We start from the raw sequence: 72,089 nt of genomic DNA, 5'->3' as shown, positions 1-72,089 counted from the left end.
GGTGGAAAAGACTGATAACCCTCTTAAGCTGCGTTTGCGTCGTGGGGACGGCAGACAGACCGTCCAATCCTAACCCCCACGCTCCTCAACTGCTCACGTGGCAAGTCGTCTCCCAGGTAGGAGATATAACCTGGTCAATCCAAAAAACTGCTTCCCCTTGGACATGGTGGCCAGACTTACACCCTGACCTTTGTAAACTGGCTATAGGAACCCCCGACTGGGATTTCATGGGTCGACGAGGGGGGGGCAAAACAAGCCGGAGGATGCCACTCCCCCCATCGCAAGGGTAAACTAAAGGCATACCCCTATTTTTGCGTGCTTGTGCAGTTAGTGCCTAGAATTTACTATCATACTGCCAATAGTTTCGAAGATGAGTTTGATCAGAAATCTATACTAAGGAAAAGAGAACCAATATCCCTCACCCTAGCTGTGCTCCTGGGACTGGGAGTTGCCGCGGGCGTAGGAACCGGCACTGCAGCCTTAGTTGCAGGGGAGAGAGGATTAACTGCCCTGAGCAATGCTATAGATGAAGACCTCAGGACTTTAGAGCAGTCCATCTCTAAGCTAGAAGAGTCCCTCACCTCCCTGTCTGAAGTAGTGCTCCAGAATAGAAGGGGATTAGATCTGTTGTTTTTAAGGGAGGGAGGGCTCTGTGCAGCTCTTAAAGAAGACTGCTGTTTCTATGCAGATCACACAGGAGTAGTCCGAGATTCAATGCAAAAATTAAAGAAGAGATTGGACATGAGGCAGCGAAGCAGGGAGGCCCAACAAAGCTGGTTTGAATCCTGGTTCACTAAGTCCCCCTGGGTGACGTCCTTACTATCCTCCCTAGCAGGGCCTTTGTTAATTCTTTTTCTACTTTTGGTTTTTGGACCGTGTGTTTTCAATAGAATCACTACTTTCATAAGAAAAAAAGTCAATGCAGTGCATGCTATGATGCTCCAACGCCATTACCAAGCTCTCCCACGCAATGAGCCACTAATAGCAGACACCGAAAACTAAGTTCTAAGATTAGAACTAGGGACAAAAGAAGAAGTGGGGAATGAAGGATGTAAATTATGTTAAAAATTTAATATGTTAACACCTTAAGGGGCAGTTGGGGCGAGTCTTCTATGAATAGAGTCTATCGATCCCAACTGACTCTGTTCGTGGAAGACTCACCCTAAACTGTTCAGAGAAAATTGAGAACAAGGGAGTGCTACAGAGGGATAAGTTTGGGAGGGTCGGGGTGGAGGGGGGCCAGATGGGGACATGTGTGTGCACCTTGATAGCTGTTTCGCGCCGTAGCAATTCGCGCCATAAAATGTAACTGTCTGAATGTTTTGAATTAACCAATCATGTAAAACCGCGCCAACCTTTTCCCGCTTTATGCTCCCAAATCCTATAAAAGAACTTGCCCCCTAAGGCTCGGGGTCGACCCCTCTGTCTCCTGCGAGAGACACGAGTCGACCCGGAGCTCCGTTCAATAAACCTCTTGCATTTGCATCAAGTTCGGTCTTCTGTGTCTGTGGGCCCGCGTCATCCCGAGACCTGGTGAGTTGGGATTTCCCTCCCCTTCCCCTTGGGAATCCAACAGTGTCTTTCCTATTGTAACCTCTATCCTACATTATCTTTACAGCCATCATGATAATAACTCCTTCCTGAAACAGATCTTTTGTTTTGAATTCTTTAGGCAGTTTGGGAGGGGAAACTCAAATATTCTTCCTGAGTTCTCTGAGTCCTTATTGTCTTCAGCTTGAAATAATTCATATACCAGAGTGGTGCCTCCTGGGGTAGCTTGCCCTGAGCACCATCAACACGCAAGGAACATCTCAGGCTGGGCTTAAGCCAGTCACGTGCTGCTGGCTTCTGTCATTCCTGGTCTAAGACAACTGATCCCTTCCTCCTGGAGTCAGACACGAGGCTCAGAGCTCAGTCCCATAAGTGAAGGAGCAGGGACACTTCAAGGTCACTCCTTGGGGAGGGGTGATCCCAGCCCCTCCACACACCTCCTCTGTGGTTCTGCGCCTGAGGCTCCGTGTCAGTGATTCTAGTGAAAGGAGATGGAAAATGCAAGGGGAATTAGCAGGAAGCTTCTGCAAACACACAACTGGCCAGCCTGAGGGCCTCTGTAAGCAAAGCCTGAGGCAGAGAACAGTCCCCTTCTGTGATCCTCTATAGGCATAACTGAGGCCTTCAGAGGGCCCTGGAGAAACAGGAGGGTGGAGGCGCCCAGCTCCTCAAACCCAGCTCCTCCCCATTGTTGCCGCCTCAGGGAGCCCTTCTTCACGCTCTCCATGGCCAGAGAGACCCCAAAGCTGAGAGCTTTCAAAAGGTGCCTCTGGGACTCTGGAATGAGCAGCTCATTTGCAAACAAGGGAGCAGTTGGCCCAGAAGTAACACCCACCATTCTGATAAATGAACTGAGGCAAAGTTCCCTTCTGAGCAGAAAAGAGGACTTCCAAACATTGCCTGCCCCCACTGTTCTCAAGTCCTGTCTCCTCCAAGGAGACTTCCTGGATTTTCCAGCCAAAGGGAGCCCCCCCTCAGCTTTCCTCCTGGAAGCCCTTATTTTCTGACCAAGACGTTTGGCAAGCTGGTTGCTCCTTCCTTCCTTCCGTGCTTGGTTTTATGTAATTGTGGGTGTTCTCTGTTTCACGTGGTGGGTGGAGTCAGGTATGAAATAAACACCCAACAAGTTGAAATAAGTATCATTTGATAAATTGACCCAGTGTATTATGTATCATGTCAACCTGTTTTCTTGAATTCCTTTCCTAAATTTCTGTACCTCTTAAGGCACAGCCACGTGTGACTAGACAGCAAGGATTCCAAACTCTGATCAGCTCTGTCCAACAGGGTCATCAGTGAGTGCTCTTGCCTGTGTGGGAGATCAAGATTTGGCCACCCTGAAATCTATCTCTTTACCTTGGTTGTTTTGTCTAAGGACATTTGACCTCCCCCACTAACTGCCTAAAGAATTTGACATGGTGGCTCCTTCCTGGAACAGATCTATCATGATGGCTATAAAGATAATGTAGGATGGAGATTACAATAGGAAAGGCACCAACAAGCCCCTGTTATCAGAAGCTCTGTCTCTCTGGCCACATTCTCTGGATAACCCTGTGATGAGTTGCCAGACAATCATTTACATTTATAAGGGAAATCTTCATTTGTAAAGGTATCTCCCTCTCTGTTTTGAGAAGAGAGGGGGATGGCCTCATTTCTAGAGGCTTATCAGTGTGGAAGGTGAGGCCTTAAATCTGCACAATAACCTTACTCTTGTTTACTGTGCTTTAGTGGTAATCTCCTGTAACTGACTCCCCCCACCCCCAAAATCCTCCTTTGTCGTTGGCTGAACATGGTATTTAAGACGAGAATTTCTGCTATTGTGTGGAGAAACGCAGTGTCCCTGCTTTCTCCCATGTATACATGCTATTAAACTTGGTATTATTTTCTCCTGCTAACCTGTCTTGTTAATTATTTGGCCAGCCATAAGAACCTTAAGGGAAAGGGCAGAGGGAGATTCTCCCTCTTCCCCCGACACCTGGCTATGTGCAAAGAGCAGGCCAGTTCCAGTCTTCCCTTCCTTACAGACAAATGCACTTTCTCAATTTTCTTGAAATAACATGACCCATCACGGTCTATATATCATTTTTCTACTCTTATAGGGATACATACTAGAAATATTTTCATTTGTTCCCTAATAGTACCATAAAAACAAACAAAAACACGTGAGCATAATGATATTTGACACACAGTTTCAGTGAGCGAGGGGCAAAGGGGAGGAGTAGAGAGTGTGGTGAATGCTGAGCACATGGCCCTTTAAACGGGCAGCCATCTTTGGCTCTCATTGCCATCCAGGAATACAGCCCAGGGATGTCAGACCTTCAGACATTTTTCAGATGCTAGAAATACAGATTTTTATGTGAAACCTCCCTTCTTTAAATGTTAGCCAACAATTATTTTATTTAAAAAATCAGTATGTGAGCTAACTGTGTGCCTTCAAACAAAACTCCATCTGAATGTCAGGTCTGGTCTGCTATAAACGCCGGTGTGCAGCTGCTGCAACAAATCGTGGGGCCTCCATTCCCCCATTAGCCCCTGCGATAGGGACTGTTGGCACAAAATATCCTAGCTTGGCCCCTTGGTGCCAACCGTGAAATTGAAGGGGGAGAGATTACATCCGACACACGCTGAGCTTCCAGCTGCAAACACAACACTTTGTCAAAATCCATTTGGTACTTCTCCATCCTACCATCAGTCTCCTTCATGACAAAAATAATTAACACATCCATATAAAAGCACAGAACGAAAGAGAGCCTTAATTTATCCATCTATTTCAGAGTCATCCCTGTTATCAATATGTGACAAGTTAATGGGTCTTAACCAAAAAAGCAGCAGTAAAGCCACTTAGGAAGCGAAAGTATTATTACGAGTCCTAGCTGTGACAGCGTGTTTTGTGCACCACAGAAGATAACAGATTTGCCTTCGATGGCATCTCAGATCCACCATCCTGAAACTACCTGCTCTTGGTGGTAGAGAGGCATGTACTTGTCTTTGCAGAAAGTGCCCCGGTTTGGTGGCTGCTCCCAGAATGGCAGCAACAATGCATTATGGGAACTAGGAGAAGGTGTGAGAACTAAGAGGGGATTGGCAGGCCAGATTGCAGGCCAAGGGTCATGCCTCAAAGCATCTATGAGCCAAAGGTCAAGATAGTACTGTACCTCAGGGTCATTCTCATCCTATCCCTCTTTGCATTCCCCAAATCCAACAAGTTTCTGAGCCCTGTGGACTCTATTGCAGAAACGTCTCAAATCCGGGTCCTCTTTGTCATTGTTTTCCGGCCCTCACCCTCTCTTCCCTAGAATGGTTCAGTGACCACTTCACAACTAGTCGCCCTGCTTTGTCTCGCCGTGACCATTTGGATAGTGTCCCTCCTTCCTAAAATACTCTTCAATTGTTTCAATTTCCAGAGCAGAAATTAAAAATTGACCGTCTGGCAAACTTTGGCTCACTGAGGGTTTGTCACAATATTGAATTTGTTTTATGTGTCATTGGGAGGCTTTGCATAAAAATATGGATTTCTTGAAAACTGGGCCCATCTTCCTGGGTGGCAACACTGAGATGGAGCTATCCCATTTAGGCAGTGTGTGTGGCTCACCAAATGGCCACCGTCCCCATCACGCCGTGTTCCCACTTACAACCACCATACTCACTCACATTACCCGCCTGGGCCTACTGGCACTGGAGTTCACAGGCCATGGCAAGTAGAAGGCCTGAGGTTGGAAAGACAGAAACAGAAACCCAGGACACAGAAATGTTCTAACAAAATGTTCAGATGTTTCAGGCTAGGAAGGAAAATCATCTCTGGACATGAGAAGTTCAACACTCGCCAGGGAGCAGAGGTGCATGGTGTATCCAGAGATAGGGGCAAAGGTCATGGGGAAAAGACGCAGGCCCACCGAACTCAGTGCTCTGTGTCTTGTCACAAGATAAGAAATCAAACTTTCCTATAAAAGAAGGAAGCACAGCAAGTCCCTCAGAACTACATCTTTAAACTTGACCTCAACAGCATCAGCTCAGGGTGGCCCCTTGGAAATCCATGAAAGCCAGAAAAGAGGGACAAGGCGGAAGACAGCATCTCTCACTGTCCCTGCTGTGCTTTGAGTATTGAGATGTCTGGATGTGAAGCCCTTTGAAATGTCTGAATCAGACAGTGAATTCACAAACCAAGTTTCTACCTTATTCTTAAATACTTTCAGCCCAACTTTTATTTTGTGATTCAGAGACGCACAACAGCACAAATTCTGGGCCCAGCAGCTGCTGGGTTCCCTGCCAATGGGAAACCACAGTGACGTCTCCCAGGCGTGACTTTAAGGACCCCGCTGCTCAGCTGAGCTAGCCTCCAACACGTTGAGTATTGAATCTCCCGGCCAGGAGCCACTGGTGTTCGATGCCCTGCCTTGCCGGGGCCCAAACTGTCCGCCCAGGAGCCCATGGACCATCTGGCCCTTTGTACAGCTTTTTTTGCCTCCATGTAAAACAGAAGGAGGGTAAAATTGGGGCCCAAATAAAACCGAGCTCTGTGGGATAGTAGCCAAGAGGTGCCCTGAGCTCCTCGAGGTGTTTCTCACCTTTATTTGCCTCTTAGGACTTGGGTTTGCCAAGGCTCAGAAGCAGGAGCCCGAGAGTTATTATCACATGAACAGCTATGAACCCAGCCTTATCTGAGTGAGAAAAAGACCGTTACACGTGATTTCCTGAGGTCAGCCTAGCCCGGAGTACCCCACCCTCCTAGATTCCCTCAGCTAGCTACAAAGCACTCGAGCAAGTGGAAATGGAGATTTGCCCAGAATCAGAAATCATTTTGCACAACAGCAAGACATATCCTGGGTGGAAATCTCGGCTACACAAACTCTGTCCTCTCTCCAGCCTTAATCCTGGCATATCTGTGGCCACAAACGTTGTCTGTCTAGATCCAGATTCTGTTCAATTTTTGATCGATAGTTTTCTCTACTCAAAGACTTTGCACTCATGCGATGTGGCCTGTGGAAGTTGTTTAAACTTGTGTTCTCACATCGACAATAACCTAATCTTCTACATTTTCCTTTCCAGTCACTCATTTGATATCTTCACTAAAAGAAATAATAATAATGTGAGAGTTTTCAGAATAAAGTGCTGTGAGCTCCTCCAGAGAGCAAGGCAGCGAGGTGTCACTGTGACTATGCTGAGCGGATAGGAAACACACTCATGCACTGCGGCCCCCAGCTCAGACCCAGCAGGTGTGGTTATAATCACGTCCACACTGCCTTCCACGGTCAGCTGAAAGGCAAACCTGTAAATGCCACCTGACTACAATAAGATCGGAGTACACAGGTGTTTCTGCATCACTGCCTGGTGAAAATATACTGACTGGGGCAGGTTGAAACGGCTCTGAATGCATAAGGCAGAGACGCCACCGGATTAGCAACCAACAAACCATCAGTCTGCGCTGCATTTTCTCATCTTCCTTTTTTTTTCTTCCAGGACCAAAAGAGATGACAGGTCTGTAAGGAAAAGGACTTGTCCATTTCTAGAAGTAGCTGTTTCTTTGATCCTTCTGAGAGGAATTCTGTAGAAGCCATTTTTTTCTTAACCTGGGTCTTCACTAAGGATGTTTTCTGAGCTTCTACATGGCAGTTCCCTGCTCTCAAGTCTCCTTCGGCATCCAGACAGGAATCTGTAAGGCACGGTCACGCCTCAGTTCCCACAGAGGGATGTGAACTTACAGAGGTTGTCTTTTTTCCCAGGAACCCAAAATATAGCTCAAACAAGCTCAGTGATTACGGATGCTACTGTCGGGAGAGAGGGAGAATCTCCCTCTGCCCTTTTCCTTAAGGTTCTTATGGCTGGCCAAATAATTAACAAGACAGGTGAGCAGGAGAAAATAATACCAAGTTTAATAGCATGTATACATGGGAGAAAGCAGGGACACTGCGTTTCTCCACACAATAGCAGAAATTCTCGTCTTAAATACCATGTTCAGCCAACGACAAAGGAGGATGTTGGGGGTGGGGGGAGTCAGTTACAGGAGATTACCACTAAAGCACAGTAAACAAGAGTAAGGTTATTATGCAGATTTAAGGCCTCACCTTCCACATTGATAAGCCTCTAGAAATGAGGCCATTCCCCCCCTCTTCCCAAAACAGAGAGGGAGATACCTTTACAAATAGAGATTTCCATAAATGTAAATGATTGTCTGGCAACTCCTCTCAGGGCCATCCAGAGAATGTAGCCAGAGACAGAACTTCAGATAAGATGGGCTTGTTGGTGCCTTTCCTACTGTAACATTTATCCTACATTATCTTTACAGCCATCATGATAAATCTGTTCCAGGAAGGAGCCACCATGTCAAATTCTTTAGGCAGTTAGTGGGGGAGGTCAAATGTCCCTCAGAGAAAACAATCAAGGTAAAGAGATATATGTCAGGGTGGCCAAATCTTGATCTCCCACAGTCCTGCCTTTGAAACTAGAAGTTTCACAGTCCTTTTGAAACTTCAAGAAGTTTCATAGTCCAGAAGCTGGGTTGGTAGGCTGTTTCATCTCACTGAACACATTTCTTAGTCCTGATAATAGATCAGTTCAATTAGGTTCCTTTTGGAAGATGGTGATGCAGGTGGGCTCTCAAGGTTACGCTTATATTGTGGAAGCAAGCAATCAAGTATTTAATAGAAGCATTTCTATGTAAACAAAAGAAAAACAAGGTTAATGGTTGGAGCAAGTTGGAAAGCAGTTTCTGAGTTCAGAGGACAGCCAGTTAAGATTTTTAGATGTCAGCGTCAAAGCATCTTTTGCAGTTTAAAATGTCTCTGATGATGTCATCGGGTAACCTCTTAAGTTTATATCAAGTCCATCAGCTTCAGTTTGTAAGGCTTCAGGAAAAAGGGCAGGTTCAGTTTTCAGTGATTCCAAATGAAAATGATGGAAAAAATCAAAAACGTTAGTTTGGACATCTGTAGCCAGATATTTCAGGAGACTAGAAGAAATCAGGATCCAGTCCAGTCAACCGATATAAAAAAAAAAACCTCAAAAGACAACAAAACTAGGATCTAATATCCGCAAATATATACTATAGTTTTTACTAAAATATAATTTTTCTCTCTAAAATCACCCTCATTTTCATTAAGATAGCCAAATTAAAACTAACTAGTTTGCAAAATAAGTCTAGTTCCAATAGAGTTGGCCCAATTATTTACATAAGTACAGCAAGAATAGCAATTGATCACATAGGCTCTTTTAAATGTGCTTTGCTGGAACTTTTTATAAGGAATCTCCAATTGAACTTTAAAGTCCTCTCGAGGCCAGGAAAGCCAAGCAAAAGATTTTGTCCTCAGACTTTGCCTGCAATACCTACAGATTTGGGTGAATTCCTCTCTTCCGAGGTTCCCCCAAAATATTTTGAGGTTCATTGTACCCGCCAGATAAGTGACATTCTTTACTTATCCCGGTAAGTGCTGCTTGGAACATAAGGTACCAGGCCAATATTTCCACGTGGCTTTATTCCATAAAGTCCAATCTTCATTCCTCAAAAGCTGTATGGTTATATGGCAAGTATGATGTTCCAGTCACAGCCTTGGTAATATAACCAGTGTTTTCAATTGTGTCCTGTTATAAGGAGAACAGATTCTTATTGAACTTAGGCAAATAACTATATTGCCATGAAAACAACAATACTCACTTACTAAGAGTTTTCAAATTCAAGGGATCAGATAGAAAAAGATAAATATTTCAATTTTACTTACAAAAGTATCATTTACCAAATTGCTATAAGTCATAGCTAGCTCAGGAGAAAAGAGAAAAAGTTTTCCTTAAATCTGAAAAAACAAAACATTAAAAATTCAGCAATACTTTAAATGAAAAATCATAAAAATTATAATCATCCTTATCAGTTCATTCAGTCCTGTGTAATCCATTCTTGATCCCAATCTTTTTGTTAGCAGCTTCATGAAGTTATCAGTCTCTCCATCAGATTTCTGTAATTTCTTACCAAGTTCAATTTTATGATCAGAAAGTTTATCAGAAACCTGTATTCCAGTGTAAATGTCAGAGTCCTTTCCATGAATTTTTTTGAAGTTTAAACATTTTGCAAAAGCATTAGAGCAAAGAAATAAGTCTGTAAACAACAAGACCTCAAAATGGCAATTGACAGAGAAATTTGGTTAATTTTGTGACATACAACACTTTAATAATAACCAGAATTATGACTGATAACCAGGACAGATCAGAATTTCAGTAATGTTATACAATTTTAAAACACCTATATCAATAACATTTACCCACAAAATACCACTTAAGCAGGCTTATCATCACTTGTCTGACAATGTTTCCCATGTAGTTTAACATACTGAATAAGCCTAATAAGTTTAGTATCTTTCTCTTTATTGGCAGAGAGCAAATTTCTTTGAGAAGTTCCAGGGCCCTTTGAAAATTCTCAAAGAAAAAAAGTTAAAAAAAAAGACTTTATTCAAGATATGAATTTTGGGGAGCTTGTCAAAAACATAAAAAGTCAAAGCAAACAGAGAATTAACAGTCCAAAAAGCCTTAATAGAGAGACCTCAGTCTTTTGAACGTAGGAAATTATTTTAACAAGTTTTTTTTCTTTTTAGGTAGACTTACTCAAAGGTAAAGAAAAATCCTTTATAACCTCTTTATCAAGTTCAAGAAATTATCCCTTTAAGAGAAATAAGACCAAATTATAATTTTGTATCAGCTTACTTCTGATATTAAAACTCATTTACTTAAATTAATTCATTTTAATCTTAGCCAACTTGACTATGCATAAACTCCTTTTCCAGAATTCCTCTTCCACAAACCTATAACTTTCTTTTTACCTTCAGAACTTGTCCCATGTCTTTCTTTTCCCTCCTAGTACTTGAAGACAAATTTATCTTTCTTAATCAATCAAACAAAATATTTTCATTATTTGTACCTTCTCTATAAAACTTACTTTCTTTGTACACAGACATGTTTTTCTTAATTTTTAGTAGCTTCAATCACATATACTAATTAGAAATTTTAACCCTTAGAAACCTTAATTTGTAAGTAAAAACTAAGTAAACAATTATAAACTTTCTTTTACATTAGTATCTTGTGGCTTGGAAAATTTATGAACAGTTCATAATTTCTGGAAACATGTTACTTTATAGTACAATCTCTTAATAAAACACAAGACATGTTTACTAGTAGACCCAAAACATCTTTTAGTTTTCCTGTAATGAAAAACCAAAAGTAGACAAATGTACATTTAGCAATCAATGTCTAATATCTTATCTTATTTGGAAATGATGATACTCAGTGAATTTTTATCATAAAATTTAGCAAAACTCTAAAGTTTTAAGTCACCAAAAAGAGTTTGGAAGCTGTAACCACCATAACACATAATTATTGTTTAAAGTTCACCCAACATTCATCTTTTTCACAACTATTTAGTTACTTATTCTCAATAATTATTTAGATTGCCTACAAGACTTCATAAGACTTCAGATAAAATTAGCCATCATTTAAATTACTATTTTTGTTAACCAGTTCTGTAATAGAAATAACATCAGTTTTTTTTCTACAAAATTTCATGTAAATTTTATCACCTCTTATACCTTTAAACAGTTATCATTAAGATTTTTTTCAATAGGTCTTGGTCTTCTAATTTTGGACAAGGGAAGCATTTCCACTCAGACATTTTAAAACATACTCAGGCAAAGTTGATGTAACCTCTTTATATAAAATTAGCTCAAACATTTTAACCTTTATAATCTTATCAACACTTACACTTTTATGTGTTCTCAATTTAATTGTAACTTGAGTCAAGGTCTTAAAGCTAGTCAAATTTTTCCCCCTTTTTTTTTTTTGGCCTTTTCTTAGGTACCAAATAAATAATTATGTGAGAGCTCTTAAAACAATTTTTTTCCCCAATTTAGAAGTTTTTCCAATTCAAAGGATCCATCGTCTGGCCATTGACGAGTAGGATCTTCATTTGTATATTTATTCCAATAGTGACTCGAACCAATAAGCCTTTTTAAGGAAAGACCCAGAGGTAACTTTCCAAGCTTAGAATAAATCTTTACCATGGATGCAAGAGGCATCCCTGGTGAGGGAGCAGATGATGTAGCCCCCATGATTCACAGAATTCACTCCCAAAGATATTCAAAGAAAGTAAAGACCTTCGTTGCACAGGCGGTAAGGATGGTGTAGTGAAAACGGTGTCTCCGGTCTCCCACAATAGCGAGATGCCTCCAGTCACAGACCCGCTAATCTGTGACACCGGGCAGGCGATACCGGAATGGGATTTTTCCAGCACTAACAAGCAACGAAGGTTAAGACGACAAAAGCCCTTATGGACTGGGCCCTTTATGACAAACTCCCCTGAGAGCTTGGCACAGCCGGACAAAGAGACAGTTCGGAACCCCAGTCTACTCGACTGGCCACCAAGGTGCATCCCGGTAAATGCACCTTCCGTATGGTGGAGACCAAGGAGAATATTCTCAGTGGTCACAAAGCCAAGTTCTCAGGACACAGAACAAGACAGAGACTACTCTGGGAGGAAAAGGGATCAAGATCAAAACCAAGAGTACTCTACCAAATTTAAACCAAGAGTCACTAAAAGCACAAGAAACTAGTTTCCCAAATATTTTCTCTGGCCAATCTAAATTTAGAAAGAGAAAAAATTCTCACCACTTCCTTCCGCCGGACCCCGCAGATAGAGATTCCGGCAGGCTGACGTGGTAAGAAGTCTTACCTTTTGCAGGCTTTCGTCACGCATTCCCGTATCTCATCATCTGCAGTAGTCCAGGGAGAAGGCAGGTCTTCCAGCCACAGAAGGCAACTTGCCAGCCAGTGTGGCTCCTGGCGACTATGCCAAAACTGCGGGGGAAGAGGGAGAATCTCCCTCTGTTCTTTCCCTTAAGGTTCTTATGGCTGGCCAAATAATTAACAAGACAGGTTAGCAGGAGAAAATAATACCAAGTTTAATAGCATGTATACATGGGAGAAAGCAGGGACACTGCGTTTCTCAACACAATAGCAGAAATTCTCGTCTTAAATACCATGTTCAGCCAACGACAAAGGAGGATGTTGGGGGTGGGGGGAGTCAGTTACAGGAGATTACCACTAAAGCACAGTAAACAAGAGTAAGGTTATTATGCAGATTTAAGGCCCCACCTTTCACATTGATAAGCCTCTAGAAATGAGGCCATCCCCCCCTCTTCCCAAAACAGAGAGGGAGATACCTTTACAAATGGAGATTTCCCTTATAAATGTAAATGTTTGTCTGGCAACTCCTTGCAGGGCCATCCAGAGAATGTGGCCAGAGAGACAGAACTTCAGATAAGATGGGCTTGTTGGTGCCTTTCCTATTGTAACATTTATCCTACATTATCTTTACAGCCGTCATGATAGATCTGTTCCAGGAAGGAGTCACCATGTCAAATTCTTTAGGCAGTTAGTGGGGGAGGTCAAATGTCCCTCAGAGAAAACAATCAAGGTAAAGAGATATATTTTAGGATGGCCAAATCTTGATCTCCCACACTACTAAAGTCGCGAGGAGGCCACAGTGCAGAATGGCCGCCCTATCACAACCACAGTCTGACCCTGGGTAGAAGAGGATAGTAATAAGCAGAGGTAACATGCACTGACCGCTGACAATGTGCCAGGCACAGTGCTAAGCTGTTTGTCAATAGTAATCCGTGTCTTCCTCTCAACAACCCTGTGGTGGACTCTATTCTTAGCCTCATTTTACAGATGAGAAATATGGCATGGAAAGATAAAGTAACTAGCCCAAAGTCACACAGCAGGGAAGTGGAAAGGCAGGGATTCAAACACAGGCTACCTGGCCGCGGAGCCCATGCCCTTGGTCACAATGCTGCACTGCCTCCAGCCTCCAGGCAGGACACGAAGTGAGAAGCAGATCCTGGGTAAGAGAGCAGAGAGCTGTGGGGACTGGGGCAAACTGGCATGGACACACTCTGACTTGAAGAAAGCAGTTCCTACTCAGATCCAGAGTGGAATACAGGCCTAGTATTACCAAATTTTTTTCCCCAAAACACACTGGAAATCTAGATGCTGTGTAAAACTCCAACTTACAAATGGTGGGAGCTAATTTAAAATCTTCCAAATGATGCGTCAGCCAGACCAAGCCATGCTCAGGTGGGGCTGCTCTGTGAGCCACTATCTTATCACCATCACACTGGTTGAAAGCCTGGCTCGGGGCATTTTCCAGAAGGTCTCCTATGACGCCCCACCTGCCTGGGTACACCCAAGACCACGTTCACAGGGAAGTCTGAACACTGATGCAGCCCAAGGAGTCCCTCTTACTCAGCTCTATCCGTGTCACCCAGTGCTTGGCACACAGTATTGCTTTGGGGAGTGAAAGAAAAAGAAAAATGAGCTTAGTACCCTTGGTGCCATAGTTTAGAGAAACCTATTGTTAGGAATTTAAGTAAATATATAAACAGAAACAAGACTGTGGAGATAACAGCTGTGGTTTGAGAGTGGGAGACCTGGACCTCTCAATCCTGACACAAATTTGGGTGCGACCTTGAGCACACCCTCAAGGTCCTTCCCCACGCCACATGTGGGCTTGAGTCTGACACAGAACAGATGCTCTAGGGGTAATCTTCCACATGAAGAAGGGATCTTTATCTTTCCAAAGGACTCACCACGGGGTTGCAGTAAATAGTGAGCTTCCGGTGTTTGTTTCCCAGCTCGGGCAGTGAGCCCGGGAACTCAAGTCCGAGTGTCCACAGCCTCTCAGCACCCATAATGTGAGCCCCGGAGATCAAGGTTACGCTGCTCCTCAAAAGCGCCGGGGAAGAAAGGGCTGTGCCGAAGACAGGAGGGCAGGAACTGGGGGCCAGAAATGCTGACAGAGTGGAACTGGCAAGGCCACCACGGCCACTTCTTCGTGAGAGAGCTGTGGGGAGATGCTTCTTCAGGCTCCCTGTACTAAGCAGATGCCAAGGGAGGATGCAGTGGGACACAGACCTTTTGGATTTCTGTGTTCCCAAAGTTCACACACTCCCCGAGGCTCCTTGGCTCAGTGAGGAGGAGGTCATCTTGGCAGCTTCTGCCTGGGACCCAAACCCCTACACCCGTCAGATCCAGCCCCTCTGATCTCCCATTTAACAGGACACCTTCCCCACCAGCCTGGTCCAGAACGCCCCCTCTAGATACCCATGGGACTCGGATCCACACCTTAGAGTTCCAAACTCTCTCATCTTCAGGTTGATCCTACTTATCAAACACTTGCCTAGATAGCAGCTACAACAAATAAATTCTATATGTGAACTGTAGGATTCCAAAAAGGAAATCCAACTCCAGTCTCGGGAAGGCGCGGACCCACAGACACAGGAGACCGAGCTTGATGCAAATGCACGAGGTTTTATTAAACGGAGCTCCGGGTCGACACGTATCTCTCGCTGGAGACAGAGGGGTCGACTCCGAACCTTAAGGGGCAAGCTCTTTTATAGGATTCGGAAGCATAAAGCGGGAAAAGGTTGGCGCGGTCTTACATGATTGGCTAATTTAAAACATTTAAACAGTTACATTTTATGGCGCGAATTGCTATGGCGCGAAGCAATTATCAGGTTACACACACGCGTCCCCATCTGGACCCCCTCCACCCCGACCCTCCCAAACTTATCCCTCTGGAGCACTCTCTTGTTCTCAATTTTCCCCGAACAGTTTAGGGCGAGTCTTCTACGAATAGAGTCAGTCAGGATCGATAAACGTTCCCCCTTATACCAGGAATCCTTAGGGTGTGGAGGTGCCTGTCTCTAAGGTATTAACTTTTAAATTTTTAATATAATTTACTTCCTTCATTCCCCACTTCTTCTTTTGTCCCTAGTTCTAATCTTAGAACTTAGTTTTCGGTGTCTACTATCAGTGGCTCATTGCGTGGGAGAGCTTGGTAATGGCGTTGGAGCATCATAGCATGCACTGCATTGACTCTTTTTCTTATGAAAGCAGTAATTCTATTGAAAACACACGGTCCGAAAACCAAAAGTAGACAAAGAATCAGCAAGGGTCCTGCTAGGGAGGATAGTAAGGTCGTCATCCAGGGGGACTTAGTGAACCAGGATTCAAACCAGCTTTGTTGCGCCTCCCTGCTTTGCTGCCTCATGTCTAATCTTTTCTTTAATCTTTGCATTGAATCTCGGACTACCCCTGTGTGATCTGCATAGAAACAGCAGTCTTCTTTAAGGGCCACACAAAGTCCTCCCTCTCTTAAAAACAGCAGATCTAATCCTCTTCTATTCTGGAGCACTACTTCAGACAGGGAGGTGAGGGACTCTTCTAATTTAGAGATGGACTGTTCTAAAGTCCTGAGGTCTTCATCTATAGCATTGCTCAAGGCAGTTAATCCCCTTTCTCCTGTGACTAAGGCCGTAGTGCCAGTCCCTATGCCCGCGGCAACTCCCAGTCCCAGGAGTACAGCCAGGGTGAGGGATACTGGTTCTCTTTTCCATAATCTGGATCTCTGGTCAAATTCATCCTCGAAACTATTGGCAGTATGATAATAAATTCTAGGCACCAACTGCACAAGCACGCAAAAATCTTGTGACGAATTGAATACGCTAGTTGAGATGCAGGGGGTTAGGCCCGTGGTGCAGGCCCACCACCTATTGGGTCCTGGTACCAAAAAATGACCAGGAGTAGTCGGAAGGCTGACTTCAATCTTATTACATAGAGCCTAGTAGCCTGGGGGAATTTTTCCTAAGCATAGTCCTGAACCGGTCCCCGACACATCCGTTAGGGTTAGCCGCCCTTCTTTGCCCCAAAGACAAGTCGTGTGGTCTGGGGTGTTATTATAGACCCCCATGGTGGCAATTCCTTCATAATAAGGGGGGCTGACCGCTAGGCATAGCCAGCATGATTCAGTCATTTCAGGGTTGGAATCATTCAAGGCGTAGTAAGCTCCCCATACTAAGTTAAACAGTCTGTGCCATCTTTGCTCAGTAGGTACTGCGGGAGGTGGCGTAGATGGTGGTCGCAGAGCAGATCTGGTGACCATATCTATGGCCCCATTTAGGGTTATGGATTTTACCTGGGGGGGTTTGGGGCTATTTAACCCTATCGGTCTGCTGGCGGGGGATTTTTGGGACAGAGGGGACCTCTGATCGGCTAGGATCCCGTTTGGCCCTATTGGTCTGCTGGCGGGGGGTTCTATTTTTAATCTAATAGAGAAGGTCAGGCCATCATCGTACCGTTCTTTGTACAATCTTATTCCCCATGAATGACCATTCCCGATCCAGGTTTTAATTGTTTTTCCCTTCCCTGTGAACTGAATGGTTAAGGGGTGGCACCAGGTATTGCATTCTGAGCCCCGACTCATCTGGTGGCTATAATTTGCTCTAACCCTGATTAAATCCCAAGAAGAGGAGGGTTCCCAATAAGTAGTCCCACTGGTTTCACATCCCCAGTTTTGACAGTAGAAGTCTTCTTTGCCCCCGCACCAGGAGTCAATTGAACGAGGTCTGTGGTGACCGGGGCACACGTAAAAGGGGTATGCCTTTAGTTTACCCTTGCGATGGGGGGAGTGGCATCCTCCGGCTTGTTTTGCCCCCCTTCGTCGACCCATGAAATCCCAGTCGGGGGTTCCTATAGCCAGTTTACAAAGGTCAGGGTGTAAGTCTGGCCACCATGTCCAAGGGGAAGCAGTTTTTTGGATTGACCAGGTTATATCTCCTACCTGGGAGACGACTTGCCACGTGAGCAGTTGAGGAGCGTGGGGATTAGGATTGGACGACCTGCTCGCCGTTCCCATGACGCAACGCAGCTTAAGAGGGTTATCAGTCTTTTCCACCTTCCAGAGATCTGCTGCATTCTGGGGTGCCTTCTTTACGTGTGTGGCGTGAACCCAAGAGGTTATACCGTCCACCTTGACTGCTGTGGGCGTAGTGAGGAGCACCACGTAGGGCCCCTTCCAACGTGGCTCTAATGACCCCGTCCGATGTCGTCTCACAAGGACAGAGTCCCCAACCTGGAATTGGTGCGGGATGAGCAGATCACCAGGCTGGTAGGCCTCTTTTAGCTGGTTCCAGATGTCGCGCCTGACAGCCTCGAGTGCTTTCAAGCGGGCTGACAAAGGTATAGAAGGTATAATGTCAGGGTCATGTATCCCTATTTGTTCCAAAGGGGGAGGGGTTCCATAGAGGATTTCAAAGGGTGTAAGTTTTAAGGGTCCCTGTGGGGTGTTCCGGACGCGGAACAGGGCAAAGGGCAGGAGGGCTGTCCAGTCACTATCGCCGGTCTCTATGGTCAATTTAGTTAGGGTCTCTTTAATTGTTCTATTCATCCTTTCTACCTGGCCTGAGCTCTGGGGTCTATAAGCACAATGTAATTTCCAATTGATCCCCAGTTGACTGGCCAGTCCCTGACTTACCTGGGCAACGAATGCAGGACCGTTGTCAGATCCAATTACCTTTGGGATCCCGAATCTCGGGAGGATTTCTTCCAATATCTTCTTGGCTACTACAGAGGCAGTCTCTTTTCGGGTGGGGAAAGCCTCTACCCATCCCGAGAAGGTATCTACAAATACTAGAAGATATTTATTTCCATACCGGGCCGGTTTGATTTCAGTAAAGTCTATCTCCCAAAATGTTCCGGGCCTATCTCCCCGGAGTCTATGTCCAGTGCGGTATTTGGTAACTGCAGCATTTGTGAGAGCGCAAGCTCTACAATCTTTATAAATTTCTTCAGCCGCCTTTCTCAAGTCTGGCACCTGGTACGGGGAGGCCTCAATAATTTTAATTAGTTTCTGAGGGCTCAAGTGGGTTAGCCGGTGTAGATGTGATAGATATTCTCGCCCTTCTGCAACGGAAAGGACTTTCTCTTCTTTAGTTAGTTCCCCACCGGAGACAGTTTTGTTGACCTTAGCTCCCTGGAGAGTCAGGACCATAGGTCCTAGTGCCGCCCGTTTGGCTTCCAAATCTGCTAAGCGGTTCCCTTGAGCTATGGGGTTGGTGCCTTTCTGATGACCTGGGCAATGGATGATTGCCACCTTTTTAGGCAAATGTATAGCCTCTAGGAGGCCCAGAATCTCTTTTTTATTTTTGATATCTTTTCCGGCCGAGGTAAGCAGCCCTCTTTGTTTATAAATAGCCCCATGAACATGGGCAGTAGCAAAGGCATACCTGCTGTCCGTGTATATATTCACAGTCTTATTTTCAGCTAACCTTAACGCCTGTGTCAGGGCGATAAGCTCAGCCTTTTGTGCAGAAGTCCCTTCCGGCAAGCTGCTTGCCCACAGAGTCTTTTTCCCGTCTACCACAACAGCCCCAGCCATCCTCTTACCTTCTGCCATAAAGCTGCTGCCGTCGGTGTACCAATTAGGGGCCCCAGCCCATGGCTCATCCGGCAGATCGGGTCGGGTCCCCGTTTCTGATGCCAAGATGTCGCCGCATTGGTGAACAGGTATTTCATCATCTGCTTCGGGCAGTAGTGTGGCCGGGTTTAAGATGGCCGGTGGGGCGAAGGTAATTCTCTCAGTTAGGAGCAGACTTTGGTAGTGAGTCATCCGGGCGTTAGTCATCCATCGATCTGGAGGCTGTCTGATAATGCTTTCTAAGGCATGGGGGGCTACTACGGTTATCTGTTGGCCCAGAGTTAACTTATCTGCATCTTTTACCAGCTGGGCAGTGGCGGCGATTGCCCTTAAGCAGGAGGGCCATCCACTGGCTACCGGATCCAGTTTTTTTTGATAGATATGCGACTGGGCGCTTCCAGGGCCCAAGGGCTTGAGTTAGGACTCCCCGGGCGATTCCCTTTCTTTCATCTACATACAAGGTGAAGGGCTTGGTCAAATCTGGTAGGGCCAACGCGGGTGCCTCTAATAATGCCCGTTTTAGAGTCTCAAAAGCCTTCTGGTGCTCTAGAGTCCAGACAAAGTTCCCACTTTCCTTAGTCAATGGGTACAGTGGAGCAGCCAGGGTAGCAAACCCAGGGATCCACAATCGGCAGAAGCCGGCTGTCCCCAGGAATTCCCTTACCTGGCGAGCGGAGGTTGGGGCCGGAATCTGGGTCACAGTCTTTTTCCGTGCGTCGGTTAACCACCTTTGGCCGTCCTTTAGTGTGTAGCCTAAGTAGACTACTTTTTCCTGGCACAACTGTGCCTTTTTTTTCGACGCCCGGTATCCCAACTCACCCAACTCGGCCAGGAGGCGCTTGGTCCCTTCTTCACAGTCTCCCGGGGTTTCCGCCGCCAACAGTAGATCATCTACATACTGTAAAAGAGTCACTTGAGGGTTTTTAACCCTATAATCAGTCAAGTCCCTGTGGAGGGCTTCATCAAACAGGGTAGGGGAGTTTTTAAAACCTTGAGGTAGTCTCGTCCAAGTCAGTTGTCCAACGATCCCCATATCAGGGTCGCGCCACTCGAAAGCAAAAAGTAATTGGCTTTTTGGGTGAAGCCGTAGACAGAAGAATGCATCTTTCAAGTCCAAGACAGTGTACCATTTTCGTGATGGGGGGAGGGAGCTGAGTAGGTTATATGGGTTTGGCACGGTAGGGTGTAAATCCTGCACTCTCTTATTTACTTCTCTCAAATCCTGGACCGGCCTATAATCATTAGTTCCAGGCTTTTTTACAGGCAGGAGGGGGGTGTTCCAAGGAGACTGGCAAGGAACCAGGATTCCTTGTTGGAGCAGCCTCTGGATATGGGGGCGGATTCCTTCTCTGGCCTCTTTACTTATTGGGTATTGACGCACCCTTATCGGGAGGGCTCCGGCCTTAAGATCTATCACGACTGGGGGAATTCTCGTAGCCGTCCCTAGTCCCCCGGTTTCAGCCCATGCCGTTGGAAATTCGATCAGCCACTTATCGGTATTGAGCCGAGCTCTAGGCTTAGGCTGCTGATGGAGCCGATATTCTTCCTCTAGCTCCAGGGCCAATATCATGATGGTAGGTGCGGACCAGGATACTGTAGGCCGAGGTTGAGTCTCGACCTAGCAACGGGGTCGGGCATTCAGGAATCACTAGGAAGGAATGGGACACCCTTCCTTTCCCCAAGTCCACTGTCCGGGAAGTAGTCCATGAGTATTGTTTCTGCCCAGTGGCTCCAACAACCAGAGTCTTTTTAGTTTTTAATTTCCCCAAAGGTTGCTTCAGTACTGAATATTCAGCCCCAGTATCAATCAGAAAACTCATAGGGGTCCCCTCAACAGTTAGGGTTACCCTAGGCTCGGGGAGGGGGCCCGAGCCCCGTCCCCGCTATTCTTCGTCCTCTCCTAAAGACAACACCTTGGGTGTGGCCCTTTTCTTGGGGCATTCCCTTGCCCAGTGTCCTCTCTCCTTACAATAGGCACATTGGTCCTTGTCCAAGGGTTACCGTCTGCGTGAGCCTGGTCGTGGGGCGTTGCCCAGGTTCCCTGACTGTCTGTGATCTGGCCCTGTCGCTTTTATCACTGCGGCCAGTATTTTAGTTAGTTTTTTTTTCTCGTCTCCTGTCTCTCCTGTCTTCCCTCTCCTCAGCCTCCCTTCTCTCTCTCTCTCGCTTTTCCTCTTCACTCTCCCTTTTATGATACACCTTTTCAGCCTCCTTTATTACGTCCCGCAGGTCGTAGTCTTGCAGCCCCTCTAGCCTTTGTAATCTCCTCTTTATATCTGGGGCTGACTGTCCAATAAAGGCCATAATGACAGAGGCCTTCTGCCCTTCCGAGGACGGATCAAAGGGCGTGTACCTGCGGTAAGCCTCCATCAATCGTTCTAGAAAAACGGAGGGGGGTTCAGTGGGTCCTTGCTGAATCTCTCTTACCTTAGCCAAATTGGTGGGCCGCCTTGCGGCTCCCCGGAGACCCGCCACTAGAGCCCGGCGGTAAGCGGACAGCGACCCCCTACCTTCAGCCGTGTTATAGTCCCAGTTGGGTCGGTTGTGCGGAAACCCTTCTTCCGCCTCAGCTATCGTTGCCGGCTGCCCGTTGGTGCCTCGGATATTCTTTCTTGCTTCCTGTGTGATTCTTTCTCTCTCCTCCGTGGTGAAGAGTGCCTGTAAGAGCTGTTGACAGTCATCCCAAGTGGGCTGATGGGAAAACATTAGGGACTCTATCAGGGCGGTTAATCCGGCGGGGTTTTCTGAAAAGGGGGGATGGTTATTTTTCCAGTTATACAGGTCTGAGGAAGAGAAAGGCCAGTACTGGAGGGGTGACAGCTGGTTGGGCCCCGCAGGAGCTCCATACTCTCTTAGCGGGAGCCCCACCGTGGTATCAGGCCCGTCCGGAGTGGCTCCGCGGCGGCTTCGGGTTCCAGCGGAGGGACCCGAGCCAGTCGCCCTCCGTCCTGATTGCGATCCTGGAGCGGGGGAGGGGTAAGGGGGAGGCGAGAAAGGGGGCCATTCGGGAGGAGGCTCAATCTCAGGGTAGACCCCGGGGGGGGGCCGAAGGGGTCTCCGACTCCGCTGTTCGAGTTGATTTCGATTTTTGCCGTGTCTCCGCATCCTGCAGCGCCAGGACTCGGGGGCTTAGTTTTTCTGCTTTTACCCATGGCTTAACCCACGGGAGTGGGTTCTGCACCAGATCCTGCCACACTGTAATATATGGTCGTTGGTCAGGATGGGACCCCGGTCTCTCCTGGAAAACAATAGCCCTCACCGCGAGGATAACAGTTAGATTAAACGTCCCCTCAAGGGGCCAACCCACATTGAGGGAGGGCCACTCAGAGGTGCAAAAAGTCTGCCAACGCCCTTTTTTTATTTCTACCGACAATTCGTGCGCTCTCGCTCTCACTTCAGTCCAGTGGTCTAAGGTCAAAGAGAGGGGGGTCGTCATAGTCTGTCCCATCCCGTCAAATGAGGTCCACGTAACGAACAAAAACAGAACAATGAACATCAAAAACACAGCAAGACAAAAACCACTTTGCCCGGTTGGTGTCTGTACAAGCCAACCGAAGGCGGTTTCAGACGGGAGGGGTTTTCGTGTCCTCCCTGGGAAAAAGAGTGCCGTTTCTTTTTCTACCTGAAAGGGGGTAGTCAGGCTTTCCTGACTCCCCTTGTCCCTTGGGGCGTCCCCCAGGGTTGCAGCCTGCAGTTCCCAGCACGTCTGCCACTGCAGCCGCTGGGCCCTCTCGGCCCGAAGCGGCGGCTGCCCAGATACCGAGACCAAAGCAATGCTTCGCGGCGCCGCACACACTCGCACACCCAGTCACTCAGGCTTACCTCCAAGGGGTCTTCGGAGTCTGGGGTGACCGCGCAGATCCCGGACGAGCCCCCAAATGTAGGATTCCAAAAAGGAAATCCAACTCCAGTCTCGGGAAGGCGCGGACCCACAGACACAGGAGACCGAGCTTGATGCAAATGCACGAGGTTTTATTAAGCTGAGCTCCGGGTCGACACGTATCTCTCGCTGGAGACAGAGGGGTCGACCCCGAACCTTAAGGGGCAAGCTCTTTTATAGGATTCGGAAGCATAAAGCGGGAAAAGGTTGGCGCGGTCTTACATGATTGGCTAATTTAAAACATTTAAACAGTTACATGTTATGGCGCGAATTGCTATGGCGCGAAGCAATTATCAGGTTACACACACGCGTCCCCATCTGGACCCCCTCCACCCCGACCCTCCCAAACTTATCCCTCTGGAGCACTCTCTTGTTCTCAATTTTCCCCGAACAGTTTAGGGCGAGTCTTCTATGAATAGAGTCAGTCAGGATCGATAAACGTTCCCCCTTATACCAGGAATCCTTAGGGTGTGGAGGTGCCTGTCTCTAAGGTATTAACTTTTAAATTTTTAATATAATTTACTTCCTTCAGAACCAGAGAGAGTAGGGAAATGGCCCCTCTTCTCAGGGCCCCCCTCTGAACCTGGGGCCTGTCTGAGCTCGAGCTTCCCAAAAGCAAGCTATGTGTTCCAGGCATTTGTTCTGGAAGTGCTCCCAGGAGAACCAGGAAGGGAGCAGGGGAAGGACAGAGAGTGGAGAGAAACCAGTACAAGCATGGTTTCCGGATAGGTGCCACTCTCTGCCAGATCCCACCACGTCACTCTGGAATGTGACTTATCTTAGACTTTATCCTGACTTGAATTAAAGCATCTGAAGTTTCCTGCCGACACAAGTGGTAGTGCTATAGGCAAAGGGCGGGGCCATGAACCCCCAGGAGCGCCACTGCCGCACTCTGTGCCTGTGAGCAAAGCCTGAAGGTGGGTCACTGAGGAGACACACGGGCGTGGCCATATGTGGAGGAACCAGGATACTGAAGAGCCGTCCCAGGCACCAGAAGGGACCTGGGAGAAGCTCCCATCTGCTGCAGGACCACGGTACAGGGCCCGTCTTCTGGCAAACACACTACATGCTCAGCCAGAAACCAGGTCTTTTATTTTCTTTCTGACTCCACCAGGCACTAACAGAACCAGGAATAGAGAGACCCTTGATGCATTTCTTAATAAACACTTATGTAGCACTTACCATATGCCAGGTATTGTTCTAAGCATTTTACAAACATTAATTTACTTAACCTCTCCATGTCTCAATTTCTTCATAAGTAAAATCAAGCTAATAGTAGTGACTTCATAGGTGTGGTGGGAAGCTAAACAGCAGGTTGCAGAGCTGATCTGCCAGGGTTTGAACCCAGGCCGTGTGGCTTCTGAATCCACGCCCTTAAGCATGCCACCATTAAAATGAGTGAGGGTTTGTAGAACCAGACAGACCCAGGTTAGAGCCCCAGTTTACATCAGTAACACTGCCTATCATCTCTGAGCCTTTGCTTTCCTATCTTTAAAATGGAGATTTAAAAAAAAGTGAACACCCACATCTGTATAAGTCATGCCCAGCAGGTGCCAAGGAGGTGATAGGTACTTGATAAATGTCAGCTCTCCTTATAAAACACTCAGTAAAATTGACTGCCTGGTAATCTTTGAAACAGCCCATTGTCTATCTCCAGTAACTCTCAGTGGCAGATATGTAGAAAAATAAATATCCAGATCTCTTCGTGCATTAACATGGCACTATCTAGACGAGAGGTTGCTCCCTGGCGCACTTGGCAACGTCTGGAGACATTTTTGGTTGTCACTACGGGGGAGGGAGTGCTACTGGCATCTGGGGAGTAGATGCCAGGGAGGTTGCTCAACATCCTCCAATGCACAGGATGGTCCCTCAGCCAAGTATTATCCTGCCTGGAAATGTCCGCAGTCCAGCCCCCGCCCTTACAGATGTGGACACCGAGGCACAGAGCAGGAAGTGGCTCACTGGGGTTGCACAGTCCAATTGCAGGTCCAGCACTCCACGTAACACTCTCTGGACGTCCACAGAACCGGACGGCGAGACCGGCATCCCAAGTCCCTGTGAGAATCACGAAAGGCGCCAGACGTCAAAGCCCTTTCCTAAATGCGTGTGCTTCACAAATGCAGGTGTTTATTTTCCAGACTCTTCTAAAATATGTAAATAGATCTTGTATTAGGTCAGTTAATTTTCCAACAACTACATCTGAAGCTTCAGGCGGTGGCACCTCTGTACACCCTGAGAAGGTGTCACCCACAGTAAGAGCAGCACTGGGAAATGCCAGGCCTGGTTCAGTACAGCTCAGCTGATCCCCACGGGAGGAACAAGGGGCCTGGCTGAGTCTGCCTCGCAGCCAACAGATGCGAGGCTGTAGTCATCCACAGCACATCTTTTATGCCTGTGGAGTCACAGAAAATAGCACGCCAGAAAAGGCACACCTGTCTCACTCCCACCGCTATACACAAACAAGACCCCTAATCTGGTTTCCACACTTCCCACTGTTCCAAGGGTCTTGGGGGCTGCACTGCACTTTGCCTCAATTTCCTGCAAACTGCATTCCAACATCGCAATACAGCGTGAGGCTGCAGCTCTGGAGAAACAGGCCGCCCTGCCGCACCAACAGCTCAGGGCCAGGCAGAGCCCCCACGGGGACAACCAAAACACACCCACCCTGGAAAGGACTGGAAATGAGAAGATGTGAGAAGTTTCTTGTCAGGGGTAGATCTCAGCTTAGCTGCCTCCCCAGAGTGACGAGGCACATGCAGCTGAGTGAGAAGGAGCCCCATTCCTGGTCCCTGGTCCCTATGCTTGTGTGGCACTAGCTGGAGGCCTGTCTCCCTTACTATAGTTACCGGCACGCCCGCCCTTCCACCACCCACCACAGCCACCGCATCTGAAGACAAGGGACACAGCCTCATCTCATGCACTGCCCCTCCCTTCCACCCAGAGCCACTGAACAGTCAGTCACCGCTCATTACACCTACAGCAGCCTTCAGACCTATGGAAAGCAATGGGCACCTCTGCATCACTGCCAGGCTCTGCAGAGCACCCACTTACATACACGTGCACACACACACACAGAGCAAGGGGGCTTCTGCACATTTTGTCTTCAATATTGCAATGAGAGTGTGAAGGAAGAATGAAAGATGAATGGGGGTGGGGACATTTTACCTCCTCATTTTTCCCATAACAACCAACCATAAACCATTCTATACTCTTTTTTCTTTCTTTCCAAAATAATAGTAATGATAAAAGCAGCTGTCAATTCTTCCATGTTCAGGGCACAGTTCTGAGTATATTATAAAGGCAATGTCTAAGTGGCATCTCTCTGAGGAAGGCTGTCTTATCAGCTCCATTTTACAGTTGGAGAGTGGAGAGGCGAAGAGGTTAAGTCATGTGGCCAAGATCATGCAGCAAAAATGGGGGAGACCAGACTTGAACCCAGGTCATTCAGACCCCAGAGCTCATACTCTTCACCGTCACACTTTATTTATTGGATTGTGATAAGTTTGGTTACTAACAACAGGGCAGAAAAATTAAAAAGCATGTAACATATAGTTTTAGCACTGATTTACTTTCAAAAGGAATCATTTGGTTCTAGAAAGCACAATATCTATATTAATGATAGTAATATATTAAATTACGAGCTAAACCTGGCATAAAATTTTAAAATAATTTATGAAAATAAACTTTAATTTTTCTCATAGTTACTAATGGCTAGTGACTAATGGCTGAAGACAGACTCCCTTATAAGCCTCTCAATTGATAGGAAGGTTGAAGAACACATATTCACACAGGACTTGGACCAAATCCATTTGAATTCAAAGAGAAGGCAAATATATTATCTTTTGCTCCCCAAAGGTGAAGTCAAACAGTTTGTGAGGAACAGTTCTGTTCCTCACCAAGAAAGGTATTGAACAAAATTGGTTAGACATGAAAGAAAAGTTGAGTCTGGGAGAGAATTTGGTGGAAAGGGCCTTTGTTTGGAACAAGAGAACATGTAGCCTCTCCAAGATGGCGGGTCATCCCAGTGCCCTGGAACCTCATCACAGTTCTTGAGCCTCCGAAACTGTGATAGCCTTGAGGGCAGTTGCAGGGTAGGCAATGACCAAGAGACCAACACCCCTTGCTGCAAATTCACTGATGTTCCCTAAGGGGTGGTCTCCAGTGCCAAAGGCCATCCACACCTCAGGCTACAGAGTGCCCCTCAGCAAAGTGAATAGACTACCTATTCAAGGTAGGCGGGAACACAAAAGTTTGCCATTAAAATAAACACAGGGCAGACTGGTTCTCCTTGAATTAGCCATCTGGACTCCACAGCAATCATTAAGTGGATATTATGCCTGACTGTGCAGGTTTGGTGACCCTTCAATAAGAGCAATTCTTTCTTTACAATAAAACTGCAAAGCACTGTGCAAAGAGGACTTGGGGCTCCATCAGCTCCTCTCAATGACCCTATGATGAGATTATCAGTCAGGATAGGCTAGGCTATCCTGAAGTAACAAATCAACCCTGAAATCTCAGTCATTTAAAAATCTAAAAGTTGATTTCTTGGTAGTGCAAATTGTGATGCTGACAATTCCAGGCAGTTCTGCAGGATAGCCATCCTCCACACAGTGACTCACCATCCAGGTTCCTTCACACGTGTGGCACCTCCAGGTCACCACAGCAGGGAGTAGAAAGCTGGGCCGGGGATCAGTTCTTAAACGCTTCGGTCTTTCTGCTCACTGCCCATTGGTCAGAACCAGTCACACCCCCTCCCCCAGTTGCAGGAGGGCTGGGACGTGTAGAGAGCACATACAAAACGTGTTTGAAGTGTGTGGCCTACTCCAGAATCCCTTCCCACCAACCCAAAACTTAAACTCAGAAACTAGTGCTGATTTTTAGAGAATTGTAGGTAATACTTAACTTAGTATGTTAAACATTAATGAAACTATACTTCTCCAATCACATTATGTCATTTTCTGTAATCTTGTTACTCCAACATCAAATTTAAGATAAGAAATATATTTAAGCCCCATATCCATAAGCAATAAGATCATTAAATCTCTTCAGGCCCTACTACTTAAAAGAAGAAAAAAAATATCTTCTGATTATTTTCAGCAGGGAAAATTTACCACAGCTTACCAGAGCCTAGCTTTTAATTGCTTTTTTTTTTCCTTTTATGCATTGGTGAATCATTTTGAGCTTGTGATAATTTCAAAATAAATATTTTTCAAAGCCTCAGGGTATTCATTGTATAATGATCATTTGAAAGATTTCTTGGTTATAGAGTTTTAAAAATAATAAAAAGGCTATCTGCAGCACTGGTTATTTCTATATTAAAAAGATGAAATTGCTCAGTAAGTAGTACAAGTCAATTTCTTTCATCAGCCTAATTGCCCATTTGAGCAAAGATTCAATCTCTGAATTAAGCAAATGGCTATGCATTTCAAAGTCAGTAACTTTACTCATCTCCTTTAACATGAACATCTTATACATCTAAAAAAATTGTCAGCCTCTTTACCGTGCCTTTTCCTGAGGAGACTGAAGATGGAATTTTGCTGTTGTTGTGTAGTTTGCATTTTTGTTTTTTTAAAGCAATATATTTGTGTGTTCTAGCTAGAGTCCTGCTAGTCATGACATGCACATTTTGGAAGACCAAGATATTTTTGAAAAGTAGATCTTTAAAAATATGGTGAGACCGAGTAGTTCATTTAACAACAAAATATAAAGTGCTCAGATTTCTGTTTGTCTGTTTGTAATTTCCCTAAGGAGAATTGTTTCTTTCTGTAATATCAAACCAAAAGTCCAATGTAATGAGCAATGGTTGGTCCCTGGGGGGTTGTGGCCGATGTGAGGCTAGAAAAGCCCAAGGACTTTCCTCCTATTTCCTTTTTCCAACCAAAGGAGCTGGAGGCTGGAAGGACGAAGGACAGGGAGAGTTGAGGGGGTGGGGAGCGGGTAGACAGAGGTGACCTTGAAGATCATTTCAAATTCTATAATGAATGCAAAAAGTAATCAGAACGAGATAGCTGGAGATTCTATTCTTTAGAGAGAGATTCAAATTCATTTGTCCCTTACAGGAGCCAAAGAAAAAAAGCCATTATTAATTTAGGCAATTAGAGAACTTTGAAAGTAATATCCAGTACATTAAAAAAAAAAAAAATCTGTCCCAAGGATGCAGCCCACAGGCTAGGAAAACTTAATTTTTATAGCATTTAGAATGAAGAAAGGTCATTTCTTAGATGTGCTCGACAGAAGATTGTAATTTTAAAGTGGTAATTTTAATGAGAAGTGGGGTTTTCATAAAAAGGGAGTAAATGCTTGAGTGAGTTTGAAATGAAATTAGAGGTGCATGTTCTGCCCATCACGGCATTTCCAAATGAATCCGTGTTCCCCACACCGCCTCCTGCTCTGCCCAGCTCCCACTGGAAAATTCCAAGGTCTGCATCTGCTTCTGCTTTCTCAACAACATTAAACAAGAAACTTTACCTGTTTCCTACAAGTGAGGCCTCAGCTGCCTGAGATGCCAGACCCATGGGCTGTCTCTCTTCTCTGACTGACAACAGAGAAAGCACCACAAAGGGACCCTTCCCAGAATCAGGGTAGAGATGAGGTGGCAAGCTGAGGAGGGGTCCTCAGGGAGAAGTGCGCAGTGCAGAGTCGTGGGGCGCTTTGGATGAATCTTGCCCCTTATGCATTCCACATGGACAGGTCCAGAGGTCACTTGAGGGCTTTTGGAGCAGCCATACCATGATGTCCAGAGTGGGGTTCTCAGCCTTATCTGAGGATTGGAATCACCAGAGAGCTTTTAAAAGATGTCTGGTTCCCACCCCATACCATCTGATTTCATTGGTCTGGGGTGCAACTTGGGTGTTTGGAGTTTTTTAAGCTCCCCAGATGATTCTAATGCTTGTCCAGGGCTGAGAACCACAGTGTTACTTTCTGAGAAGGAAGGTCAGCAGAGAGATACAAGAAAGGCCCTCGGCAGGAGCCTGGTGAGTAGAGGGGTACAGTAGCATGAGGTGAGCCTGGAGGATGGGCAGAGTGAGGGCCTGCAGAACCTGTCTACTATGTAAAGATAAACACAAGATCCTTGAGACCCTTGGGAAGACAAAGAAGGGTGTAGCACAGAGCAACATGGCCAGTTCTTTGTTGCCATATTGTGGTGCTAAAATAAAAGTTTATTGAACATGTGTATTTTAGGTTGGAACATCAGAGGCTCAGGAAAAAAGCTAATGTCACTTGGAAACTAAGACTTCTTTGGCCAAACTTACTGAGTCTCCCTTCAGATAACTGAGGGGTCAGATGCCACTCATCTCTGTTGGGGGAACAGTCATTTGCTTTAATTCATAGCCCACTGCTACAACCATGCTTCCTTCCCCTTGATGTCCTCCTTCCTCACCACAGTAAGTCATTCCAGAGTGCCAGGCTTCACTTAAAAATAAACAAACACCTGCTGTCTCCATCCTGGCACAGTTTCAGCTTATTTAGCATTATAACACATGTCATCTGTTTCCCTGAACAATAACATGGGCATGGCATGATGGGATTGGTAATTTGGGTAGATGACGTCAGCACAACCATAATGACGTTTGATTTGCTGTCGTTAGATACTACGTGTGTTCTTTCTCTTCTTGTTCCTGGAAAATAAACACAAGAAAAGACTACAAGAGTGTCTAGCCCCTAGCCCTTCTAAAAAGTCAAAATGATTGAGACACTGCTTGCCTTTCAATGCCCCATTCATTTGGCAAACACCGAGCAGATGGCAACCAAGTGAGAGGCATGTTGGGTCTAGCTGGAAAGTGTAGAAATGGCCCCTGCCAGCAAGGGGTTTACAGCCTCATGGGAGGGACTAGATTATGGGGCACAGCAAATTAGATATCAGCTTACAGGAGGAACAAGAGGAAAACTCATAAGGCAGATGTGGCCGATCACTGCACGCATCCACCCATAGGTGAAGGAAAAGCTTCACCAGGGTTAACTGGAAGAAGTTACACTGCTCTCAGTCAAGTGCACAAGTCCCATTTCATCCCATACAGACCAAGGGTCTTCAGAAAGAGCTTTCCAAGTCCTTGGATCATTTCATGACAGGGGAGACGTTCTCTTTGGTGGGAAGGGAGGCATCAAAGGGGGCCACAGAAGACTTGTGTGCAGCTTGCGTCCAGGAACTCCTCCCATTTGTTCCAAGAGGGGCTAAGCTAAAGCCACGGCTCAGGCTCTCAGGGAAGAACACCACACTGCATGGCCACTGTGTGAACTACAGAATCCAGAAAGACTCAGACTCCCAACACTACCTGGAGCACACAGACCTGTTTCCATCCACTCGCTCCTTTGTTCACAGGGTCAGTCCTTCAACAGAAATTTACTCAGCCATCACTTCTCACCAGGCACAGAGTAAGACCTACACACAGGACCAGCGTTTGGGCTTAAGAATTGCCAGTGGCATAGTAGAGGTTTGCACAAGGGAACGGGAGCACAGAGGTGCTGAAAGGGGCCTTGGGAATGTTTTACAGAGATGAGAGATGGAACTTTGGAGCTGGACACATCTTCATCTTTTCTAGAGAGCCCCTGAGGCCCCCTGGACCCTCAGCCAGGGTTACATCTGCAGACCCGGACTAAGCAAGGAATAAGCAAGTACAGCTGCCATGCCATGGGCTGCGTGCCTGACTCTGGCCCCACCATGGAGGGTCCAGGCTCGGTCTGGAGAATCATTAAAGGAGAGCCCAGGAAGAGCAGGGCACTCAGCCTTCTTGTCCTGCCTATGGCTTCTTCCTAGCTCTAGGTCCGCTCTTTCATTCATTCATTCATTCCCGTGAACACTATTCACCACAGTGCCTCAAATTCCTTTACAGGCCTGAAGCCCCCTTAATGCTCACTGAACACTTAATGATTTTTTCCACTCTGTCAGGAAAAAAGATGGGCATAAAGACTGTCACTGTTAACTATTGTCCTCAAGTTCCACACTCTCAGAAAGATAAATTTCACATTACAACCACAAATGGGACATGTAATGCTTACAAAGTTCTAATGAAAAACCTGTTCTGAAATGTTGCTGGCTCTCTGCTGCATGTCACCACTAAGGAATGGAGAAGGAGCTGGAATACGCAGGAACAGATGCAGGCAGACATCAGTCCAGACTAATCTGAGGGGGAGGTGGGATCTGAAAAAACAACACTCACTCTTCACTCCCCACTATTCCCCTCTTTCCTAATATTTAGTGTCCTTACGGAGCAGTAAGAGGTCTAGAGGAATAAAACCAGAATAATGAATGTGGACCACAAGGTCTTTAGAGACAGTCTTTAGCCCCCAAACTAGAAAGAGTTGATCACATAAGATAGTGATCTCCTTGTCCCTAGAGGCATGCAAGCAGACAATAGACAATAAACAGTTGATAAAACTATAGAAGGAATTTAAGAAAGAGAAAGACTTAAAGGGAGAGAAGGAAAAGAATATTGCCAAGGCGTCAATTGTGTGTCAGGCCATCTGCCTGGCCTAACATCCCACAACAATACTGAGGAAGACAGTGCCGCCTGCATTTTGCCTGTGAAGCAACTAGAGCTCAGAGAGGAAAAAGTATATTCCAAAGCAGCAACTGGTAAGTGGGTGTGACTCTACAGCCCGTTCTCTTCCCATCACCACATGTTGCCTCCTTAGAGGGTCGGCACAGTGGACTGGGGCCATTTGTTCACTCGACAGATATTTGTCGAGTGTCAACCTACTGTGCTGGTACTGGGGATACAAGGATGAATAAAAGCCTGGATCAGTGTGCGGATTCCAAGATTCTGGAAGGCGGCCCCTGTGCTTGCTGAACTGACTACATGGATATGGGACCCACAGACAACACTCCCCTCCTCCTGCTCCTGCGCTTCCTCTAAAGCCTGCTGCCTCCCTGTCCCCTCCATCAGCACAGGGGCACCCACAGGGCAGGCCCTGGCTTTCCTCTCCCATCCCTCTATCCAAGAAGCAGCGTTTCCCAAAGGGCGGCCCTCAGAAGAGTAGGGCCATGGATGGCTCTTTGGATTAAGAGGGCTCTTTGGTCCCAGGCATTCAAGAACATTGCAGGATGCACTTGTTGTTAGAGGGTCCAGTGAAGGTGGAGTACAGAAGTGGGGTCTCCTCCTGCTGAGGCTGGAGCTGCAGCGCTGACTCAGGTCTGGAGAGGGCTTTGCTGCTCTCTTTAGGACAAGGCTTTCAAACTCTGGACTGTGGCCCAGAGTAAGAAATACATTTTACATTGCAACTCTATACAAATACCACACACACACACACACACACACACACACACTCACACAAACAACTGAAGCCAAAGTTTAATAAAACAATACTCACGTTTACTATGTGGGGTGTACTCTCTTTCTCTTCTATTTTCTTTTAATGCTCGGTCATGACCCTCTAAATCAATTTCATGACGCCACAGTTTGAACAATACCAAACTAGAATACAAGAAGCCGCTCAAGCTGATTGCTAGATACAATAGCCCCGCTCTGAATCAGAGAGTCAGAGAAGAGTTCATGAAACTAGGAGCCAGGAGGCTGAGGCTCCAATTCCAGCTTCGTGGCTTCCTGGCTCTGTGGCCTGGGCCAGCGGCTTCTCCCTGGGAGCTGACGTGAAGACTTGCTTGTATTAGTCCATGCTGACACCAAGGAGAAACACAGGAAGCAGCTGGCACTCATGTGGAGTTCTCAGGAGAATTAATAAAGGGGTTGTTCACAGGGATGGTGCAGGGTTAAGGCAAGGGCAAGGAAAGGGAGTGTCTGCTAGAACCTGGAGAGAGAGCTGTGAGGGGCCACCCCTCAAGACACGACCACCGCCAGCTGCGGCCAGGCCTGGAGGAAACCGTGGCAATAAATTCCCCAGCCCCTCTCGTTCTCCCTTCCAATCTCCTACCGGTGCTTCCCATTGGCCAAACCAACCAACAGCCAGAGCACAGGAGAGCCTTTTAATGAAATCCTTCCAGGTCAGCTTCCTGGGACCCCAGCAGAGTGAAGAGCAGAAAGTGGATGGATCTAGGGGGGCAAACAGAGACTATCCATTAGCCCCATCCATGTCAAGATGGGAAGGGCAATAATGGTTTACTCCCATCCCAGTTGCCACACGCAATTCAAGGGATGGGAGAGGTTCTCATTCCTTCAGCCCTAAAAGTTTTCCCACCCATTTTTTAACTTGATGCGCAACTGTGTCTGCTTTTGCAGAGGAAGAGCCTCAGGCTTGGTGCTACAAGGGATGGACATGGATAAGGCTGACCCTTGGCCTCAGGGAGCTCACAGAATCAGAGAAGAAAAAAGCCATGGCATAAGGGACTGTAGCATAAAACATGAGGTGAAGGGTGCGAAAAGTAAAGTGTTGGCTGAGCGCTCTGGGGGAACTGAGGAAGAAACAAAGCAGATCTTGGATGTGGGAACTGGTCTGACATTCACAGCTAGAGCATGTTGAGCTCCTGTTGACGTAAACAGTCTCACAGGACACCAGCATCAGACAAGGTCACTCTGAGATGACAGAATTAGACAAAAACAAGGTCGATGTGCAACCCACATGAAACCTAACACACCCCTCACTTGGCTAAGATGAGTGACTGCTACTTCTTACCAAACACAAAGCTAACCTGTCCTAGCTCTAGTCTGCCCTCCCTATTGATAAGTATTAAGATGCCCAATCATATTATAAGAGAATACTATGAAAAACTATATTCCAACAAATTGGACAATCTAGAAGAAATGGATAAATTCCTAGACTCATACAACCTCCTAAAACTGAATCAAGAAGAAATAGAGAACCTGAATAGACCAATCACAAGTAAAGAGATTGAAACAGTAATCAAAAACCTCCCAAAAAATAAAAGTCCAGGACCAGATGGCTTCTCTGGAGAATTTTACCAAACAGTCAAAGAAGACTTAATACCTATCCGTCTCATACTATTCCAAAAAATAGAGGAAGATGGAACACTTCCCAACACATTCTATGAGGCCAACATCACCCTGATACCAAAGCCAGTCAAAGACAATACTAAGAAGGAAAACTACAGACCAATATCTCTGATGAACATGGATGTAAACATCCTCAACAAAATATTGGCAAACTGAATACAGCAATACATTAAAAAGATCATACACCATGATCAAGTGGGATTTATACCAGGGATGCAGGGATGGTTCAACATCCACAAATCAATCAATGTGATACACCACATTAACAAAACGAGGAATAAAAACCATATGATCATCTCAATAGAGGCAGAGAAGGCTTTTGACAAGATCCAACACCCATTTATGATAAAAACTCTCAACAAAATGGGTGTAGAAGGAAAGTACCTTAACGTAATAAAGGCCATACATGACAAACCCACAGCCAACATCATACTCAATGGGGAAAAACTGAAAGCCGTCCCTCTGAAAACAGGGACAAGACAAGGGTGTCCACTCTCACCACTTTTATTCAACACAGTACTGGAGGTTCTGGCCAGAGCAATCAGGCAAGAAAAAAGAATAAAAGGAATCCTAATAGGACAAAGAAGTGAAACTCTCGCTGTTTGCAGATGACATGATCTTATATAAAGAAAACCCTAAAGAATACATTGGAAAACTATTAGAAATAATCAACAACTACAGCCAAGTGGCAGGGTACAAAGTCAACGTACAGAAATCAGTTGCATTTCTATATACCAACAATGAACTAACAGAAAGAGAACTCAAGAAGACAATCCCATTTACAATTGCAACAAAAAGAATAAAATATCTAGGAGTAAATTTAACCAAGCAAGTGAAAGACCCATACAATGAAAACTATAAGACATTATTGAGCGAAATCAATGATGACGTAAAGAAATGGAAAAATATTCCACGCACTTGGATTGGAAGAATAAACATAGTTAAAATGTCCATGCTACCTAAAGCAATCTACAGATTCAATGCAATCCCAATCAGAATGCCAAGGACATTCTTCACAGAAATAGAGCAAAAAATACTAACATTCATATGGGGCAAGAAAAGACCCCATACAGCTAAAGCAATCCTGAAAAAGAAGAACAAGGATGGAGGCGTCACAATCCCTGACTTCAAAACATACTACAAAGCAATAGTAATTAAAACAGCTTGGTACTGGTACAAAAACAGACACACAGATCAATGGAACAGAATTGAAAGTCCAGAAATAAAACCTCATATCTATGGGCAGCTCATCTTTGACAAAGGAGCTACGGACATACAGTGGAGAAAGGAAAGTCTCTTCAATAAATGGTGCTGGGAAAACTGGACAGCCACTTGCAAAAGAACGAAAGTAGACCGTCTTCTTTCAACATACACAAAAATTAACTCAAAATGGATCAAAGACCTGAAGGTGAGACCTGAAACTATAAAACTCCTGGAGGAAAATATAGGTAGTACACTACTCGCCATCAGCCATAAAGGGATATTCTTGAATTCCATGTCTACTCAGACTAGGGAAACAAAAGAAAAAATAAACAAGTGGGACTTCATCAGATTAAAGAGCTATTACAAGGCAAATGAAACCAAGATCAAAATGAATAGCGAACCCACCAGCTGGGAAAAGATATTTGCAAATCATATATCTGACAAGGGATTAATCTCCATAATATATAAAGAACTCACACAATTGAATAACAAAAAAACAAACAACCCAATCAAAAAATGGGCAGAGGAAATGAACAGACACTTCTCCAAAAAAGATATACAGATGGCCAATAGGCACATGAAAAGATGCTCAACATCACTAGTCATCAGGGAAATGCAAATCAAAACCACACTAAGATATCACCTTACACCTGTTAGAATGGATATAATCACCAAGACAAAAAGCAACAAATGCTGGAGAGGCTGTGGAGAAATGGGAACACTAATCCATTGTTGGTGGGAATGCAAACTGGAGCAGCCTCTATGGAAAACAGCATGGAGATTCCCCCCAAAATTAAAAATATATATACCTTATGATCCAGCTATCCCACTACTGGGTATCTACCTAACGAATCTGAAATCAACAATCCAAAGAGGCTTATGCACCCCTATGTTCATCACAGCATTATTCACTATAGCCAAGACATGGAAGCAACCCAAGTGTCCCTCGACTGATGAATGGATAAAGAAGATGTGGTATACATATACCATGGAATACTACTCAGCCATAAAGAAAGACAAAATCGTCCCATTTGCAACAACATGGATGGACCTGGAGGGTATTATGTTAAGTGAAATAAGCCACAAAGAGAAAGACAAACAGGGCATGATTTCACTCATATGTGGAAGATAAACCAACACACGCAAAGATAGAACTGTTTGGTGGTTACCAGGGGCTAGAGGGTTGGGGGGTGGGCACAAGGGGTGGAGGGATGCACTTATATGGTGACTGATAAACAATAATGTACAACAAAAATTTCACAATAAAAAAAAAGATGCCCAATCATAAAATTGTTCCTGCTTTCTGACAGCACCCAATCCAGAACATCCACTTCCTTATATCCTTCCCCAATATTGCCCAACCAAAGGCCAGACTGTAAGGTGCTCTTACTGTGACACCCCACCATTTCCCTCAGTGGGCATTCTCCCTCACTGAATCGAGTAAGAAACCCAACTTGTCAACTATGAGTGTGTTCCTGGTGGCCTTGGACTGGAGAACACTGCCCCTAAGGAGATGAAACGGATTCTACAACAAGGATCTTGAGCAAGTCCTTGGAAGGTTGGATCTGGGGCTGGCTGGAGGCGAACGCCCTCCACTTCTGGACAGCAGAGAATCCAAGCAAAGCCACTGGGGGTGAAGGGCCCTGGCCTGTTTCTACACAGGAAGCAGAGGCTTGGCCAGAGCACTGTAAGAGGAGGATGAGGACTCTGGAGAGTTGGACTTTACTCCTGGAAGGGACAGGACAAAAGCTGCACTTAAAAAACATCCATCTAGTAGGTCTGTGTAGGACGAGCTGAAAGGGGAGAAATACCAGAGCCAGGAAGCCCAGTGAGAACGAGGCTGTGGGAAGGGAGATCACTGGGCGCCCAGAGACACTCCAGGCCCCACGGAGACCTTGGAGTCCTTCTCTGCCTCGTTTCTCTGTAACTCAACACCTTCCGCTGCAGCAAGAGTGAGAGATATGAGCAACTCCAGTTCTCAGATGTGTTGCTGGTCCCAGAATAGGAGCGGCAAATCTCCTTGCCTTTAGCCAAAGGCACTTAAAGGAAAGCATTTGGAAAGCGATGAGGTAGCTACTTTAAGAAACATTACACACAGACATCTGAAGAGGAAATTAATCTTGAGTTTGTAGATTAAATTCTCCTTGAGTAACACAAGATGTATTTTTAATTAATGGAAAGATTTTGGTAGAATGCATTTGGTTTCACAACGGGACAATATTTGGGGCAGGCGGATTTGTTCAAACATATTTTCTTGATATTTCCTCCAAAGGACTTTGAATACGGAGGAAAACCTAAATGCAAGCTAAGTGTGAGTGATAACCGATTTCTGTTTCCTAATGTTTTATTTAACAATATCTAGTTCATTTGCCGTTTGGGAGAAAAACTTTTAATTCCAATCGATAGCTAATCAACCCTCCACAGGCACTCTGAATACCCTAATTAGCACCTGTGAGAAGTGGCTCAAACTTGAATGACAATAAGCTAAATAATAATTTGGGAATTTGCGTTGTTTCAAAGTAAAGCCCTTCCCTGTCCCAGGCTGGCAAGAATGTCTGCTATTTCATGAATGTTGCATGCCACGTGTAATTACGATAGGTAATCACAACTCACCCGACCCTGCACCCGATGATGAATGGGCTGTGGCAGGCTCTATTTCACATCTTCATGTGGAATTATTCAGCAACTAGACTTTATTTCACTTCTGTTTGGGCCCATAAACATACATATTTATCAAAACCCTTTGCAATTCTGACACCATATACTTTAAAACACTATCCTATTTGTGGGTAATCAGCACTTCATGAATATTAGATTTCTGCCTTCATTTCACTGGCGTGGCTTTTTTCTTGGCAGGGAAAGGTCAGGACTCACTCATGTGAGTGTTGCTGAAAAGAAGCAGACAGACTCCTGCCCTAGCCAGGAAGACATGTGATGGAGGTGGAGGACGGGGCCTGAGTGCCCACTTCTCTCTTTGGCTCTCTTCGGGGTTCTCTCCATGCCCTGTCACCACCCCATCCAGCCTCCCTGTCTCATTGCCCAGAGACAGCTAAATGGCTCACTCACTGAACAGCAGCAAGGAAGAGTCAGAGGCACAATTACTTGTGAATCAAAAGAGCTCAGAGATGAACTACGAGCAGGTTGCCAGGAGGGGGCCTAGTCCTGCACTGAGACTCCCAGAGTAGAGACAGATCTTACTGCTCTGGCAGACGCAGCCTGACGTCACAGTCCAGTCCCAGCCCTCCAGACACCAAGCCCCCAAGATATGGGTCTGACGGTGGGACAGCCCGGAGGATGGTTTCAACAGTGACGGGCAGAGCGCTCAAAACTCTTCCCCCAAACCAGCCACTTTCAAACCAGAAAGAGGGAGGGTGGAATAAAAACAAAGGACTGTCAAGTGAATGACACAGCTGGAGCTTGGGAGGCAGTGTCCTGGCGGGGGCCAGGCTGGGCCCTGACACATCTGTGAGGCCTCACTCCAAACCTCAGCCTTCTTTTTTTTTTAAAATAATATTTATTGAGTCCTTGCTAGGCACTGATAGATATCTTACATGTGTTACTGCCAAACCTCATGACAGGCCTGAAAGGAAACCTTTTAATTTTTTTTTTAATTTATTTTTTCCCCCAAAGCCCCAGTAGATAGTTTTATGTCATAGTTGCACATCCTTCTAGTTGCTGTATGTGGGACGCGGCCTCAGCATGGCCGGAGAAGTGGTGCGTCAGTGTGCGCCCGGGATCCGAACCCGGGCAGCCAGCAGCAGAGCACATGCACTTAACCGCTAAGCCACGGGGCCAGCCCCAAACCTCAGCCTTCTGCCCGCCAGCCAGCATTTAATTCATTCAGCTATCACTGAACAAGCACGTACGCGTGCCAGGCATGGGGCTAAGCACTAAAGGTACAAAACCAAACGAGACAGCATCGCAGTCCTTCATTCATTCGCTCACTCATTCATCCCTTCTTCAGTTGTTTGCTCGTCTCTTACTAGGTCACAGATACTGCCAGTTCTGGGTCTATAGAAAGAGCAAACCAGATGTGTTCATTATCCCCACGGAGCTTAGAGTCTTCATGGAGAGTGTGTGTTTATTTGTATGTTTGTTGGTTTGATGGCCAACTGTAACTTGTGATGAGTACTACAGAAGCAAGGCACCAAGTTCTGTAGTAAGAAAAACAAGAACGATCAAATCTACCGGGGACGTGAGGGAATGCTGCCCTGAGGAAATGGAGGAGATGTGAGGAGTGAAGGGCCAGGTGGATCCAGGCAGCAGAGACAACCAGCGTGCTGCCCCCGACTTAGGAAGAGTTTGACTTACTCAAAGAGGCACTGCCAGAGGCCAGGGGGTGGGGCACAGTGAGCAGCAAACGATGGGCTGGGAAGGCAGAGGCGCAGACTCGGAGCTTCACTTGGTGACCAAAGACCCCCACCAAGGGGCCCCTGGATAGAATCCAGTGAGTTTGTGAACAAGGGTGGAAAAATTACTCTGCTGTGTTCACTAACCTCTAACTGAAATTCAGCGTTTCCTTCAAGCAGTACCTGTGACTTGGTCCTCAGCACACACCACAGAGGGTTCCATGTCCTGCCAGTGTGGCAGACGTCAGGTTTGTCATCTACACTCAGCAATACTCTGAAACTATGATTCCTATCAGACCCACTGCTGTATCATGTTTTCTAAGATAGTAATAGAGAAGTATATCTAGTACATTACATTTTATATATTGATAATCATATTTCAAAGCGATTTATTTTCTTTGTAAATCCTGTGTATGTTACTTCATGCATTTAAAAAAAATCAGTCAGAGAAGGGGTCTGTTGACCGTCACTCAATGAGGTCCATGGCACAACAAAGTTAAGGAACCCTGATCTACCTAAAGCTCCCGCAAGGACTTTGCGATCCAGAGAGGAAGGCAGAATGAGGACTAGAATGAACTGAATTCTGAAAGGGATAGTCCCAGAAGCTCTGGGAGGATGGAAGAAGGAAATCATTCATTTCTATTCTCCTTCTCTCTATTGCTCATTTGTTCTCTCTCTCTTTGATTCCCACTGTGTCTCCCCTTCTGTCCCTCTCTTCCCCCCGCCATCCTCCTCCTGTCTCAGTTCATGTCTGTATTATGCCTCTTCATTTAACTCATCACCTTTGACTTCAAGCCTGTCCTAGAGCCCTGGAACCTCAGGAACTAGATGGGAGCACACACACCTGCTAGTTAAGTCTTCTCTCTACCCTGCTTTACGGTGGGTAAGCAGAGGCTCGGAGAGTGCAGATGCCATGCCCAGAGCCTCAAGACACACCAAGCGCACCCCTATTCCCAGCCCTGTGCTTCTGCCCCGTGCCCATGGGGGGCTGTTAGGGGCGGGAGACTGATGAGAGGGTCTCAGAGGCAGAGCTCGAGGGGCATTTCCTCCCACCAGCAGCCTTGCCTTAGGCAGAATTCATGGGAGGGTTGAACAACCTCTTCCTCATCAGACTCCCTAGCTTGCCATTTTCTAAGCAGAAAAGCCAAGTGGATCCAAAAGCAGTTGACCTCCCAGAGGATGGGACACATTCTCTCCCCAAACAATGAAAAGGAGCATTTCTCTCTGCTTCACTTACCTTTACCACCAGCTCCAGAAAATGAAGCCCTATTGTCAGGAGAATGACAATGCAGGAGTCATGGAGCCCAAAGCCAGCCTGCCGAGCATGGCAGGGACCTCACAGCCTCTCTTCTTCCACATAGGACAGTGATAGGAGGGCAGGAGGGAGACAAGGGACACTAACTCCTGCTGAGTCTTTGGGGATGGGGAGGCCAAGGCAGTGAGGCAACTCTCAGGACGAAGCTGTTGCCTCCACAGCCGCAGCCTCCCTCCCTCCTCAGTGCTCCCTGAGCATTCGGCACAAGACAGTGTGGTGAGCATTGCAGCACCATCTGTAACTTCCAGTTTACCTCATTGTGACTTGCTTGAGCATGAATCCTGGTAAGGAGTAGGTACTTGGTGAATCTTAGTTGAGATTAAGTGAAATTGAGTGAGTTTTAACACAAATACAACCTGTTGTTTAAAAATTTCTAAGGTTAGAGATTGAAGGGAAAAAGTGGCATACCTCATGTCACACATCAGAGCAAATATCTAAACTGCTTCCTTCCTTCAAACGAAGGATTTGAAATGTCTAATTGTCCTTCCATTCTTGGCTAGCAAAAGGTGGGCTGAAAAGCATGGGCCCATCTTCAGGAGATCATATAAACGATACGATAATGTAATGTAATGTAAAAACGATTTACAATGAAATGATCATATAAATGAGTCTTTGGCCAGGCAGAGGAGAGGGGGCAGAGACCCCTGCTAAATAAAATGAGGTAGAGATCTGGAGGGGAGCCCAAAGAGAAGGGGACCTGAAAACGGAGACTCAAGGAGTAGAGGGGACTGAGGGGTGTCGAGCAGCAGCGCTGGGTGTCTGCAGCTCTCTCCCAGCATCCCTCACAATGGAAGCTCATCTCCTCAAAGCCTTGAAAAAAGGGCACACGTCTGAGGTGAGGCACTGTCCATGTAAAGCAGGGGACCCCCTCAGAAGTGTCTGTCTGGGCCATGGCTGGAGTCAGATGAGGCTGAGAGGGTGTGAGGTGGGCACTGGAGATGACCAACAACCAGAGAATACATGAAAAATAAGTCAAAACGACTGCAACACTCCCCAGCTCTCCACACTACTTCCTTCCGCTGCTCACGGACTGAATGAGACGCAGTCTCCCAGGAGAGGCCAGGGTTCGTGAGACCCAGATGTGGCTGAGGGGAAAGGGGCACAGCAGGCTGCTCTGACCAGCTGTTCGTCCTGGCCTGGGGCCCTGCTGTCAGGGGTGGCTTCAGCCTGGGTCAAGGCTGGGTGGGGATTTGGGGATCAGGACTCCGAGGCACTTCTTCCCACCAGGGCACCACAGTCTGGTATCTGTAAACACCACTCAGAGCCTCCTCACCAGACATATCCCAGCAAAAACTCCTGAGGACACCAGCACCATGGCCATCTTGCTGCAGACTTGGCAAATACCTTGTTTCATTTACAGATAAGTCTCACTGCCCCACGGAGGGCTGCACTCAGTCTGATGGCCAGTCTCTTAGAGGCGTCGATGTCCGAGGGCGAGATTTCCTGACCACGTCCCCAGTTCTTGGGGCTCCAAGGCATAGAGCAATCCATGAGAGCTGTCAGAAACTGCCTGATCTGGTTCCGGCCTCTTCTCTCAACCACAGGAGAAGCAGGGAAGAGGCAGTGCTTCAGGAAGCTGGGGTACTGTGAGAGGTAGGCATCCTGGGTTGGGCCCTGCAAATTCCCCAGGCCTTAGCTTTCCCATCTGAAGAACTGGGCATGAACATACCAATAGTCCCACAGGCTTGCTTAGTGGATACTCTGACCAAATGTATGTCAAAGAGCCCGGGAACTGCCAAAAGGATAAGCACAGGCTAGGAGGTGATGGTAGGATGAGGATGATGAGGACAACGATGATGATGGCTCATTACTCACAACTCCCCGCTTCTTAAAAATTCAGACCACAAGGAGGAGCCTTCATTCTGCTGAACACAGTGAAGAGCGGGTGTATGAGTCTGCTAGGGCTACCATAACATAGTACCACAGACTGGAGGGCTTAAAACAAGAAGTTTATTGTCTCACAGTTCTGGAGGCTAGATGTCTGAGATCGAGGTGTCATCAGTGTTGGTTTCCTTTCAGGCCTCACTCCTTGGCTTGCAGGCGGCCGTCTTCTCCCTCTGTCTTCACATGGTCTTCCCTCTCTGCTTGTCTGTGTCCTATTCTCCTCTTCTTATAAGGACACCAGTCATACTGGATTAGGGGCCATTCCTATGACCTCATTTTACCATAATTATCTCTTTAAAGGCCCTATATCCAAATATAGTCACATTCTCAGGGACTGGGGCTTAGGATTTCAACATGTAAATTTTGGAGGGGACAAAATTCAGCCCATAACAGTGGGGACGTAAGGGGTAAAAGCTGATGGAAGATGGAGTAATTGTCCCATCCCAAGTGCAAACGCCTACAGAGGCCAGTAAGACAGAAAAAACAAGTAGAGCAAGCAGGGTGAGAGATGTGCTCCCTGCAGAGCTCATGCCCACTTAGGAGAGAGACAGTCACCTCTAGCTTAGCCGCCTCTGTCCCAGGAGAATCAGACCTACTATGGCCAGTTTTTCTGATTTTTACAGAGAAACCAGAAGTCTGTTTTCTCATATGAAATCTCCTGATTTTTAAATATTGGTAATGAATTCAAATTTTTTTAAAAAATTAGCATGCAAAGTGTGTGTTTACACTTGAGGACTGGATCTGTACAGGGGCCACCACTGTGCAACCTCTGAGACAGCAAGACGGCTCCCCCTGGGCCCAGTGGTGGCAGCTGGGGCTCAGACACACGGCCGCAGCCCCTTCCTGCAAGAATGCCACCCAAGTTCAGATGTGTTTTTAAAAGCAGATTGTTAATGAGCTGGAAAGGAAAGCAATAAAAACATTATGATCACTCTAAAAAAGCATTTCTAATTCATGGATCATTTACTATTGATTATCAAAACAAACGCTATTGTACGTGCTCTACGGCTGGCTTTAAAGCCTCTGTATCTTTGGAGTTTTAATTTATTCAGAAGCACTATAATACGTAGCACATGACTATTACTTCCTTCAGTGCTCCCTGTAATCAAGATAAATTATCTTGCTATTGATGTAAATGGGATATGAAAATCTATAGAGTTCTCCTGAGGTGTGTAAACTCCATATTATGCTCACCACATTTGAATTTTGCAGCAAAATCATCTTGGGGTCAATCAAAAATACATTCCCCCAAACTTTTATTGCCATCCAGCCTAAGTCACCTCCAGAAGTAATTAGCAAACAACACCAGTGCGGAACTATTGAGCCTGGTGTTGGGCCACGTTGCTGTTGTTGCTTGCACCTTGTAGAGTGCTTTATGCTCTCAGGCCTATGGCACCATTTGACACTCACAGGTGTCTTATTATAAATGTATTTACATATTATACATATTTATTTACAATTCCTTATCCCCATTGCCAAACAACCTCTTATGAAAATTCAAAGTACAATTAATCATATATGAGTTTTTTGTAAACACAATAAACTCAATTTGCATTATTTCCCCTTCTCCCATTTCTCCCCCTTCTTTTCCATCAATTGCTTATCTTCTTAGCCACTTTTTCTCTAGTAGTTTCTCTTCTGCCAGAAAAGGTGCTGCCCTGAACACCTTCATGTCACAGTCTTTGTTCTTCTGTCCCCACAGCCCCAACCTTTCCTCAGTCAGCGGGGACTACACAGCCTTCCTTCCCGGGAATTCCCTCCAGTGCAGAACCCTTCTGGCAATCGTGGAGTTCTTCCATGCATCAAATCTCTCTTTCTGATTTTGCTATTTAACTTATTGTCCTTTTATTCAGCGTCTCCATTATAAAAGCTCTTTCCTTACAGCAAGACAAGTATTAAGCCCTCTCTCAGCCATTCCTTTTCAAGTCATATCTTCCCAGCCTCAATTCTCCTATCCCACCTGCTTAAATGACAGAGACAGAGAAGAGAGGGAAGGAGAGGCGGGAGGGAGCAGCAAGCGCAAATACTCCAGTATGTTCACAGAGGCTATCACTGGGTGGACGGATCGTGGGTGAGCTATTTTACCGTCTTCTTTATGTTTTTCAGGATTTTACAAGTTGCCTAAGATGAGCATATATGCTTATTCCGTTTTCCCTAGAAAGCAGAGCCTGTGGCAAAGCTTACTTGTGATCCCAGAGAAGCAAGAATGAGGCAGACAGAGTGAGGCAGGGAAAAAAGGAGAAACAAATGCTAGGCAGTGCAATTCCAAGCTGTCACAGATCCACAACACAGCTGACTGCTCAGTCACTTAGGGCCCCTCAGAGAGGCCACGTGGAGCTGCAGCTCAGTACAGCCAGCTTGGGGCAGGAGGCACCTCACCATCTGCTGACTCTCTGTGCCTCTACCAGTCAAGGTCAGCTCTGAGTTCCCACACTCGCAGGTCATGTTACCGAGCTCCTCCAGCAGCCACTAGAAAAGCCAGGGCCTCTGTGGACCTGGCCCAGCCAGTGCGCGGGTTTGACTGTTTCTCCTGTCACTTGGCGCCACGTATGGGGGCTCCTGGTCTGCAGAGCTGGTGGTGGCAGCAGAGGCTGCAGCCAGGGCTTCATGACACAGCAGCCTGAGCAGTTGCTAGGGCTGCTCTGGCGTGAAGCAAGACGAGTGGCCAAGGCCTGGTGATCAAATTTTCTTACATCTAAGAAAATAACAAGCAAAGTTTCTTTTAAAATATTCAATTAAATTTAAAAGTCTCTATCCTTTTAGCCTTTGCTTGCTCAAGCCTCCTTCCAAAGTCTTCACATCCCAGATCCCACCTGGACGTGGTACTTTCAGACAGAAGTCACAAACTGCCAAGTCCACAGAGGTCAGGCCAGTCATATCCACAGGGAAACAAGACCAGTGGAGGCCAGGAAAAGTGCTCGGGCCGCGGCACATGGAGAAGACACACCCGGAACTCATAAGTGCTTCGCTCCAGCCCAAGGTTATCGCTCCTGCTGATTTTTTCCAAAAAATTTAAAAGTTGAAAATCAGAACTTCTCTGCAAAATCTTCTCATTTTTCATTGTTGAAAACAAATGTACATTTTTTTTCCAAATACTTTGGGCCAAACAAGTCAGCTGGCCACAAATGTTCATCTAGTTATCCTCCAACTTGTGACATCTGATCTTAAAGACTATGTCAAACATGGAAAATCTTCATTTTTCCAACCTTTGCATTGCCTCGTGATGATAACACTTCCCACTCACTGAGCAGGTTCCATGTGAAAGACACCATGAAGTGTTGTGTGAGGATTTCCTCATTTAACTCAAAGAGCTTCAGAGAGGTTCTGGGTGTCAGAGGAAGGTCAGATGGAGATGGACCCCATTGCTCACCTTGGAGAAAGTGCCCTGGATGCAACTTGACCCTTCTGTTCCAATTTCCCTGGGGCTTCTACTGAGAACTGGGCTGGTGTTCTGACAGACCCCAAAGGTGGTCCTCTCTGGCTAGAGTGACTTCTCCATTGGCCTTCAGTTCCCTCCTCCCACCTTACCACCCGCAGCCTTCTCCTCTGAAAACTGAACTCACTGAAGGCAGAGACCGTGTTTTAAGTAGCAGAGTGTCCTCAGGGCTAATTTTACCTAATAAAGGAAGAGATCATCAAACCCTCAATTAGTAACTTTACTTTGTTCTTGAAATACTTTGAAGGGCTGATGAAAACTATTGGTCCTCTCCCCCAAAATATGCACCCATTAAACCAAATGCTCCATCTGATTTCAGAGAGTGTGTATGCTACCTGAAGCCTGTCCAAGAGCCTGGGATAAGAACGCCTGATCCAATCACACATCCTTTCTTTATGGATCCATGATTTCTGTCCCACAGACTTCTCTCAGATCACATCATGAGTTGGTGACAGACCAAGGACTTCTGATTCCTAGTGTTTTATTTATGGTTTATGGTTTACGTGGAATAAAAACCAACTCAAGCTGGCCTCAGAAAAAGAGAAGTACAAAATTTCAATTTGGGATGATGAAAACTTCTGGTGATGGATGGTGGTGATGGTTGTACAACAATGTGAATGCACTTAATGTCAATAAATTGAACACTTAAAAACGGTTAAAATGAGAAGTTTTATGTTATGTATATTTTACCACAACAAAAAAGGCAAAGTTTTCAAAAAAAAAAAGGAAGAATACCTTTTTCTTTTTGGCTGGGGAAGATTACCCCTGATATAACATCTGTTGCCAATCGTCCATTTTTTTTTCTTTTCTAATGTGAGCTGCCACTCAAATAAAAAAAATGTGCATGGCCACTGACCGATGAGTGGTGTGGTTCTGTGCCCAGGACCTGAACCCAGGCTGCCGAAGTGGAGTGTGCTAAACTTTAACCACTAGGTCATCAGGGCTGGCCCAGGAGAGTACGTTTTAAGGGCATGAGAGTACATCAAGGAACCCACTGGCAGCCAGGCGTCAGGAAAGAAACGGAACTTTCTATTTGTCTCTCATCTCTGCTCCTCTCTTTGTAGCTTCTCCCTTGCTCTGTTCTTCCAGCTTATGCCCATTCCACAGCTCCCAAGTTTTTATTTCCTCAGCAGAAAGACAATTCCAGGCTGAGCAGCCATATCTCAGACCCAGACACCAATTCCCTGGAGGGGAATAATCATCTCTGGCCAGAAGGGTAGGGTCACTTAATCTAATTATAGCAACCAGAGAAGGTGCCCATCACTGGGAGAGTGGAGAGGAAAACACATGGATGAACATCACAGAAATGAAGCAGTTAGAAGCAACAAACTGGATGCACACAGAGTAGCACAGATGGAGCTCATATTATTGAGAAAAAGGAAGAAGCAGAGTGAGAGCTAGATCAGAGCTTCTCTGACTTCAACGTCTTGTTAAAATGCGACATCTGTCTCAGCAGGTGCGGGGCAGGGCTGGAGAGGCTGTTTCTAACAATCTCCAGGTGATGTGTTGGGTTGAGGACCATGTTTTGAGCAGCCGGGCTCTGGAGCACAAGCGCAACTGTGTAAATTAAAAACACATGCAGAGGGCTCCACCTGCTCTACAATGACACCTCATCCTCCAGAAGACATCTCAAACACAGGAGGATACCTCGGGAGTGAGCAGGGCAAGGGCAGGAAGCCACGGATACGGTGCTAAGGAGAGGGATTAATACAACCCTCTGTACCTACAGTCCAAAGGGGGAGGAACAGGAGGAGGAGGGGAATGAGGGGGAAAGGGGGGTGGAGAGAGGAGGAGGAGGAAGAGAAGTTGTGACGTGGCAGCAGCAGCAACCAGGCTGTTGGGCACCTCCCCAGTGGGGTCTCAGAGAAGGGAGCTGCCCAGGGTTGAGCAGACACCCAGACAGGGTTTCCCACCACTCAGTTTGCCCCCCACCCCCTCGTGTAGCTTCCCAGCCATGGTGGCTTTCTGCTCTGTACCCCTTAAGGGCCATTTGAAATGACCGCCTAGTTTTCTCTTATAAGAAGATGGCTTGGTGAGGTGGTAAGATTTAAAATCCACTGCCCCTGCACTTCCCACATGACTGCATTCAACGTCTTTCCAGGATATAGAGAAACTCTGCTTAGATTTATTCTAACAATTTGATTCACATGCACAATGCAAAAAAAAATCAAATCAACATGAGTAATCAAGAAGGCTAGTAAGCAAATATATCAACTCCTCTTCCCCAGGATTTTCTAACACAGAAAAGGCTGAGGGCCGACAGCCAGTGGCACTGATGAAGCTACAACCAAGCCAAAGCAAGGGAGGGAGAGAATCCCACAGCACGTCTCAGGAGGCCACGGAGCACGTCACTGAAGGACGGCACTGTGATCAATTCTTCCTGCCCCAATCGCATTCTCTGCAATCTATTAGTGAGTGCATCTCCAAGACGGGAAGAACTGGAAATGTGAAATACCCTACATGTAGCATGGTGCCAATGGGGGTCCCCTGCTCTGCTTTCCTCAAGAACTCCATTACATCCTTGTGTTTTCTTCACTTTCACATTATTACCTGGCGCACAGGGAAAATAGTATTTCAAACAATCCAAGAAGCAGTGTTTCAGCTCATGGAGTGTCTCTGAAATTGAAACATGAACCTATATTTTGAATCGCTCACAACCCACTGATTAATTCAGGAGTGAAATGATCCATCATATTGTTATCGAGCTCAGTGACCTAGATTCTGTGTTAATCATCAGATAGGTACTTACTGAGCACCTGCTGTATGCTTAGCAATGTACCAGGCACTGTGATTGATAAAAAAGAAGTATTGGGCTTGGAATTTGTCTATTAGTGCCCACTATCTATCCAGAAAATAAATTATAGTGATGAACTGTATTCCTGTACATCCAGGGGGTCCGCTTCATGCTTCAGACATGACTGAATCCAGAGATGCAGACAATGGCACCAACACACTGCTGCCCCACAGAGAAACCCTTCCTAAGCATGAAACTCTCACAGAAGGAAGCAGAAGCAAGAGACAGAAGGAGGAGCAAAGAGAAACACTGGCAGGTCCTGGCTGGATCTGCTCTTCCAGGATACTGTAACCCTAGAGAAGAGAAAGAGCCCTTCTCTCCCTCCCATCCGTTTCAGTCCCCCAGACAAATTCAGACCTGCTCTCTCTGGGCCACCTGCCTTCCTCCCCACAAGAATCATCGCACTGGACTGTGGGACACCCTGAATGCTGTGCCCACCCCTGAAAGGGCCATCTGACTGACAGGCCCAGCACAATCACATGGAGTGGCAGAGTGTGAGAGTCACTACAGGAAAATGTGCTGGGCAGACAAATAAAAACAGGATGTGGTGGAGACTACAAGGACATTGAAAATTGGAGACACCACTGTGGCTTGAAATAAATTAGGTGAGAGTGGAGTGTTTCTAAAAGTGGTGAAATTAAACACAACAATAAATGTCATTTTGGGTCTACTATGTGGCAGGCGTGTACTAGGCTTTTTATTATACATTATGGAAACTCAAAATTCAAGACTTAAGGGCTGCATGACGCATCCCTGCCCACGTCCCCACCTTCATCTCTTGCCACCTGTGCCCTCCTCCCATCACTGGGTTAATTTCTCTTTCTATTATTTCTCATACTTACCTCAGGGCCTTTACACCTGCTTTTCCTCCTGCTAGGAATTCCCTTCTCGGCTTGTCTTATGGGTAACTCTACTCATCCTTCAGCTTCTATCATAAATCCCATGTCCTTAGGGAGGTCTTCTTCTCCTTGATGAAGCAGGTTGCCCACCATGTCTCTCATAGGACACTGAGCCCCCTAAGTGGGGAATGTATCTGAATTGGTCACCACTGTGCCCCCATTGCATAGCCTAATGCACAGTAGGAAATGGATAAATAGTTCATTCACTCATTCAACAAACGTTTGCTGACCACTGACTGTGTGCCATGCACTATGACAAGTGTTTAAAATACTTCCATAACCAAAACAGACCAGATGCTCTGCTCTCAAGAAGCTTAAATATTTTTCAAATCAATGAATGAGCACACTGAGTAGAGACTTGGGAGTTGGGTAGCTAGGCAGGAAGAAGCTGGGAGAGCATTTTAGGTGAAGGGAAGAACAAGAGTGGTGGCCCAGACAGCATGATGAGAATCAGCAAGTCCTCTCCTGGTGACCCTGTCATGAGCCCAGCCTTGTGTCCACAAGGCTGCAAAGGGCACCTCAACTCCCTCGTGGCACAACTTGCCTGCAGGTGGGTAACGTGGTGCGGCTCCCCACCCATCCTTCTGAGAGCACGGGGAGTGGACCAGGAATCCCTGTGAACAGCACTCTGGAAAAGTCAAGTGCCATTTGCCTGCTGAATCACACTTGACTTTTTGCTAAAATCAAGACAATTACAAGATTGTTCCTGATCCTCTTAAGTATGACTTGATGGCCCTTGAACCAAATGAAACGTAGGTTGGGTCTGGGAAGGGGAAATATGGGATAAGCTCTGCTGAGTTCCCACTTCTCAGGAGGCAGTGCCAGAGCCCTCATCCCTCATAGGCTGCACTGAAGAAAGACCAGTGTGGCCTAATGGGTGCTCACCTGTTTTTCAAGGAAACTGCAATTCATCACCATTTAGATATCTAAAACATTCATTTTTAAAGTAGTAGTAAACATTCAGTTAAGGTACCCTTTCACTACCCATCCCCAAGACCAGTCTCGTCTCTCCATTTCAGAAATAACTACTGTTATCAATTTGGTGTATATTCCTTCCACACTTTTTCTATGTATTTACATATACATGTGTTATTTTATTTCTTCTACATTTTGTTTACAGAAATGATTTTATATTGCACTTTCATTTCTACAACTTTTTTTCTCTACACTACATCTTAGAAGTCTTTCCATATTAGTACACATAAATTAACTTGTGTGTAGTGTTTCACAGTAATATTATGCCAATATTATTTATCATTAGTAATTAATAGCATGGTAATTCCATTGTTAATAAACATTTAACTTCTTTCAAAATTTTCACAATTACAAACAACACTGTGATAAACAGCTTGTTCATACTTCCTACCCAAAGTCCCAGGGAGTGTTTTTCTAGAGTGGACATCTACAAGTGAAATTCCTGGGTCACAGGGCTTATCCATTTATTTTAATAGATACTACCAAATTTCCCTCCAAAGTGGCTGAATTTATCTTCCCACAGCAGTGCATAAGCATGCTCATCTCTCTTGTCAGTGTTGACGGGGCCATCTTCTTCCTCCAAACTTATTTGACATTTTTCCCTAAATTTCACCAGGCCTAGCGTGTGAGTGGGTCATTGAGACAGACCTGAATAAGGAGAATTGATGGCCACATAAACGAAGTTCCGGCCCTGAGCACTATAATTACCCTGCAGCAGGCCAAGCTTTCTCCCCAGGATCCACAGCATGCTCAGAGCCTGCCCAGGGGAGACACTCCACTTAGGAGAGAAAGCACTGGAGTAAGAGGAATAAAACCTGGGACTAGCGTTGGTTTGGGGTCTACTAACAGGGCACATGACCTTGAGAACCGTTCTTCAGTGCTATTCATCCTTGTTTCCCATCTCTAAAATGATCCCTACCTCACACAGTTACCATGACTCAAAATAAAATGAGAAAATGGCAAAAAACAGTAGCACCAAGCTTCTGGAGAGGCTGTTGACCATATTAATCAAGAATGCTCTTGGTGCCTAAGTTTCTGCCTAACATAACCCAAGCCTAATTTGGGAGTGATAGTTTCCACCAAAAAGGGTTGAACAAATCCTTCTCCCTTCCATCACATCAACAAAGGGTAGCATCCAGAGACACTTGGGCACAAAGCATTTGGTCACGGAGCAGAGCTGAGCTATGGCCTCTCCAAGTGCAGCCAGACTCTGCCATCTCTCATGAACAGTGACAGCTGGCAGCTCTTTGCCCCCTAATGGAGGGCAGTGACACCACTGAGAAGTGACCTTAGAGCAATGGTCCTCCTCATTGCTACACACTGGAGTCACCTGGGGAGCTTTATAAACCAAAGACCCTAAGGCCCACCACCAGAGATCCAGAGTTAACTGGTCTTGATGTGGCCTGGAAATAGATATGTTTAAAACCTCTCCCAGTGATTCTAATATGCAGCCAATCTTAACAACTACTTCCTTAGAGGAACTGCAGACATAAAATCTGACAGTACTCTGCAGTTAGGAATAAGATCCCTCAACTATTGGTACATGTTGAAGATGGGTGATGAAGTGGTGGGAGTAGTTATACTATGCTCTCTACTTTCACATATGTTTTCTTTTAACCTTTTACTATGAAAAATTTTAAAGAAAGGAAACAAAGAAGAGTGCTAACATAAGGAGACACTCAGAATTGAGAGCCAATACGATAAGAACAGTGAGAGACACAGAGGAATAGCAGCAGAACTTGAACAAAACAGCATAAGGCAAAGGTGAACCATGCCAGGCCGAGAGTTTTCACTATTCTCTTGGTAAAAAGGAATTGTACACCGACAGTGGAACCCCACTAAATAACTTCTGTAGTTTCCTATACGTAATTCCATGCAAAAACTTTGAAGTAGGGTTTAATAATTCTCAGTTTTTCCCTTCTGCTCTCTTCAGAGATTAAATTCAAGGGCACCTAGGCTTCTGGAATGTCTGGTTCTTCTGCAAGGCAGAGAACCAGAAAGGAGGAAGCTATACAAAGAAAGAATTCCAAAAATCTGCATAGGGGTGCCCTCTAGTCTATTGCTAAACACTAAATTTCACTTGTGCAGGAAGAAACCCCACAAGGCTGGGCATAGAGTGACAAGGGAGCTATAAGCGTAAGAGTTCCAAAAGCTCACCCTGGGCTAGGCGACCCTCAGGCTCCACCAGGAGGAGTGGAGAGTTTTGTCAAACATCCAGGGCTTTCAGTTGGAGCTCAGAGGGGGTGTGCACTAGTAGGAATAAAGTAGCCTGGGGAAGGGTACCCTAAACTCTCCTGACAGAGCTTCAGTCTCAAATGGGTCAAGGTAATCCCCAAGTAACTTAAGGACGGTAATTTAACTGCCAGGACTGTGCCAAACATCCTTTGAAGGAAGACAACAAACTCTAGCAATCAGCAATGTAAAATTTACAATGTCTAGCGTTTAATTTAAAAATTACTATACATAGATATGTGATAAAGCAAATATAATAAAATGTGAACTGTAGAATCTAGGTGGTGGGTATACGTTTAAATTTTTTCGTATTAAAATGTTGGAGGAATAACTACTAGACAGACAAAGAAAAAAAATCCTTCAATAAAAACATATTCAGAAATGACAGAGCCAATAGAGACAAGAACTTTAAAACAGCTTCTCCCTCTGGCTCTGGCTCTCTGAATATACACACATATGTGTGTATGTAAATGTTGATAAGGAATGTTAAGCAGAACTTTTTAAAGTAAAAAGTTACTTTTTCAAGAGTTGCTACAAAACAAAAAGAAATACACTAACACTCCCAACTTAGGGCAGGGGGGTGGGGGGGCCAAAGACAAAAATAATTCACAAAAGAGAAGAAAATGAAAATGACAAACACATGGGAAAAAAGATCAACAACTCTAATTTAAATAAAGAAAAAGTAAAATAATATCAAATTAGCAAAGATTTTTAAAACTCCATGTTCAGGGTTGAAGATCACACAGGAAAACAAGCACACCTGTTACTGCTGGTGGGAAGGTCAACACTGGGTTCACGTTTCCCGGAAAGGGAACAGCACCTCACTGGCCCGAGTCTCACAGTTCATAAGTGATGCTGACTGACTGGCTGTTTTTCCCAAAGTCACAGAGGCTGAGACAGGATGAAACCACAGTCTCCTGAAGCCATCTAATCTGCCTCCCTCTTCGTCCCCTGTCGCTCGGGGGGTGGCGTGGGCACTCTCATGGACAAGGACAGGAGGCACAGGCACTCCAGGGCGGAGGACCAGGAAGGAAACCGCATCCCCGGCATAGTGGCCTCGAAATGGTGGCACGTGGACGTGAGGCAGCAGCGGTGCTCACTCCTGGCTGTGTCTGCAGGAGCTGTTGTCGAGGCAGCTCTGCAGGCCAGGACACAGCGCGGCATAGCCTCCCGCTCCCCGTCCCCTGTCACACACAGGCTGTCCGAGCACAGTGGAGATACTCCCTGGGGCCCCCAAACAACGGGCCTGCCACTGGCGGGAAATCAATACCTGATAGTCCTTAGCATTTCCAAACGTGACAGCCCAGACAGAGAAGTTAAGTACTTTGCCCCAGGTCACACAGCTAACAACTGACACACGCCAGGCCTCTCAGGCTCCAAAGCCCGCGTGGGTCCCCAGCTTCAGCCCCTTGCAAACAGCCTTCCCGGTTTCCTCCAGATCTTTGCATCCCCTCTGCTATTATTTACCTAAAAACATTTTTTTAATTGACTGTAAATCAAACCACTTTTTTAAGATTTGGCTTAATTCAAAAGTTTTATGAAAAAAAAGTCTAAGGTTTATGAAACATGAAAAAGGCCTAGGTCTAATGACTTTTTGTACGGTCATAGGTTTTATGTATTTTTAATTCACATCACAGTAAATCACAACTATTAAAATTGTGCAATTGTCTATCTGTCCTAAAAATCACCGCACAAACGACAGCAGTCATTCCCAACACGCTTGGTGGGGGCGGGCTCCCTCTGCATCCCAACAGTCCTGGAGTCGATTGCTCTGTTATTGGTTCAGACGCGTGACGTGTGGTTTCTGCTGCTTGTTCCTAGGAAGGCAGAGTGCAGGTCAGACAGTTTGCTCATGGTCAGCTTCAGAGGGCAGAGGGTGTGTGAGGGGCGCCCCTGGTGTGCCCACACAGATGGGGCAGCGGGCCGCGGGCCCGGTGCCACAGAGCCCACGCGTGGCTCACACGCGCTCACACGGCGCCACGTTAAGGAATGCTCTGTTTGGACCGGGGCCTCTAATTTCCCCGTCGTGGGGTGTGCTGGCTTTATGACGACTCTCCTCCAGCCCGTTGACTCCCAAGCCTGGCCCAAGGACCCTGGCCCCTACTTCTCTGTTTTCTGCTTTTCAGATAAGAATTGTTCTGCCTCTGGCTGTGAAGTCTGATTACTTATCCAGAGGTGGCTTCCTGCATCCCCGCTGGGTTCCCAGGTATACCTTTCGTTGTGATCATTGTCTATTCCAAGTTGGAAAACAAAAAGCCGTAAGAAGAACCCACCTCTTGTGTCCCTCTGTCACTCAGTCTCTCTCTGTCTCTCAGCCTCTCTCTCTCTCCAGTGTGGCTCAGACCTCTTCCCAGATGGAGGCTCCGTGAGAGGTTTCAAATGTCAGCTCCCACTTCTCAGAGCTTTCTACATAATTCGTTCTTCTACCCACACCTTCTGTTTACAAGGAAACCTGCTGACCACAGAAAGGATGAAAACTATCCTGTTAGCAGCTTTTTCTGTCTGTCCAGACCACTATTTTGAATATCCAGAAACCTAGGTTCCTGGAGGAGCATTGCCCCTTTTCTTTCTGAGCATATGTGTCCCTCGCTCTGCAGTCTCTGACCATCAGAACTCAGGAGCTAAAGTGCCAGGTGATCTCTCCCTATGGGGACTCTCGCCTCTCACCCTCTGCAAACTCAGGAACCAAAGAGATTCAGAGAAGGTGCTACCTTGAACTTCCTATGCAAAGTCTCGCTGTCTGAATTGGGGAACTAAAGAGATTTGGATAACAACGGACCATGTGTCTTAAACTAGTTTACCTGCAGTCAAAATGTCTGTCCATGCAGTTCCACAGCGACTCCCTCACAGGAGCTCAATAGGAGCAAACTCTCCAAGTGTTTCTCAGAGAGAATTCTGGACTGTGCTAGTACCCCGAGGCACAGTTATGGTCAGGTAACTTGGGAAACGCTGCAGACGTCACACTTCTGAGAGTTTCACAAGGCACACGGGGCAAGCTGGGTTTAACAAATTTGGTAGGGGTATTTTCCTCAAGACTTTTTCAGACTAGATATATTTGGCCACGCACTCTTTGTTGACACACCTCTTAACATCCTATAGAACTTGTGTCCTTCAAAATACGCTCTTGAAATGCAGGTTTGGGGTTTTTTCCAGCACTTTGCCCTAAAACATAAGCCTGTAGTAACCACTAACCCATAAGGTACTGATGGTGCTCAGGGCAAGCTACCCCAGGAGGCACCACTCCAGCCCATTATTTGGAGCTGAAAACAATAAGGACTCAGAGAACTCAGGAAGAATATTTGAGTTTCCCCTCCCAAACTGCCTAAAGAATTTAAAACAAAAGATCTGTTTCAGGAAGGAGTTATTATCATGATGGCTGTAAAGATAATGTAGGATAGAGGTTACAATAGGAAAGGCACCAAGCCTCTTTTATCAAAAACTCTGTCTCTCCCTGACCACATTATCTATAGATGACCCTGAAAAGAATCGTCTTCCTGGCCTCTGAAGTCCCAGGCCACTACCCACCCCCAACACGCTCCTCGCCTTTAGCTGCAATATTTAAGCAAGCAGCTTAGACAGAGGGACGAGTTGCTCATTTCTGAGTTTCTCCCATGTATACATGTTATTAAAATTGGTATTATTTTCTCCTGCTAACCTGTCTTGTTGATTATTTGGCCAGCCAGAAGAACCTTAAGGAAAAGGGCAGAGGGGGATTCTCCCTCTTCCCCCGACAGTACCCTAGTGCAAATTAGAAAAAAGGCACCCCTCTTCAAAACACATTTTGCTCTATCTGTTGGAAGATTGTGGTAACACTGCAGATTTTGTTGGAACAGGCTCCTTTGCGACGTCAGATGGAGCTTGACTGCCACCTGGTGGGAGATTGCTCACATAAACACACCACTCTGCAGTCTGCGTGAACCCGGCGCCTTGGATCCCAGCCCCGCCCTGCTGGGAAACCCCCCTATGTCAGCCTCTCTTCCTCCCAAAGGACCCCACCCGCCAGGGCTGGGGGGCCCAGGGATCTGAGTTTTCACGAGGCTTCCTAGGTGATTCTGACGTATAGCTCTGGTTAGGAAAAAACTTCATCAGTGACATTTTGTACACAAACCAGGACAAGCAGGAAAGGAGACGGTGTGGAGGCCATTCCCGTGCTTCAGGCACGGAACACATGGCGACAGCAGAGCGAGCTTCCAGAATCTGTTACCCTGGAGGAAAAAGAAGTCTTTCATAAAAAACAGATTTTTTTTAAAGGTCTGGACAAACACATGGGTATTTTGGGGGACAGTGTTAGGGTTTTGGGGTCCCATGGCTAAGCTCTGAGATACATGAAAAGAAAGGCAGCCAGGCTCATATCCCTACTGAGTCCACTGAACAGAGGCACAGGGGAACACCAGGACTCTGGACTGACGTGGGGCTTTGCTCCTCAGTAGTGTGGCCGGGGCACTCGATGGAGTGGTCTGGAGGGGAGAGGGCTTCGTTCTACACCTACTACTCCATGTAGCTGGGGAACATGACAGTCTCGTTTAGTCCCAGTCTCCTCTCTTGTAAGATGGAGACGAATCCCTGCCCTGCCCACCTCAAAGAAAGCGGAAGATAAATACCTTGTGAAGGAGAGAGTGGATTATAAACTCTGAGGTACGGTATAGGGAAGAGCTGATCTTTATTGCTCAAAGATGCAAATAAGTCGGGGCTGATTGAAGATGACAAGGTCACCTTGGTATATGGCCCTATAAAAACCCTTTCCTTGTCAGCCAGTTGATTTAGCGAGCTTTGTTTCCTGAGGCCGGGAGAGAAAATTCCTTTCTTTCCTCCTGCCAGAGTCATCTGTCTAAAACGTAAATCTGACCATGTTATTCCGGCTCCTTCTCACCTGCGACTCTCAGATGAAATGTCAGCTCCTCCTGAAGAGAGTCCTTCCCCACACCCTCTTTCTACAGCTGCCATCGCCCCTCCATTGCCCCTCCTCGTCACTCCATCGCCCCTCCTCATCACCCCATGGCCCCTCCATCGCCCCTCCTCATCACCCCATGGCCCCTCCATCGCCCCTCCTCATCACCCCATGGCCCCTCCATCGCCCCTCCTCATCACCCCATGGCCCCTCCATCGCCCCTCCTCATCACCCCATGGCCCCTCCATCGCCCCTCCTCGTCACTCCATCGCCCCTCCTCATCACCCCATGGCCCCTCCATCGCCCCTCCTCATCACCCCATGGCCTCTCCATCGCCCCTCCTCATCACCCCATGGCCCCTCCATCGCCCCTCCTCATCACCCCATGGCCCCTCCATCGCCCCTCCTCATCATTCCATCGCCCCTCCTCGTCACTCCATCACCCCTCCTGTCACTCTCTGAACAATAGCCAGTTGCATTTCCTTCATGACACTCACCACTATGTGGAATTGCTTTCTTGTTTCTTTTTTTTTCTCTCTACTCTCAAGAGAATGGAAGCTCTCCGAAGGGAGGTAAAGACGTGTTCATCTTATTGATGACTTTCTCTAGCAGGGCTTGGTCAATGCCCGGTCCCTCAAAGGCACTCACAGTGCTTCACTGAATGAATGAAGTATCTGTCCTCCTGTAGGAGGCCCCTTTCAGATCACAGTGTCCCCTTTCTGTGAAGATTCACCCTCCACCCACCCACAGGGATGGGTGCTGGAAGCCACGTCTGAGTAGGACTGGGCTGGAAGGCAGCGCCCCGTCGTCCTCTCTCCCAGGATGGTGGAGCAGGGCTGAGCTCCAGTCAGCCTGGTCCGTGACTTGTCCATGCGCCTGCCTGGTGGAGAAAGCCAGTCTGTCCAGGAGAGAGGGAGAGGAACTAAGAAGCTGTGAGGGTTCAAGTGCCGTGATTTCCAGGCCCTGACTCCAGCTTTTCATGAAGCCTGGCTGCCCGCAGATTCCATGAGAGCCACAGATTCACGGGTTCCTTCCAATAAGTTCCCTTTTCTACTTAAGCCAAGTTAAAATGCAGTGCTGTCACTCTACCAGCTGCGCTGGCCTAAGCCACGCCTTCCGCCGCAGGGGAGGCCTCGCCTGCGGGACTGCTCCCCACTCACTTCTGAATCTCGGCGCTGGCAGAGTGGTGGCACGGAGCAGACACACAGCAAACGTCTGTGAAGGACTGAAGTCACAGCTTCAGTGCACAGAAGTCAACTTTTCATTTTTCACTTAGCTGTTTAACAATGTTCCCCCGTAAGTGTGTAGGTCAGAGGTCACAAACTGGTCACCCAAGTGTTCAGTCAGCCCACAGACCTGTTTTGTTTTATTTTGCTTTAATTCTGTTTTGGCCTGTTATGGTTTTGGAAAGAAGCAAGGAAGGAAGAAAGGAAGAAAGGGAGCCAACATTTAAAAATGGAGAGATTTCACATAAAAATCCAAATTTCCAGCTTCTCTCAACAATATCAGAATCTTGGCAGCATTAAACTCTAAAAGCCCTTTCTGCTACATCTTCTTTTTGACAGCCCAGGGAGAAGTGATCTGTTCTCTCATCTGGGGGAGAAACAAAATCCAAGACCCAACAGTCCCATAAAGAAGTAAGATCAAAAAGCTTTCTTTCTTTCTCATTTTTTGTCTCTCAACAAGAAAAACCTGCTCCCTCCCAGAGCCAGCCACCACAGAACTTTAACCAGGGGCTCAGCTGTGGCCCCAGCAGCCCCCACAAGCAGTGTCTCTGAGTCTGGACAGGGGCAGCCACGGTTTCTGCTGCCCAGAGTCGCCCTGAAGCTAACCCGCACAAGGCTTTTAGCTTTGCTCACTCCAGAAACCTGCTGGACAAATGACGGTGTCGAAAGAAAGCTAGTTAAACTTTCACCCTGCTCCGCTGGCGACCCTCACCTCCTCTGGCACTCGGACCTCTCAGAGGCTTCCAATCTCTGCCAGGGAAGCCCAGTCCTCTCGCCCTTGGGACAGCAGACAAGCCCATCAGACTCACCAGGAAAGGGCGCTGGCTTACCAAGGGTGAGGGGACACCCTGCCACCGCCAAGGCACATTTCCTGCTGTCCTGTCCTCTTAGCAGGAAGCAAACCCTGGGACAGGGAATTGAGTGCAAGGATTGAGGTGACCCCAGGAGTGTGGAAGTGAGACAGGGAAGAGAAGGCAGCTTGTAGATAGCGTGTTATCAAACCAGTCACCGCTGTGGCCACTGGAGTTCAATCCCACTGGAAAGTTCCAGGAGACTGTGTGGAACATGCCTCAGAGCCATCTCCCCCAGTCCCCAGAGATGAGGAAGCTGGGGCATTTATCCTCAAACTCTATCCATCAGGGGCTGAGGGCTGCTCCAGGTGCCGTTCACCCCCAGCGCCTCTGGCTCTGTCCCTCAGGGCAGAGCCCAATGCACCTGCAGACACCAGGTGACCGGGACCCGAGGGAAGCACTGACGCAGCTCTACCACTGCTCCACCCATGCCCCCACCGCGGGGTCACGTAGCCGATCCCTCCTACAGTCAGGGAGGAGGTTGTGGGGAGACAAATGTGACAATTAGATATCATACCGTGGAAATTAAGCATATGCACAGCAGTTCATTTGCCCGGTACACTCTTTTGTTTATTCCAATCAAAATGAAGCCAATTCCTTCTTTGTGTTTTAAAACTCACCAAAGAAAAGCCTGATCCAGTGAGCTTCTCTCCTGCTGTCTCCTCAGGCTCAAAAGATGTTCAGGCTGGATTGATTCTTCTCAGGAAAAAATGTTAAAAATGGGAGAAGTGGACCTCTGATTCTGAGCCAGCTGTTCTCATCTTTGCCAGGGTCCACTTGGGACCTGACATGTTGAAATACTGCGGTTCCAAGACGAATGGCTTTCTCCCACGAAAGCCTTTCTAATTTACCCATTCACACTATTCTTCCTGTGTGGCAGAAAGGCCAAGCCTTATGATGGGGTTAATTTTGATCATTTATCATTGAAACATTCTTCATTCTTGTGCTAATTTTTACATCTCACTGTCACTTCAGAGATCACCCAATGTTCTGGATCAGTAGTTGATATTTTCTTTATAGAGATGCTCAGTTCTCCCACTCGCTAGAGGGTCTCCCTCTACATCAAAATTCCAGCCTTAGCACAGTTTTCTACCTTTTCACAGCCACCGACATCTCATCACAGAATCAGTCACTCAACTCTCATTAGAGTAAAAGAACAGTCATGGGGCTGCCATAAAAAGGGCTGTTGATTACTGGGTCCAGCTCACAGACCCAGATTCCAAATCCCTAGGATCAATTCAATTCAGCAGCCACCTTAAGGTCCTGCCTGTGCCCCAGTGCTGGGTGAAGTGCTAAGGACAGAAATCCGGGAGGGCTCTATCTATGTCCATGAGAAATTCACAGAAAGGTGAGAAAGACGGAAAAAGACAGGCATGACTGCAATGCAGGGCAGTGTGGGTGTGAATCACAGCTCTCTCTGGGAGGATGAATAGGATTTGGTTACCAATTAGATGTGGAGGATGAGGAAGACTCCCAGACCTCTGGCTTGGATGAAGAGGAAGGTGATGCAACAGTAACAGAAACTGAGAATAAAAGGCAAGAAGCTTGTTGTGCAGGAAGGGGTGGGAGGATGGCAGGGGAAGATCGGCTCTGCAGGTGTGTCCATTGTTGCATTCAACCAACGCTGTCCATGTGCTAGACCCTGTGCCAGGAACACAGCAGGAAACACATGGAGCATTTGTTTTATGGAGTTCACATTCTAGTAGAAGACGACAGAAAATAAACAAGGGTACTAACAAAGAAGATTTCACAGACTGTTCAGTCCTTGGTTCGGTCGTCTTTGTGGCAGTGTGAGAGAGCAATGAGAGTTGGGAGAGCTATACACACAGTGGAGTATGGCAGGAGTTCTCCACCCTGGATCTATATGCGAATCCTCTGGGAAGGTTTTTTAAAACATGCTGATGTTTAATGATTTATTAGATACAACACTAAAAACACAAGCCATAAAAGAAAAACCTGATAAATTGGACTTAATCAAAATTAAAGTTTTTTTACTCTTCAAAAGATTCAATCAGGAAAATGAAAAGATAACTCACAGAATGGCAGAAAATATTTGCAAGTCATATATCTGATAAAGGACTTACAACTAGAACATACAAAGAACTCTTACAACTCAACAATGAGCGGACAAATTTTAAAAAGGACAAAGTATCTGAGCAGACATTTCTCCAAAGAAGGTCTGCAACTGGTCAATCAGTACGTGAAAAGATGCTCAACATCCTTAGTCATTAGAGAAATGCACACCGCAATAGCATACTACTTCACACTCACGAGAATTCCTATAATCAAAGAGATAGACAATAACAACTTTTGGCAAGAATGTGCATAAATTGGAACCCTCATACATTGCTGGTAGGTGCATTTGCAGGTGTAAAATGGTGCAAGTGCTTTGGAAAACAGTTTGGCAGTTCCTCAAAATGTTAAATATAGAGTTACCAAATGACCCAGAAATTCTATTCCTAGATATCTACCCAAGAGAAAAGAAATCAATGTCCACACAAAGATTTGTACATGAATGTTCACAGCAGCATTATTCATAACAGCCACAAAGCAGAAACAACCCAAAAGTCCATCAATTGATGAACAGACAAACAAAATGTGGTATATCCATATGCTAGAATATTATTCAGTAATATAAAGGAATGATGTACTGATTCATGCTACAACCTGGATGAACCTAGAAAACATGCTAAGTAAAAGAAGTCAGTCACAAAGGACCACATACTGTATGATTCCATTTCTATGAAATGTCAACAATAGGCAAATATATAAAGACAGAAAGTAGATCAATGTTTGCCTAGGGCTAGAATGGGGGTGTGGGTGTGGGGAGTTAATTGTTAAATTATTTTTTAGATGACAAAAATATTCTAAAATTAGGTTATGGTGATGCTTGTACAGCTCTGTTAACATACTAAAAATCAGTGAATTTTACACTTTAAATGAGTGAATTTTATGGTATATAAATTATATGTCTGACATAGCACTGGAAGATGAGAAGATAGTGCGGGGGAAAAAAAAAAAAGAACAGGGGCTGGCCCAGTGGCGTGGTGGTTAAGTTCACGCACTCCGCTTCGGCGGCCCAGTGTTCTCAGGTTTGAATCCTGGGCATGGACTTATGCACCACTCAACAAGCCATGCTATGGCAGCATCCCATATACAAAATAGAGGACGATGGGCACAGGTGTTAGCTCAGGGCTAATCTTCCTCAGCAAAAAGAGAAAGATTGGCAACAGATGTTAGCTCACCAACTTCACTGTGAAGCTCTCTACTTGGCACAAGAGAACGCAAGAAAAGTGCAGAGAGCAGTCCTTTCTGGGGACCCCAGCGGAAGGAAGAACGATGTCTCGCACATTACAAGGCAGCTTCCCTGTCGTGATGCCCTTTGACTCTTGGTGTACTGAGGTATGATGCTCCAAGTTTTTTTTTTTTTTGCTCCAATGTTCTTTTGCTGACGAAAATTCACCCTGAGCTAACATCTGTGTCAATCTTTCCCTATTTTGTATGTGGGTTACCTTCACAGCACGGCTGACGAGTGGTGTATGTCTGCGCTTGGGAACCAAACCCGGGCCGCCGAAGCAGAGCGCACTGAATTTAACCACTATGCCACAGGGCCAGCCGCAGGACGCTCCGGTTTTTAAATCAAAATAGACAGGTTGAGGGGTGTGTGTATGTGAAGAAACAGCTGGTGATTTTGCTAAACCAAAGATGGCAAGGAAGAATTCAGAATACTTGGAGACCATAAAGAACATTAAAATTAAAAGTCTTTATTCTCTGAGCACATTCCTAAGCTGCAAACTTAAAGCTCATGCCTGCATGCCTAAGTGTTTTCCCTTCTTCTAAAAAGCATCAAGAAGAGAGAGAGTATGGTCTTTAAAAATTAAAAAAAAATTAAAAATGTCATTTCTCAAAATAGCCCTGAATATTTCATAGCTTTAAAGTTAGAGAGCAACCTCAAAGGAAGCTTAGTGCCATCTGCCTCTTGTCTTAGCTTTCAGCTGCTCTTCTCAGGAGGCAGATTTTATTAAATAAGCAGCAAAGAGGCAGGTTACTGAGCTGTGGAGAGGCGCTTGCATCTTTGAGGAAGTTGCATGTGCTCACAGCACTCTGGAATAAACCGTGGATGAGTGCTTCCTGGGCAGTCCCCAGAGTGCTGGAGCCAGAAGGGCAATGCCCACAGAGCCACCTGTGTCCCCAGGAGACTGGAATGGGATCTGAAGCAAGCCATTCATCTCTCTGAGGTCAGCCTCCCTGTCAGTAGAGTTGAGGTGAAGCTGTCTCTGCTCCCTCCCAGGGGCGCAACGGAATTCTTGGCACGGAGGGCATTGAAACACCTGCACTGATGGCAGAGGCTGTGCTTACAGAGGGCAGAGAGACTGGAAAGAAGAGGGACCTGCTCTCCTAGAGAAGGAGTCTTTCCAAATGCTAACGAAAGACTCAGCAATAGTCTCAGTCCATCTGTCTCGTTTATGGAAAGCCTCCTACATCAACGAGAGGGTTTCTATGAGTAACAATCGGGAAGATTGCTAAGAGTCTCAGTATTGGTCAAGCCTTATCAGCAGTTCCACTTGTTCCCACGTGAGTCAATAGCCATCGCCTCCTTCTATGGAGAATGTTTCTGTCCTGGGCCTCACCAAATGCCTCAGCAAAGTGAGCTGGGCCCCCGTCATCACCACTGCAAGTTCCTCGAATGCTTCCTTTAACTCCTGCTAAAAATAAAATAGTATTTTAATAACCTCCATAACCTGCATTGTCTCCTCTGTTTGGAAGCTCACTGAAGGCCCTGGCAGGAAATGGAAATTGCCTCTGAGGTTCCCTCCTTTGGCTCGGGCAGGGTGGGGCAGCCAAGCTCTGTCTGAAGTTCCGTGTTGATCAGAAAGCAAGCTTCTTGACTGACGTTATCTCCTCCTGGCCATAAACCAATTTCGGTGAGAACTTTGTAATTTGGAACTCAAGGATATATGATGCATTCAGGGAATCATTTTCCCTCTACAAATTACAGGTTTGTCATTTAAGAGGTTTAATATCACTGAAAGGGCCTGCTTTTTTTTTCATTCTGAAAACTGCCATATTGATGGTCTCAGAACAGAGGCTTAGAAATGAGAATAATGGCCTGTACTTCAGACAAACAAATCCATTGTTCTCTACATAGAGGCAGAAGAATTATGCCAGACAACAAATATTTGTTTATTCAGCAAGCTCTCGATTGTTTAGGCAGAGTGGCAGACCTAAATGTCTGGCACATAGCAGGTGTTCAATAAATGTGTGAAGGAAGAAAGGAAGGAAGGGAGGGAGGGAGGGGCGGGAGGGAAAGAAGGGACGAACAAATAGGCAAAGACCCTACAGCAGAAATTCCAAGACGTTGAAGACTGTCTTTTCCAAACACCGGCACACGTACAAAGTATTATGTCAACATTTTCCCATGATGAGCTGGGGGCACCAGCAATAACTTGGGAGGAGAGGGACACAGGTAGCAGACCTCTAGAATGAGAAGAATTGGTTTAGAGGCCAGGCTCTTGAGTCAGACAGAGTCACACTGAATCCCGCTCCTTTTCTTGCCAGTTATGTGACAACAGGCAAAATACTTCATTTCTCTGAGCCTCAGTTTCCTCATTTAAAAAACAGGGATTATTCCCACTTTGGAAGATACTGTAAGTTGCTCTACTCAAGACCCACCCCTAACCCTCTTCTCCCATGTCTTTCTCATCTTTAGAGAGTAGAAAACTCAACATTCCATTCCCTAGCTTCCTCTCCCCTCAGAGGCGAGGTGTGACCTGGGGGAGAGTTGCTGTGGGCCTAAGGAAAAGCTGTTGCCCTCCTGATAAAGGGAAAGTGCTGGTTTGGTCTCTCTAAAGGTAAGCCTCCTGAAGGCAGAGGCTAAATCTTCTTGTCTCATGCGCTCCCATGAGACCCCAGCTTGCCAAGCCCAGGATTGGGATCCTGGCTGGTCTTCTGGGGAGACTCAACTTGAAATCAAGCATGGCCTGAGCTGCGTTGGGTGGTGCAGTTTTCAGTTCCCTTTAAATACAAAGGCCCAAAAGTAATTCTATATGGTGGGCTTGGGAGAAATGTCAGGGAGAGCTATAAGAAAATGATCACTGACAAAATAGAAGATAATGAGAGTGAAGGGAATTCGATGAGCAGGTTTGCAAGAGGAGACATATAACAACTTGTCCAGCACTCCATCACAGCATAACAATGTGTTCAAAAAAAAAAAAACCTGGTTGGATCTATTTGTTGGGTTTTTGTTTTTAATTTCAAATTCAACCACTCTCTCAAGGACCTGTGGGCATGTGCTCCTGATTAAAAATGCATTACAGGGGCCCGGCCCCGTGGCGTAGCGGTTAAGTGTGTGAGCTCCGCTGCTGGTGGTCCGGGTTCGGATCCCAGGTGCACACTGAGGCACCGCTTGTCATGCCATGCTGTGGTGGCATCCCATATAAAGCAGAGGAAGATAGGCACAGACGTTAGCCCAGGGCCAGCCTTCCTCAGCAAAAAGAGGAGGATTGGCATGGATGTTAGCTCAGGGCTGATCTTCCTCACAAAAAAATAAAAATAAAATAAAAATGCATCACAGTATCTTAGCTGCCATAAACAGCATAAGAGCAGCATCATAGCTACACGTGACTCCCTCTGAAATACAGGGGGATCCCTTGGCTCTGGGCTGGGCAAGCTCTCGCAGGAGTGATGGAAACACAAGTGTGGACCGTTTCTCCTCTGGATCCCCTGCCAGGATCAGGGTTACTCCCCCACTCCGACCAGTGTCCTCTCTCTAGGCTGGCATTTCTTCACCCAGAACATTCACAGACAGATCTCCAACCTCCACTGTGAGTGACTCATACTTTGGGCTGAACTGTGAGCTAAGATTTAGCTCAAAGAATGAAAGTGAGCACTTCACAGTTTACAAAGTGTTTTTGGCAAATATTATCTCACTTGATTGATAAAGTGCAATCTAAGTGTGAAGATTTTTTTTTAACTGGCATTGAGTGTTCATTCTGGTCCCCAAAGACTAGCAAATGCTTAAATATTAAGCAACAGTATGACATTCTTCCAGAGTAGCCTTTACAACTGAACATGTTTACTATATTCCTAAAACCCTCGCCGTTAAGAAGGGGTAGCCTGCAAGGGAAGCACAACACGGACACCCTTCTGTTAGTGTTCCTGACAAATCCACACTGTCATTCCGGTGAAAATGACCACGTGTAGAGCAAATGCTTTAAACTGAGAGCAGATTGGTCAGCTGCTGACACCCCGGTTCCCACAAACTTGCCCAACACCTTCACTTTGAAGATGCGTCGCTGCACAGAGATGCACGTTGTGGTTCTGCACAATCCAGTTGCATTTTATTGTGGAGCTTTTGTAACAACGTGTTCATGAAATTATGTTTTAGAAAATTGGAGTACCTCCCAACTGGGGAGTTCCGTGCCATTTTTAAGCCCCAGTGTCAGCACTGCCCAGACACAAACTAGGTTATCCAGCCTTTTCAAGAACACTTTAGTGCCGTGCTCTCCTAAACTCTGATGGTCTGATCATTAAGATTAAAATGAGCCATTTGTTTGTAGGAATTGCATAAGGGCCTGGAAGTGACACTTCCAGCAAGCAATCCTGCCCACCCTCCAACCCGGAGTCAGGGTGGGCACAGGATGCTCCAGGAGCCCACTGCTGCACCCTGTCTGCAGCAGACATCTGTGGGGCCCCACTCTGAGCCCCGTGGCATGTCGGACTGATGACTGACATGGCTGATGGATACGTATTCCGGCTCCCTCATTCATCCAGCAAGAAAACGCTGAGGTGCAAGTTCCCCGCGTGATGAGACTCCAGCTGCCCACAGCGGAAACTCGGTCACTCACCCTTGTTTGGCTGTCCTCCCTTCCCGGCTCACTTCCACACTCAGCCATCAGCACTTCCACTTCCAAAATAACCTGCTGGCACTCAAATCCTTGCCTTGGGGTCTACTTCTGGGGGAACAGACTAAGACTTCCCCGTCCTTACTGAGGTTTTGGATACTGTGCACAACTCCCAGGCTGGAGAGGGAACACTCTATTGCCATCTGCTTTCCCAGAGGCTCTGATCCAGCTGTGGTCATTATGAAATGTATAATCTGATCTTAGCCATGAAATCAGAGGTTAGAGGATGCCTTCCCACCACACTGTTGTAGTCACTCCATCCAGTTTCCAGGTGTGTGCTCCACGGGGCACGGTGGTATGAATGAGAGGGGAAGGGTGCTATGTTTTCCAGCCATCTGTCTCTTTCAACAAGCAGCTTCCCTCTGGCTGTTGCTCCTCTTGTCATCTTCTGTAGGTCTAGAGAGAAAATCAGGAGGCAAGAGAGGATCTTGCAGTCACAGAGCTGCGAGCTGTGGCAGAACTATAAGGCTCCCCTGAACCCCATGAGTGAGAATAGAGGAAAGTTGCCTCTTTGATGGTGACAGGAATGCCAGCGACCTCAGCGGAGGCCTCCCCAGTATATCAATGTCCATAATTCTCTTATTCTGAGAAGATAAAGAGCATTCTTATTTGTTGAATTTGAATCCATCGTTTTGTATTTGAGAATACTGAATCAATATCAATCTAATGAACCTTCATGACTCTCCATGGCATGGCCAGCCCGTTCTGGGATTAGGGACACCAGGACAAATAGGACACCATTCCCGACCTTGCAGTGGCATGTGAGAGACAGACACATAAATAGATCATACGGCATGAATGACATGCACTGGAGTGATAAAACAATGCACCCAGGAACTGTGGGGGTACTGATCCAGCCAGGGGGATCAGGGGAGGCTTCTAGAAGTCAGTGACAACAAAACTGAGTCTCGAGGGTGGAAAGAGTTTGTAGGTGAAGGGACATGACAAGAGAGAGTTCCTGGCAGAATAAACAGCATGAAAAATGCACAGAATCAAGAAAAAAAAGTAGATTTGCAAAACGTCACTTTATGCCAAATAGTCGGAGGAATGCTAATGTTTTCATACAGGTATAAATGACATTCTGTTTTAATAGTATTACATTAAAGTTTAACAACAACGTTTTTTTAAAATTAACCAGTGGAGTACAATACTCGACAGACAATCTTGACATTCTATCCTTGAGCTTTGAGTGAGCCTCCCTGAGGGCTGAGAGATGGAGATGCAGTGTGGGGAAGTAAGAGAGGGGAGCGGAGAAGGGAGGATGGGATAAAGTGAAGATGCAGGGAGGCAACGGTGGAGAGAGATGACGGATCTGAGGAAGGGAGGGGTGGGGAGGACTGCCACAAAGCATGCTATTCACTTTTTCTTAATTAAATGCTTTGGTTTGGGGACCATCATAAAATGCCCCTGACTCATTAGGAACGCTACTGAAAAGACCTGTCACATTGTCCAGGGCCCTCAATGATCTGTGCTGTGAGGGTTGTGAGGGCTCCCTCTCTCTCTCTCTCTTTCCCTTCTTCATGTAACATGAGGACGGTCAGACAGACTGACGTTTACCACATGGAACTGTGTTCTTGGATGAGCAACAAAGTGGACTTTCTAGGGCTTGCCATTAAGTTTCCTCAACTACCTCTAAATTACAGGCAGGATTCCAGACCAGTGAGGGAGGCTCCCTGACCTGCTTTCCTTGGATCTTATCATGGTGATGGTGATTTAGTGCTGACAGCAAATGAAGTAAAACATGGCTTTGAGACATCTCTGAAGAAATAAGCAAGAAAATGAAAACTGAATAAAATTAATTAGCTTCAAATTAGTATAATTTCCTACCAACAATAACAAGGAGGTCTGCAAAAGAAAATAATCCCTCAGGCCTCTCCTTGCATCAAACCTTCTCACTGCCTTCTCAAGGACCTGCCTCAAGAGGACCCCCTCCTCTTGCCCAAAACTTCGAATCATCTCAGGAAAGCCCTTCCCCCAGGGTGCTGAGCATCCTCCCCACTTTGGAAAGCCCCAGCCTCTGGCCTTGCTGTAACGTGGAAGTGACTGCCCCCAGGGTCTGAAGCACTTGGAGGCCCGTGAGAAACGTCTGTTTGCTTTTCATGGCTGCTTTTACAGAAGATAGATATGTTAGTAAATATACCAGTTTTTAAAATGGTAGTAATTTTAGTGAACTTGTCTCTTAGCAACACGTGAAAATGAATGGATGATGTAAATATTGAAAACATAAATGTCAATATTTAAATAAAGAGAGTTAATCAACAAGTTGAGTAGTGAACAGAGAGGGGTTTTGTTTTTGTTTTTCTAAGTGAAAAAGATTGTCCCCAGCCTCAAAATGCTTCCAATATTTGTGAGATAGACTATCACAGGAAATAGCACAAAATCCTGCATTGCACTGTGTGGAGTGAACCGAAGTCCGGGGGCTGTGGGGGTGAGGGGAGAAGAATGGTGAGCTCTGGCGTGTCCACCCGGATGAGGCATTTATACAGAGAGAACTCTAGTTTACAGACGACTTCCATCTTCCACGATCACATTTAACCCCCAACGAGGAGCAGGCAAGGAGTCTTTTGCTCTTATCCCCACTTCACTGAGAGAGCAGGAGGCTGAGTGGGCCCAAGACTGGTCAGCAGAAGTAACAATTCTGGAACAGGAAACTGCAGGCTTCTAGTCCAGCACCTGAGCTCTTTCCCCAGAAGCTGTGAAACAAAGCCTCGAGGGTCACCCAGTGACCCACATGCATCTGATGCCTGCCTGCTACTTTTAAAGGATTGGAGAGAGGCACAAAAGAACGAATGAGTGAATCCTACCCCCACCGGCCCGGACACCTGGTCACTCTGGGTCTCTCCTCCCTGCCCCTTCTGTCATCCCTAAGACTCCAGTTTCTCACTATCCAATGGCCCAGAGGATAGAGCAAGCTTCTCTGAGAGCTGCTGAGCATTGCAGAGAAAATCTTTTTTTCTCAGCAGGAAACAGAGATTTCAGGGCCTGAGTCTGAAATCCACTTTGTGAAAATTCAGAATTGAAACGCTTATTTCATTTGCATATTTTGAAAAGGGCTGTGAACATACATTTGGCCTAGGCTTATATTGAAAATGCCTTTAGACTTGAATATTTACAACATAAAATGATTCAGTGTTTCTTTGATGGAACTTGAATCATTTCAGCTATCTGAACGAACCCAATTCAGCACTTCCATTTTGTTTCCTCCCTCTACTCACAAACACAGGCATGCATGCACATGAATGCACATGCACACATGCATACACACATGAATGCTTACACATGCACATGCATGCACACACTCATACACACACACAAAGTGACATTCACTTGTGTTCAAACATACACATATGCACACACACAAAGGCATGTACTCATACTTCAGACTTTTCATGCACAGACTGACCCAGTCAATGCAAAGAGAGTGGAAGGAACAAGAAGCGGGCTGTGCCACCTGCTGTGTTTGAATCTTCACTATTTGATTCTAACTCCTCGTCTACCCACTCCTTACATTCTTCT

The 72,089-nt window shown here is 46.2% G+C and overlaps 1 protein-coding gene across 1 annotated transcript; it reads right to left on the bottom strand.

Annotated features, from left to right (window-relative positions):
• Positions 1-20,451: 20,451 nt before the first annotated feature.
• LOC131397945 (uncharacterized) lies at positions 20,452-45,814 on the bottom strand. Its single transcript, XM_058531044.1, has 4 exons — positions 45,749-45,814; positions 24,639-24,770; positions 22,658-22,795; positions 20,452-21,502 (listed from the first exon to the last, which is right to left on the bottom strand). Exons 1-4 carry the CDS (start codon positions 45,812-45,814, stop codon positions 20,927-20,929), a joined length of 912 nt encoding a protein of 303 aa, XP_058387027.1. The 3' UTR covers positions 20,452-20,926.
• Between the last annotated feature and the right edge of the window lie 26,275 nt (positions 45,815-72,089).

This window comes from Diceros bicornis, chromosome 34, assembly GCF_020826845.1.
Source record: "Diceros bicornis minor isolate mBicDic1 chromosome 34, mDicBic1.mat.cur, whole genome shotgun sequence".
NCBI lineage: Eukaryota > Metazoa > Chordata > Mammalia > Perissodactyla > Rhinocerotidae > Diceros > Diceros bicornis.
Note: the sequence above shows the minus strand (reverse complement) of the source record. Positions and strands in the feature narration are given on the sequence as shown.

Coding starts and splice junctions, on each gene's coding strand:
- LOC131397945 (XM_058531044.1), bottom strand. CDS start 45,814: ATGACCTGCGAGTGTGGGAACTCAGAGCTGACCTTGACTGGTAGAGGC. Junction 24,771..45,748: donor GCACAGAGAGTCAGCAGATG/GTGAGGTGCCTC, acceptor TGATTCTCACAG/GGACTTGGGATGCCGGTCTC. Junction 22,796..24,638: donor GTGCCTCGGTGTCCACATCT/GTAAGGGCGGGG, acceptor AACCTCGTGCAT/TTGCATCAAGCTCGGTCTCC.